A 72,089-nucleotide genomic window follows, 5' to 3' on the forward strand; every position below is an offset into this window, starting at 1 on the left:
GGGCCAAAATGAGCCGACAAGATTAAATATCATGTCACCCCCACGCCACCAATGGCTGACATGAACGCTTGACAAATTAAAATCCTATAGGATTTGGCAGGGGTGTCGGATATGACAAGAGAACTAAACCACAACGTGAGGATAGGACAACAGGGAAGTAGAAAGAGATGTCAAGCGGTTAACTCCTACGTATGTTCACAACGAGGCCGAATGGCTTAAGTTGGATTGTTTGTCACGATGAGTCATCTACCTTCATATTAAATAACCGCGGAAGTAGCTACAATCTTGGCTGCGGCAGACCAAAACCAAATCCTAAGTCAACAAAGCAAAGACAAATGGAGGTACACTCCCGAGCTTCAACCAGCGATCCCACAGACCACTCACGTCTTGATACATTCAGCTTGAATATTGACTTGTGCACAACATTGATAATACCATCTCGGCCGATAGGTCTAGCGACAAGGAGGTCATTGACGTTCAAAACTCTTGAAAGGGCAACATATAGTTGGCCATGGCCAAACACATCCGTTTGTAGGTACACACCAACACGACGTAAAGTTTGCCCTTGGCTTTTTTTGACCGACATAGCGAATGCAGGCCTGATGGGGAATTGGTAGCGGAAAAAGGATTGACCCAATCGAGGACTTCCCTTATTGTGCAACTTTATCCGCGGAAGCGTAACGCCATCACCCTGGTGTGAGCCAGACATGAGGATTCCTGCAATGAAGTTAGTGGATATTTCCGTGACGAGCACTCTTGAACCGTTACACAACCCACTGTTGATCCGGAGGTTTTGTGTAATAACAACTGGCATACCGACCTTGACTCGAATCTCATGTTCAGGCAGGCCGGGCGGGGACAGCTTGTTGAGAATCTCTTCCGGGAGACTGTTAAAGCCGTCAGGATCCGGGGAGTCTATGGACCAGAGAATTGATTCGTCTCCAGGCAAATCTTCCAATATTGTATTGTTCAGTTCCTTGATGTCGCGGTTGAGAGGGGCAATTATGCATCGTTTGTTGAAGTGTTCAAGTCGACATTCCAGGGGTGAGTCCGTAATGGTCGACAGTCCGCCATATACGAATTCAATGAGAGCTTTTGTTCCCAGTTGTCCTTTTTCACAAAATATGGTTGGAATATATTTTAGTTTGACAATTGCGAAGTTGTCTCTTTGATGTTTCCCTTCCCCCAAGGTGAGCAAAGCCTTGACAAACAGTTTATTCTGAGCTGCCGAGCTACCGCAGAGCGCGGTTGCTAGTCGCATATTCTCAGTAAGATGTAACTCTTCAACTTTCTTCCACACCTTTGAAGACTTGATCGTTGCTTTGTGAGATTTAGGGAATTCATCAAACTTCACCACCGGCAAAATTTGGCGAAAATCACCCGCAAACACGACAGTTTTTCCTCCAAACGGATGTGTGGACTTGCACAAACTCCGCAACGTTCTATTGACCGCTTCGATGCAATATTTGTGAATTGTAACGACTTCATCCCAAATGATGAACTTTGAGTTGATCAAAGCCCTCCCAAGGACTGTATCAGCTTGAAGATTGATTTCTGTGTCTTTTGTAACGTCAGTTGGTAATTTGAAGGCCGAATGTGCTGTTTGACCGCCTCTTAACAGGAGAGCTGCGACGCCTGACGACGCAACGATTGTTTTTTCAAACCCTTCACATTCGCAGTAATATATGAGTGTGTTGAGGAGATAAGTCTTTCCGGTTCCCCCAGGCCCGTCAAGATAAAAAAGTCTGCCCTTGTTCGTCCTGATAGACGATCTGATTTTGTGATAAATAGTCCGCTGCTCGGAGTTGAAGGCGTTCTTGTTATTGATTAATTTAGACCTGACATCGAATCCGTCTGGTCGTTGGAGTTGCTTGGCTTTCATTTCAGCTAATACCATTTCGTCTTCCTTTTCGACCTTGAGCCCGCATTGCGCGAGGTTACTGTTTATACTTTCCATGATCCCTTCCAAACAAAACAGGCTCAAAACGCGGCGTTCTTCAGGCCTGAGCTGTCAACTATCCCTTTTGGCCATATCCAGCCGAACCGCGTTGTCAGTGAACTCTTCGAAGTGATCCTCGAAAAGTTTTGCTGGATCCGAAGGCGGTGAATGCACACATATGATTGCAAACATCTGCGTCAATTGGTACCCAGAACGAACTCGTGCAGCTTCCGAGAGCGCACTGTTGTATAGTACATTGTCAACGAGTAAGCCGAGGTCATTGCAAGCTTGACGATATGTTTTCCGTTTTCAACCATTCACCGTCTTGAGATGTCTGAATGAGGTGGCACCCTTCACGTGGAGCAAAAAAACCCGCAGGTAAAACTTCTCTCCCGCCAGATATGATACAGCATGAATTTGCCCTACGGCGTCAGTTTTTGATTTCCGCGGAATCCATTCGCGTTTTGCCTTATCCCACCAGAAGTACGTTGGGATATCAGCGTAAAGAAGCGATCTTGCAGGCCGGTTGTCTGCACCCATGGCGTTTTCACGGTTCAATCTCATATAACCCGTCAGAGTTGTTTGGGTCGCTCTACCTGAGTTTACTTGACCTTCAGCGCCCCCACTTGACTTGAAATAGACTAACTGCTCATTCTTGTCGTGAATTCCGAGACGCGTTACTGCTGGTGAGCGGTCCGACAAAGAGAACTTAAACAAACGCCAACAGGCTAAAAGGAGCTCATCAGCGTCCCTTTGACTTAACGTTGACCAGATCAACTCACCTTCTGGAGGGCTGATATACCTTGCATCAATGAAAGCTTTAGTTTCGTCTTCTACTTCGACGGCCATGTACGCTCTGTCGTGACCTTTTGTTATGTACTTGTATAAGTACTTGATTGCAGTCGTGTTTACAGGTATCTCGACGTTGATATGACACTCAAACATCAACGTAAGAAATTTGTTGTACGGAACCACAGATCCACTGTCAAACGTGTTGGAGTATTTAGTTATCCTGTGACAGCTTTTGCTTCTCTTGTAAGCCGGGTATGCACCGTCTAAGGTCACTGTGCGAGGATTGAAAGGCTTTGGGAATCCCAGTTTGCATCCTTTGCCAGACCAGCATCCTCGTCCTTTGCACGGTCCATGTAGCATGAACTGGGAAACAAGTGCGTGCAGTGTTGGTTCCTCTTCAGGGTCTGGAACTTCGGCGGTTACAAGCAGATCAACATCCTCCGGCGTTATAGGACGATCTTTCTTGTCGAGCGTCAACATCAGGTGGAGGTGGGGCAAACCCCTCTTCTGGAATTCTATTGTGTAGATGAACGCCAGAACTTGGCCCAAGCGGCGGTTAGTGACAAGCTCCGTCATGAGTGCCTTGACTTTCAGGTTGAAAACTCGTGCGACGATCATTGGATGATCAAATGCCTTGTCGTCCTTCGGAATACAAGCCAGTATTTCTGGCCAAGCAGGATTGGCTGTCACAGTGATGAACAATGAAGGGGGTCCGAACTTGTTGCAAATCCCCATCGCGTCGTAATACAGCTCCGTCATGTTTTGTGGACCACCTATGAATGTTGATGGTAGAATGACCCTTCTCCCTGCAGGGAGCTGGTTATTCTCCAGCGACTCGACAAGCTTCTTATACTGGGTAGCTTTCATCTTTTCCTGGTTTGATGATATATACTGTAATCTTTGTCGCTCGACACATACGTACATATTGACGATGAGCTCTTGGAGCAGCGATTGACCGGCGAGAATAGGTGAGAATTGTCCGACGCGTTCAAACAAAAGGTAGGCGTACCACTCCAGAGATCCTACTTTCCTGCCTTTGACTGGAATAATAATAGTCAGTATTGGGAACGTGGTGGGAAGTGTTCGTACTAACCCCTGTTGGTCCACGCCTGGTAAAGGCAATCCCACTGCTGTTCACCTCGTGGAAAGAAGAGTGGATACCTGAGGGGAAAGTAAGACGAGTGCATGTCGGAAATTGTCTGGAGAATTCCGTTTTTCCTGTGCAGAAGAATCTGCCTTTCCTGGATTATGTCTCCTTCCCCTTTGACAACCACAGCAATTTCGTTGACAGTAGGTTTGTTGTATCTTTTCGGATCGCTTCCCGGTAGAGGGACACCTTGCAGTTTGAAGGTCCTTGCTGCGCTTTCAGAGAGTACTTGATGTGCGGTTTTGAAGAATTGTGCATACAGATTAATCTTGTAGAGTACCCGTAAGATGGTGGCGACAGTTTTAGGCATCATTTCGGCTCCCCTGCTGGTAGTCCCGGCTTTGCCCTGAGCTTTTGCAATCCGCAACTTGGATTTGTTTGTACCGCCGTCGCCCACAACGTAAATCTGAGCATATCCAGGGTTATTGATTTCAAGTGGTTTGATACTTGAAATCATGTGCGCCAGCCCACCGTGCATCCTAAATACAGTAACACCCTTTGGGCCTTGGACTGAATGATTGACTTTTGCTTGGAGAGAGGTGAATGAAACAGCGTTATTGTACATTCGGATCAAACGCTGGAAGTTAGTTGCAGCTATAATTAACTGTCAGTAAGGTGTATGAACAAAGTGGTAGATTTTCACCTACTTGGATGTGTCGCCTGAAACAGCTGTCGCAGTTCAGAAGGGTAATGTTTTGCAGTTTCGTCAAAAGCGGGAAGCGTGACCTTGTCCTTCTGGCAACACGTCAAAAAAGAGATGGCCAACTTTCCCCTATCAACTACAGTTGCTTCTTCATTCCAGTGTAGAGCTCCGCAAGAAACACAGGCGCGGTCGCATTTTCCAAGGCAATGAGGGAGTGTGAACTCAATCGCGGATTTCAGGGCTTTTTCAGAATTTTCAGCAACCAATCGGACTGCTTTCCGTGGTAATCCAATCATGGCCGCGTAAGGGTGCGGCTTGTCGGTAATAGTGCACGCGCCACTTGGTCGTGCTCTTCAGGTAGTCTTGATGGTTACTTGTGAAACTTCGCGTAAGCAGGTGTGGTCCTGTAGAGCTTCTGACAAATGGTTAGTCAATAGATGGAGCAACATATGAGTCAAAGCGGCCAACTGACGATAAAGTGAGACTGACCAGAATGCCACTTTCGACTAAGGGTGTTTTTGTAAAAACACCTGGGTCGATGGTAATACGTTGGGTAGAACTCAGACGACAAATAACGTGCTGATAAAGTTTGGGGTTGTATTTGCAGTTTAAGTTAATTTTTATGTTGATGATGACACATTGAGATTGATATGGCGAGCCGGACGCAAGCAGAAGGGCGATAGCAGATTAACTGGAACACTGATGTTAAAGTCGAACCCAATGAGATATGCAGAGGAGTAGGTGTTGGAGTCTTGGTAACCAGTGTGGTCCCAATGGAGGGGCCGTTTTTCATTCAATCCACCGGTCGATCCAGCACATAGACTTGTCAATGAGCATTGGCCACTCAACGGGTCTGTTATTTCGTCTATTGACTGTCCAACACTAAAATAACCATGCGCTGGTTAACTTTAGCTATGAATCAGGCCAAAGTTTGTCTATCAGTGAGTTACAACTTTAACATACATAAAGTATTGATCAAGTGGGTAAGTGGAAACTTATTCCACCATGCAACAGCATTATTTACGGCACAATTGTTGGCAGTTGATGGTCAAATTCAACGTGCCATTTGCCTTGTGATGGTCAGCGAGCCAAGATAGCTGGCGTAACAATCTCTTTAGTTGTGTGATCGTGCTCAGAAAAAGTGGGCGATTCAATTTGGACACGATTTGCAACAAAGCGCGGAAAGCAAACAGTAAAATAACATTTGCTGGGCTTGCTTACATGAGTGTTGATCACAAGCTTTTTACAAATATTTACAAATATAACACAAGGGAAACGGTTCCATATAAGCGAATGATCACACAATAAGTCTTGCGGCGCGGGGTGAAAAATGGAAATGGAGATGATCTTGTAAGAAGAACAGAAGAATAGGAGCTTGGGGGTGGAGGAGTTGTTAGCACCTCTTTAGGAAAGTAAGTCGACCCGCGCCTGGCGGATTGAGCATCTTCTGTAGGAACTTTCATCGTTGGTTGAAAATTTATTGACAGGCGGCGTGGGGTTAACAGCTCAGGATCACATGTCTTTGAGTCTGCGTGCAGCATCTTTGATGATCGCTTTCCTAGGGCGACCTCGGCCCTTCTTGGCGGGAGGGGGCGCTTCGTCAGGCGACTGGTCTGATTGACTTTGATTGCTTTCGGAGTCAGTCTCTTCATCTGTTTCTTGGAGCTTCGGCTCATTCGCCTTGCGCTTCCCATTGGCTTTGCTGGATGATGGGGAAGGCGAGGAGAAGTTTTCCTTGGCCTTCGGAATCTTGGGGTTGGCTGGGCTTCCTGAAGTTTTGTTTGGGGAAAATTTAACACTGAAAAGGAACGGTCAGTGTCGGGATTGGCGGGGTTAGGAGGAAGGCTTACATGGTACGCCCGTCTCCTGCCAATTTGGTAATGCTGGTGGAAGCAACGGGATTTTGTTTTCCGATGTGATGACCGCTTGTGACGCTGACATCAATGACCTGTGGGACATCTACTTTTAAAAAAAGTGGTGCAAGCTGGAATAGGGTAGGGTTATCATACCTGAACTACGGCCATATGCGTTTCCATTTCAAACCCAACCAAAGAGCCGCTGATCTCCACCTCCCGTCCGACAACATACAGCACATGCCTCTTGATATAGTTCTTAGAAGTTGGTATTATGTACTTGACCAAAAAGGATTTGTGACATCTCTCCTGCGGTAGTGCAAAGTCGAAGTTAGAATTGTGGGCGCAAAGATGTTGTAGGCTGCTTACCTTTGAAGACCAGTCGTGATGTAAGACGGTGACTTCAAGATGTGTTGGTTGGTCAGGGTTATTGGATGCCACTTCACCACGGTGTATGACCATACCAAGTCCAACAATGTTTGCTTTGTTTGTCATGTCAACGCTACAGTCCGAGGTGGAGCAAATCCGGGTTGTAGAAGCTTGGTTGTAAGTAACCGTGGGTGTGGTTCCATTATTTGAAGCAATCAGTTTACCAGCGAGCTGATAAATTGTAGCGGGCTCAAGGATGTTAGTGAGAGCGGTATTGGTCGTCAAATTTACCTCAAAGTCTTGAGGGTTCGAGTTGTCAACTCCAGAACATGAAAAAAAGCTTTTGGTATTAACGTTTCCGTACTGGTTGGCGCGTACGGCTTCAGGGACGGACTGAGTATTCGTGTCAGTGGTGTGTAAACAACAGTCCATGAAACATAGAGCTTACATGATTCAAAGGTTCGAACAAGCTGACCAAATGAACTGGGTGGTTTGGTGATCAAATGCCGGCAATAGTTTGAGTGGTCAGGAGGTGAAGTTGGGGAGCTGATCGTCAAGATCAAAGCGGTTGATGAAAGGGGGTTGTGATTGTGTGAGGTAAAGTGCAAGAAAAATTTTGCGATTGAGTGAATTTGAAGGGTGCTTGGTGATGAGTGAAATGGGATGGTGGGGATGGGATCCTCGGTGGGGAGAATCTTGAGGTATTTATATTAGTGATGGGAAGCTATTGTTAATGATTTCAGGCGTATCAAACACCTATGCGGTCAAGCTTGATTGGTTAACTGACGCTTAACAGCCCTGATCGGTTGAGTTTCGCCTGGGCTGGGTATTTGTTACTGTACAGACTGAGTACTGCAACATCTGAGGGTTGTTGTTGCTGCGGTCCAACCAGTAATCCTATTGTTGAGCCGCCAACTGGCCCGGTCGCTTGAGAGATGGCAGGGCAATGTGGTGGTTGGGGATATAGTTGGACGGAAACTGCTAATATTTTGGTCTGCAAGTCTGTTGGACAAAGCCGATGGTGTATGAAGATTCCAGGAGGGGGTGGTGGTACGTATTTTGTAGCTTTGCGGATTGAAGTGGGCAATGCAGAACATAGTTCTAAGCCAAATATTGGGTCGTTTTACATTACGCCTTGTTGTGAAGACCGCTATGAGTTTGAATTGATGGATGTGAATGTACAGGGTTTGGCGTGTTTGATGAATAAAAAGGCTGGGTCAGGGTTACTACATTAACGGAAGGGAGGGACAGGCCTGGTCGTGGGGGAACGGATTGCCTGTATTGTTGTGGTGTATGAGCGCGTCTGGCTTGGCAGAGTGATGGCTCTTCGTGTGTTGTCATGGAAAGGTCGCGCCACTTGCGGAGCGGATGAAACATTGGGAGGGGGTGTGATGGTGGGTAGGATGAGGCATTGGCCAAGGAGAATTACCTGAAGGGTTTATAAGAGTAGCTGATGTCTGGTTGGGTGTTTTCTCTGGGACTCCCCCCGTTGCACTTGCGCGGGTTGGAGTCCTCACAGACCCGACTTTTGCCCCACGCACTTGCGCCAGGCTGAGCGGGTTAACGCCGGTCTCTTTTCACCTGTGGCATGTCACAGGTTGGGAGTTTGTTAAACCTGCTGCTTATCTTTTACATTAGTATATATCTATTACTTTACTTGGGATCTATCTATTACATTATTGACCTGGCTGTGGAATTATTGTATTTTTGTTTATTTTGTTAATCTACAGGGGAAACCCTTGAATTTTTTTTTGGTGAATCTGTGGTTTTAATAAACTTAGATTGAATGGTGTATGTAGAAATTTATGAATGTTATCAGGCAAAAAAAAAGAAAAGATTCCTCTGGCTTGAAGCTAACAGAAGGGGAAGGAGAGAGATTATAGAATAGTATTAAGGAGACATGGAAAACAGACAAAGGTATCAAGAAGAATAAGAAAAAAAAATGATCAATATAAATTGATCAATATACGACATGGCAAATTCATCCATCTTGGTAGTGCATGGGTATGGAGACAAGAGATCTCTGAGACCCGGTGTGGTAAGCCAATCCTGAATATGGCACCAAAATCAAAGTCTTTTCACCTCAATATAAACCTCTCTGGAATACTCAAGCACCCACCTCCCTTAAGGAGCAAGGCCAGGACAACTCATACCCATCAACAGGCCGAGCTTGAGAGGGATTTGGTGCTTGAAGGGCTGCCTCTCAGGGGAACAAGAAAAAGAATATAAGAGTATGGACTCTTAAGGAAAGGTGTGGCTATGGAGATTCTTGAGGTATGTCTAAGGGTTTACTTTCTACTAATCTAATAGCAAGTTAAAGGTAATGTAAAGTCTGTCCAACCTGATATATTTGGCATAGACTTATCAAGCTTGTCCACTCTGATTTAATGGCATAAGCTAGGCTAGTGAATGGTGACCAGTGATCTGGATTGCTGGGACAGGATCTGATGTGGAACAAAAGGTAGGGCCAAAGAGGGCAGACTATATACAAAATATTATGGGGCTGAGTTGTGGTTGGAAGAAAAGATGAAACAGTGAAAATTCTCAACCAAGGGGCTGAGGCTGAAAATGCTATGGGGATGGGAAGTTCTGAGAAGAGGCTGAAATGTGGAGAGACAATGAAACATCAGAAGAAAGGGATTACATGTCATATGAGTGGCTGAAAAGGGAAGGGCTGAAACCAAAGGGGACAAGGGGTAACCAAGATGAAATCTCTATGGTTATTACATGTGTGGCTAATGCCAAGATGAGGTTGTTATGCTGGATTGGGAAGAGAGAAAAAGATGATGAATATCCAGGGTCTTTCCTAATAGTCTGGCTCTGTCTGATGGGTGACTTTCTCCCACTTGTGCCTAGCTGGGTGCTTGAGGATTATTGAGTTGGTGTAGGTGGGTATCCAGAAGGTGGGGAAAAAGGGTGAAGAGAGAATGGGGGGCCTGTTGATGGGTATGAGTTGTCCTGGCCTTGCTCCTTAAGGGAGGTGGGTGCTTGAGTATTCCAGAGAGGTTTATATTGAGGTGAAAAGACTTTGATTTTGGTGCCATATTCAGGATTGGCTTACCACACCGGAGTTTTCAAATAAATATATAAGATACTTATAAGCTCAAAATTGAAAATCTGAACAGACTAGAATGACGGAAAGATCAAGGCGAAAAAAATTAAGGTTTTTGGATTTTGCAGGGTGTAGTGCCAAAAGAGTGTGCTCTACACCAAACTGGATTTCTGCTGTCACACCACGAAACTGGGATTGCGCGCAAGTCCCTCTACCAATGTTAGTGGGTTTGCACGCGCCCCTCTGCCATACTGGGTACGAGGGACTTGTGTCAAGTTCACATCCTGGTATAAGGCGCTTCATTTGGGAGTATGCGGAGATGCTCAAGCGTATTTTGTTTTGCATTGAAGAATCCGGTCTCACGGTGTTGGCCTCCAAGCTGGCGGTGTGCGTACCCGCCTTGGAAATAGTGGGGCATGTTGTCTGCAAGGATGGTTGGCGCATGGCGAAGACTAAGATCAACAAGATCCTGTCGTGGCCAACTCCGGAGAATGCAACCGAGGTCCGAGGCTTCCTGGGCGTGGTAGTGTATGTCCAAATCTTTATTCCGTCCCTCTCCCAGATATGCCTGCCTCTCAGACGGCTGACGCGCAAGGATGCGGACTTCATCTGGACTGAGGATTGCGACGACGCGTTTGAGGAGCTTAAGTGCATCGTTGGCAGGGACATTGTCCTTGCTAAAATTGACTTTGGGCCCGAGGAAGGCCGGATCAAGTTGGCGGTTGATTCAAGTGTTCACGCGGCTGGCGCGGTGCTCTCTCAAACCGACCAGAATGGGCTAGACCGGCCGGCACTCTACAAATCACTGCTTTTCTCGGATGTGGAATTGAGGTACTCGCAATCCAAGCTTGAGTTGTGCGGTGTTGCTCGCATTCTCAAGAAGCTACAAAAGATTCTTTGGGGCCAGCATTTTGAATTAAAAGTTGATGCTCAGTCTTTAATCCAGATGATCAACGCGCCAAGTCTTCCCAATGACGCGTTAGGTTGCGTTTATCCAGCTCTTTTCGTTTGACATAGTCCATCGGCCTGGCAAGTCTTTCACCCTTCCAGACAAACTCTCTCGATCCCCGCTCTCCAATTTTGATGAGGAAGCGCCCTTGATAAGACCCCTTCATTCCTTCTCAGTGACCTCTGAATCCGGATATGCGGGTTATCAAGAAGGGTTCTGGCGGCGTATGGAGATTTTTCTAGCCACTCTGACTCGGCCTGAGGGTTCGGATCCACAGGAGTTTTGGGCCTTGAAGCGCAGATCGCCGGACTTCTTTTTACAAGCGGGGCGCCTTATGAAGCGGGGTAGCTCCTTGCCGCGGATTGTGGTGAATCTTCCGTCAAAACAAGACTTGATTCTGTAAATTTCCAATAGAATTCGCACTCAGGAAAATTGATATACCTGAATAGTATAAGAATTGATCCTAGAATAAGACAACAACTCTCAACAGCTACGACGACGACTCTGCACACACACACCTGCAATAATGCAGTGATTTTGTTTTTGAAAGATTGGGATGGATCGGTGAAGGACGCGCAAGAGGATTGAATTAATCTCTTCTTCACGGTGATGATGATATAAACGCGTGTATTGTTATTGATAGTGATGCAATGAAAAACATAGATTTTATGATAAAAAGAAATTTATAATTGAACCTGAATAGTATAAGATTTGATCCTAGAATAAGACAACGACTCTCAACAGCTACGACGACGAATCTGCACACACACACCTGAACATAGATGAAATGGATAAAGGAATAAGAACATTTGTTGAATGGGGAAGAGAAAATTGATAGGATAGGATATGAAATTGGGGGTTGGGAATACCGGCAATAATGCAGTGATTTTGTTTTTGAAAGATTTGGATGGATTGGTGAAGGACGCGCAAGAGGATTGAATCTAAGTATGTACAAAATATGAAATGAATAAAAGCACGGAAAGAGGTGATTGTTAGTTTTTGATTTAGCGGAGAATTTGTTGCGGGGGAAATTTTGATGGAGGTGTTTTCCACTTACTAGTCTCTTCTTCACGGTGATTATGATATAAACGTGTGAAGAAAAGACTAGCAAGCGCGTGGCGATCTGGGGTTGGGTTTTGTTGACGGGAAAGTATTGCTTAGGTTTGAGTTAGGTTTACTTTCATGATGATTAAGATGCAAGTGAAAATTGGACAACTGCTGCGTATTCATAATGCAATGTGGAGTGCGCGCGAGAACTTCATGTAAATTAACAGATTCTTCGGGATCTTCATGAGGGTTTAGGACATTGGGGTACAGCCAAAACCTACCGCCGAGTGTCTGAGAGGTTCTGGTGGCCTTCCATCGAGTAAACCGTGATGCGCTGGTGTTGTAGTTGTGAAGCTTGTCAAAAGAAGGATCTCAGGAGACCTCAGGAGTTGCGCTACCAACTGGCGAGTCTACCGTGTTCGGCCGTTGTGGAACTACTCAATGGGGAGAATAGAGCTTGGAAGGGAAATGTATAGCAACACTAGTACTAATGTAAGCTATGCAAGGGTGCTGATGAGGCTGCCTTCCTGACTAATGCTGAGGGGATGAGAGTAACACTAATAAAAAAGAAGAAAAGGTGTGGCTGATTTCTACTTGATCTTAGGAGCTAGTACTATGAGCTGACTACTGTCTACTGAGGGTGAGAGGGTTAAAGCAATGGTTGAAGGGGGAAAGCAATTGGAAATGATTCAATGGCAATGGGTTGATGAGAATGGGCACTATAATTTCTGTATCTAAAATTCTCTATAAATTCTGCATGAGGTACAAGTGTGGAGGGGAAGGACAGTTCTTATATGAAGGAAGGATGAGCACAGACAATGAGGGGTTCTGGCTATGGGAATGAAGGTTATACAAATGGGGAAAGGTTCTGGCTATGGGAATAAAAGCTTGTACAAATGGGGAAGGTGATGTGAACATAATAACAACTTGTAATGATGAGCACTACTGAAAGAGATAAGCACAGATCCAATGATGTAATGTGTACAATAGGCATAGTACATAATGAGCAATGTATGTAAAGGGTTTAGCATGTGAGAAAATAGCTGTGAAAAGAATGTGATGTAATGATTCAACTAAGTTACCAATGAAATGAGTATTGTAACTAATGAAGACTGTAAGGCTTCTGTAAGTCTTATATCGTTTATAACTATTGAACCATAGAAGATAAGGGGGTACTATGTATGAGTGACTATAGGTGAAATTTGGCGTAGAATCTGAATACTCAATAATAATGAGGTATTTGTGAAGGGTTATGGGGAAATGGGTAATGTAATGATGAATATATGTAAATGAAAGCAATAAAATACTACTTATAGCTTGGAATGGAGCACCACACTGTGTCTCAATGGATGTGGTTCATCTCAAGGCCGGTGGGGCCAGGTATTTGATTGTCGCAAGGGACGACTTTTTGGGTTGGGTCAAAGCCAAGATTCTCAACAACCTCACGTTGGAGGCGGTAGCTTCCTTTCTTCAGGAGAATTGGACCATGCGTTATGGGCTGGCGCATTCTTGTTCAAAGGACGGTGGCTCGGAATTTGGAGGTGCTTTGGTGGAGATGTTGCGCGCTCTACCAGGCCAGCATAGGGTTTCAACTCCCTACTACCCAGAGGGGCAGGGCATGGACCTCTCAAGGCTGCGCTGGCGAAGCTGGCAGGCGAAAGTGTTAAGAACTGCCGCAAATATTTGCCTTTGGTTCTTTTTTCCGACCGAATTTCCACTGAAAGGACGACTGGCTATTCCCCTTACAAGCTAATCTTCGGCCAGCTCGCGGTGTTACCGCTGGATCTCAAGATCAAATCCTACCTGGGCGTTGACTGGGACGCAGTCAAGGACACCTCGGATCTTCTTGTCGCGCGCTCTCGCCAGTTGGAACGCAGCGAAGAGACACCTTACAAGAAGCTGATGGATGCGCGGGGTGATTCCTTGCGCTATTGGGAAGAGAAACACTCGTCAAGAATTCGCGATCCCCTCAAGACTGGCAATCAAGTGCTTGCCTTTAATTGGTCTCTTGAGACGCAGTGGGGGCAGTTGTTTGCTCACCGGTGGAACGGCCCCTACCGCATCGTGAAGCAGGTCGGGGGGGGGGGGGGGGTTCTTACGTGCTGGCGGAGCTCGATGGCACTAAATTGAAGCGCCGGTTCGCCGCAGATCAGGTCAAACGCTTTCATTCCCAAGGAGGCAATTCTGACCAAAAGTAAGTCCTCCCATGTGTATGCACCTCATGGTATCTCCTACCGCCGTCGTCGTAAGCCCTACTTCAGCGACTCTGTGAGCAGCCCTTGGGTCCCCCTCCTTTCTCTCTTTGTTCTAGAATTCTCCCGCAACTTCACGTAAACTCCCCGAGGAGTCTAGGGACAGACTCCAAGTGGTGGTCTGATGTGGTGACCACACTCGTGGCGCCGCAGGCGCACAGGATATCCGGCGGAATTTCAAGCTCAGCAAGACTTCAATATTCCATGTGCAACATCAAGGTCAATTAGCGCGCTTTGCGCGGGGTGGAATTCTCAAGACGTATCAGGATCAAGAACCCCACGTGTCTTCCTTCTTGTTTTTTTGGCCATTTCTGTTCTTTTCCTTGTTTTCTTTTCCTTCTGTTTTCTTCTGACCCACTTTACTTTTTTTTGTTTTCCATGTGCGCCCGTTGGGAAGGCCTTGTTATGCGGAGGGTTGGTCTTGCTTTTGTTTTGTCTCAGGTTGTTTGTTTTGTTGGTTTTGTTTCCTTCTTTTCCTCTCTCCTCCTGTTGTTGTTGCGCGCGTGTGCGCGCAGGTGTATGATGACTTGTCTGCAGCATGTCACAGCCCCCGGAATCTGAGTTCAGTTTGTACTCAGATGATGGGGCGGCATGGACTTCGTCTGAACCATAAAGTCTTGTCTCAGATCATCCATCAACCAGAAGAATCCCAAATCTTAAGTTTATTGATCCTTGCATTTGCCGATATACTTGCGGAGCTTCTGAGTTCATTCTCTCAGCCCCGCGTCGATCATCTTCCAGATCACCTTTCTTTAGATCACTTCTCCCCAGCTTAGTTCGCCAGCTTTCTTTGTCCTCAGATCCTCAACATCAAAACCACCGCTGACGGAAATCTCCCTTCCGTTGTCTCTCATAAAATCCCCCCCCCCCCCAAAAAAAACGCTATCCCTTTGAATCCCAGAATCCTCAATCTCCAGACCACCGCAAAGGCAGCGCACAGCGCACTTTCCCTTCCAGTAACTGCCGATAGCCCAGCACCGGTCGGAGTTCCACAGCGGCAGAAAATCCCAAGTTCAAATCTGACCTCAAGAAATAAAAATAATATTATTCCTTCCCCCTTAGATGAAATAACAGTTTTTTTCCCCCTGCCCTTTGAAATGAATGTTATTTCCCCCTGCGCCCAATGCTATGATAGCAAAAAGCGAACTAGCGCTCTGAACTCGCTATTCAGCGGCACCAAGCCGCTAAAAAGCGGCTATCTAGCAGTTTTGCCGCTATTATAGTGGTTAGCGTAGCGGTGGCCCGCTCTTTGCCACTAAAAATAGTGCGCTATTATGATCTGGTTTCCCACCCCCTATTCCTGAACAAAAATGTGAAGCGGCATGGCCGCTTCCCTCAGCGTAGCAAAGCTGACCTGGAATTCGCTACGCTTCCGCTTTGCGTAGCGTAGCTGTTGCGGTGTTGTTGGCGCCAAGATGGTATTTGACGTCACCTGTGTTGTCTTCAGACGCATTCGTTGACCCGGCAAACTTGTTTCAGATGGTCTCTATGGGCTATCTCACCACGTTCAAAGAGACATTAAACCTGCCACAAGGAGTCATAAGATGGAGAAGTACCATGGCCTTGGGACCGCAGTGGTAGCTCACAGAAGGCCCGCCCAGTAATGCGCTTGAGCCAATCACCATGTCAGCACTCAGAATCTGCAAGGTGATTGTCATTGGCTTCATCAGGATGAGCATCAGATTTTTCAACAGGAAAAGTCAGGCAGGGAGGGGGAGGGGGGAGGAGGAATGGGGAGGCATGAATTATTGTCACTTGAACCTTGCAGAAGTGTTGAAATTTACTTTCCAAAAAAAAAAAAAAAAAAAAAAAAAAATCAGTCTCAATATATCATGCTACATCAATTTTGTTCAAATTTAATGGCTTGTATATATGACTCATCATATCCAATATGCTAAATTTCTACTAGGACTGAGATTGATTTAACGTTTGTACCAGATTTGAGTAAGGTGTCTTTTGCTTCTGTTGTTCAATCAAAGACTAATGGGAGGTGTTTCCCCAAAATATTCAATGGGTCAACTGATGTTATCTCAGAATCTGAGGTTCAACATTTTTTGAATCTAAAGAGATTGATTGAGTCTGGTTGGTTTGAAACTATCCCCTAAAATTATCAGGCAGTGTTTTTTGTGCTTCTGCCACTGTGTCTCAAGCAGGGCTAAGATTTATTTCATGACTAGAGGCCAAGGCCAAACGTATCTAAGCCCTTGTCCCCAAAGCGGCCAGAGGGCACCCATTTGGCCTGGGAGAGATGCATAGCATCGAGATCTCTCCCGCAGGGAGAGGACTTATGAATTATCAGGCATTTCGGCCTGAGAAAATCACCAAGCTTTGGTGGTAGACGATGTAATCACCACCTGGAGACCATGGTTTTTGCCAAGTTCATCTCTCGTCTTGACAAGTCAAAGCTTGTATTTTACACAATCAAACTGTGTATTCACAGTTTGGGAAATCCATCCCCCTCAAGCCCAAAAAACCTACAAAGTATGAGATCCTTTGCTGCTTACTGGCAAAGCCATGGCCTTTTCGGTGGCCTCTTTTTTGCAAAGTCACCTTCTTTCTTTTGACAATTCTGCCATTTCTGTCACCTGCTCCTCTTTTTTTTGACCTTCCTCTGCCTCTCTCAACTATTTGCATACATACAGCCAATCCCTCCCTCCAATCATCAAATTCAAAACACCTCCCTCCAATCATCAACTTCAAAACACCTCCAATCATCAACTTTGAAGCAAAACACCTCCGATCATCAAAACAACACCGCAATGGTATAACACAACATACAATTTAAACACAACAAGAACAGACAGTCAGAACTGACAAAACTCAAGGCAATATGTACTCTGATGGCCCAGATAAACCTCACTCCAAAGACATTCTTCACTGCCTTCCTGACCAACACCAACTATGCCATTGCTTTTCAACGTCAATACTGGAGGACTAAAAGAGGCTGAAATTCTACTCTGGAACTGTTCAAGACAATCCGTGGTTTTGTTTGTCAAAAAAAAAAATGGAAATGCTTGATGGGAGCAATTTATACTCAATGAGGTAATGTATTGCTTTGTGTACAGATTTTTTTCAATTTTTTACTAAATTTCTGGCTCCTGTTTGATACCTCAGGCCACCAATATTGTCCAATCACAAAAACCGCCGAGTGGAGCCTACCCGGAGGGCGCATACCACAATACAAAAAAGATTACCAAAGAAATCTTCACTCTGGAATCAAGAAAAAAATGAGACCACAAACTAGTAACACACCATATGCCTTTCCTTTTCCGATTAATCTATAGCAAGCTAGCAACGCAGCCAGGTGCCCCTGTGGATCCCAATCTTGAGGATGATGAAGAGGAGGCAATCAATGACAGCGATCCTATCCCTCCCACTGACTTGGATGGAGATGGACATGATCCGGTTGAGGAGTTTGATGTCAACTCATCCTTTGATCATAATATACGGGCAAATATCACTGCAAAAATAACTTGGTCAACTGCTTGAAGTTGACATGCAGGATACTCAAGCCAAGCTGCCATTGTAACTCCACATGAATGCAGAAGTGCCTTTGTTGGCACAGTCACTGTGCAAGGTGCACAGTGACTGTGCATTGCAGCTTGGGTTGAGTCAAACCTTGAGTAAGGCTGGTGTAACACCACAAGCTTCCTCAGAGTTGCCGCATGTCAACTGCTCACATTTGACACAGTTTTTTTTGCAGTGTATGGTATTCCTTCTCCTCTTTCATGTTTCTTGTTAGACTTTCCCACCCAAACCAACTGACTGATTCTCATTTAATCTGTTTTACTTCAAAAATAGGTTGCCAAGACTATCTGTTCAATGGTTGCATTTGTAAACAACCGCCGGAACAATGGCAATCAACTGAAGAACTCACTGACCTTCCTCGCATGTGGAGTCACCGATAGGGTAAATATATCTTTAAACTACATTGGGTTGTCCTCTTCTCGCAAAACTGCGCACCACGCACTCAACAACCTTAGCCGCCGGTCCAGCATTCATATCTCAAAGGCAATTGCCAAACCAATTGCGCCGTCCTTGGGACCATTTATCTGTTTCAACAATCTTGATTTCGAGCAAAGGATACACACTATGTCGGTCGGGAAATCTAGTCGCATGTTCCACGGCACATGGGGCTACATCCACATCCCTAGCCCCAATCTTGTCTCATCAGTCCCATCCACCAATCTCACACTCAACAGTTATCAACAAGCGATGTCAAACACCAGTCACTTCAATGTCCACTCTCAAATGTTGCTACTAACACCAAACAAAGAATCAAATTGGGAGCTAGTTATCAAAGCTCAACTCACATCAGCTCTCCTTGAGCATCTCGTCACCCCGTCCGATTCCTACGTAGCCATCAACAAAAGTCCTCCGGTCATCGAGCAGATATCAACTGATATTCCAGACATCACAATGTTAAAACTAATTATTGCGTCGGAAACTCGGCACAAGGAGCTGGCGAGGTTTTTCAAGCCATTGTTGATCAGTCATCTAAGACAACAATGTCCAATTTTTCCGCTTGGCTCCAAGTCATCAATGCCGACCTAGCAACCTGTCCAAATATCACCACCCTTCAACGACAGCGAATACCAAGCAGACACGACGAAGAGAGCATGATGAATGTGGTCACAATTCTGGGTGGCGCACATAATCTGTGGAATATCAGTCAGGCTATCTAATCTATGCATGCTGGGGATATCTCGGACAATCGCGACTCAGGTGCATGCCGCTTTCTTGACAGCTTAGGTATACCATCAAAGAAGATGTTAAGTAAAAAGGATTTCACAGCAATGATTAAAAACATAGAGAAGATTCATACAGCAACGTTGGTTCAATGTCTCATGTGAGGAATTGCGGGTTTTTCTTACCTTTTATTCCTTTTTGACCTTTTGATTCTTTTTACAGGGTTGTTATGGGAATTCAGGCGAATCATATCACCAAAGATCTCCTGAAAAAATTCTAGCGCAATGATCAAGGAAATTGTTGATCAAACTTACAAAAGGTTCTTCTCAATCGAGGCAAAACGTGATGCCAGACTTGAAACTTCGCCAAAGCTCTTGAATCTGATTTTAAGACTCTTGGACTTCGCCACCATTGTTGAAGGAAACTCAGCAATGAAAGCAGGAGATATTGGCCGCATTATGAACATTTGGAGGCAATGGGCTGTCATGGCCCAAGGAATCCCGAAATTGAAAAACTATTCGATCCAACTTCCCCGGATGATCATACTGTCAGCTGGCTACTATGGCAGAGCCACCGTGACATAAAAATATACAAATAAAATATAAAAAGTAGTTTTACATATGAAAGAGACATTATTACTCTTACATATGTAAAACTACGCAAAAAACATTAAAAACACTTATAAATAATTAATTACTTGGCTTTGTGTAATTAATAAGTAAAATATTATGAAAGATTCTGATTCTACGGGTAAAATAACCTAGGGTACCTCACTTACATGTACCCTTAATTATTATCCCTTCCTTGTGTAAACTAACTTCAAAGTTTACGCAAGTGCATCACGCCCCGCGTGGATGCACTTGTATGCACATATATATATAAGTACATATATTTACAACCATTTTCAGTGACGTAACTGAGGTGTTGTGTACAGTTCAAAAGATAGCTTTATTTGTTGCGTGGCGCACCCAAGCCCGCGTGCTTTGTTGCCTAGAGCTCAAGCCCGCGCTCCTAGTGTAAATATATGCATAATGCATAAACTAGCCCGCAACCAAAGCGCTCAGGTTACCAATAAGTAAGAATGGGCCAGAATACGCCCCAATAACAATATTACATGTGTTATAGGGCTTGTACACATGTAATTAATCACCAAACAAGATGTAATTACCACGTCATTCAATATAAAAACATTCTAGACTGAAAAGAGCTCTTGCAGCGTGCACAGGAGACACTAGAAAGCGCCCCAGCTTCTCCCAAGCCTCACTACACGTAAATTACAACTGTAGTAAATATGTAGAAGGGGTCAAATTAACTGGAGCAATCAATAAGCGCCTCCAGAACATGTATAAAGCACTGCTTACACGTGTACTAGTACACAGAAGCCAGTTCTAGTACCTTCTGTGGCACATTTTCACGGAAATGAGCGTCACAGAACCCCCAAACCAGCCCCCATGACGTGTAAGGCACGTGTAAAATCACGCAGAACCTCTGTAAAAGGTCCTTGGCAACCCTTGTATCCAAGCCCCAAGGTTCCACGACCCACAGCGCCTTCTAGCGCAACCAAATTGCCTCAGAATGCGCCCACAAGTGTCCCCATGTCCCCTGGGCGCCCCTGGAGGCCTGCCTAGGCTATATAAAGGGCCCTTTCTCCGCCCAAAAGGAGATTCCCCAGCTTTACATTACATACTAGAATTTTTACCCGCCTTCAAACAGCCTTCTTAGCCTGTGATTTGCCAGGTAAAATACCTACTTTCGTGATTTTTAGCCCCAATTTCCGCCCTGAAGCTGTCCAGTAACCACCCTGCCCTCAAGATTACCTCCCCTGAGCGCCTCCAACTGCCCAACTTCACGCCTGAAGAACCTCAAGTGCCCCTAGGGTCTTATACTAGTAAGTTTAAGCCCCTTCTCTTGAGATTCTCCGCTATTTCTTTCTGGGATTTGAAACACCCCTGTTTACAGGCCCCAGTTCTTCATTCTAGAGGGATTAAACACCCCTGATTTATCAGGCCCCTCTTAAAATTAATTATATTCATTTTATTACGTCAAATTGGCCCAAATTGGCCCAAATTGCCTTATTTCTACGCCTTAATTCCCAACATTTACGTTGGAATTAACCCTTATAACTTTGTCTTAGAGTTTTATAACTCTAATCTCTTGCCTTGCACCACGTGTAGCTAGAAGGATATTATCCTTGGCATCACGTAGGCTGACACATACTCCTCAACGAGATTTTACCCCCAGGACTTGGAAAGCTAATTAGACACTCCATGTTTGTAGCGCCAAGTGGTAAACAAAAGCATTTTGTTGCGAAGGACCAGTACCTTGAAAATCAAAATTATTGGTTGAAGCATTTTTTCAACAACACCGGTTGAGGCGCAAATATTGATTGACTCAAGGATGTCTATTCTCAAGTCCCTTTGGTAAGGAGTTTGTTTATTTCCAAAAATGGTCTGCAGCTATTAACAAGACAGCCATTTTCATTTGTAGCTTCAAGACTTAATTACTGCGTTGATAGCTGACTGCAACAAGGAAACTGTTGCACAATCACATCAAAATCACATCAACCTAGTCTCGCTCAATAATTGTATGTGTATGTGTCGGCAGAACGACGTCTGCTACATTTCCAGCCAGCTTGATGAACACATCCCAAAGGTAGTGGAGGACGTTTACGCTTTAGGGATCAAAAAAATGAAAACTTGCTTTATGCAGAAGGGAAAGCCCCTCAACAAACTACGACCACCACCAATAAAGAAATGGAATTGCGAAATTGAAAATCAACTAGAGCAAACAAGTCACGAATCAGATGTCAGTTCAGAAGGCAATGTGGAGCCAGAAGAAACAGAAAACTATCTTGAAAGCAGCGAGGACCAAGACAAAAGCAGAGGTGGAGATTAATTACCTAAGCTTTGGTCTCTTGTCAGCGTGAGTATTTTTAAACCCTTCTAGCACAATCTTGTCGGCATCCCACTTTTTCTTTTTCTCTAACTTCCTTTTGGCTTCCTCCTGCTCCTTTTTTAATTTATTTTCAGCTCAAACCCTTTTATTTTTGGCGACTTGTTGCGCACTTGCCCTTGGTTTTCTAGCTTGTACTGTGATGTGACGTCGAGACTCTTTGTTGTAAATCTTTGACTTTATTTTCAACCAGTAGTAATAGAAAACTAAACAAGTAAACATAATCAGAAATCAACAATGAGACATAAGACACAAACAACCAAGAGTGAAAAGATAAACACGACGAACTGAATAGAGATAATATCCTAGACAAGACAACTGAAAACAATGACGACGACAATGATAAGAACTCAAACTAAAGAACAATTAACTAGAAACAACATGGATTTAGTCAGAGAAACAAGATTATTAAACATTAGAGATAAAAGAAACCAACGCGTTTTACTCCTAATGTGTTTACTTGAAGTTACTCCTCCTAAACCGACTTGATGTTTCCTTGACTTGAGCGAGCTGAGTTTATTCAAAGGGTTTACGAGGTTAATTTTAAGTTGAATACTTGATGTGATAGTCACTCTGTACCTGTATCACTGATTCTCAAATCACTAGGGCTTTCGGAGTCTTGATCTTCTTGTACTTGATTCCGATCGACTCGAGTGGTTGTAAGCGAGAAAGCCGAGAGAAAAAGAAACTTCCGAGTTTGCGAGTTCAGGAACACCCAGCCTCCACGATTGCATTTACATAATGCATATCCAAAATGCATAAGTGCTCGAATTACCCTCAACATGTACCACTGCCGACATTCCCTCTCCGGCTCTCGGAATAAGTGTTTCTGATCTTGCAAGTGCCGTGCCTTCTTGGACAGATCTTGACTGCGCGGATGCGACTGAGTTTTTCGAAGCGGCCAAGTCTCTGGGTGGGATCTTTCTCTTCAAATTTTGTAGTCTCTCCATCTCATCATCAATGTGTTTTGAGTATTCTTCTAGATCTTTTAAGTACTCTTGATAGTCCGGCCCTGATTGGAAGTCGATGATTGTTTTTTGTAACATAACTAACTCGCCATCAAGCTGTTCTCCGCCAACAAGATTAGCAATGTCATGCACGGTTTTCACTTGATCCAAATGTCTTGCAAGCGCATCTGCGTCCGTGGGCCCAAAGATCTCTTCAGGGAAAAACAATTGCGGCCGCCCATAAGTCTCAACAATAAAATTTCCGAAACGTTCAAGCAGAGTGTTGTAAATCTTTAGCTCAATGAGTCTGAGTTTGCGTTCTTTTGGTTTGGTAGCGTGTGTGTGTTTCTCTTTGGGGTTCTTGACAGGAAGAGGACCTGGTACTTCCTTTGGATTCTCCAAGATTTTGTCAAAGTTACTGTTCTTAATTTGCTTCATTCAATCCTTCACAAATTGAGCCAAAACGGGATCGCAATTGGAACATTTACAAGAGGGAAAAAACTCATCGGCTTCACGGGATTCTTCATGGAGATAGTTCAAATCATCCCTGTCCATTGGAATATACCCATGTCTACAAACATTTCTCATAAGTAAGTGCATTGGACACATTCAATTTAAGCTAATAAAATCAACTGACAGGTTATCAATCAAAAGAGCTTTGCGGATGCAGACCGGCGTGATGGCAAGAGCGTCCATTCGAGTGTCATTTGCTTTTTTGTCGGCATTCTTGATAGCTTCGGGGGTATTCAGACCAAACTTTTGCTTTTTCTCAACAAAAATGATTGCTAATACCTGCTTTCCATCCCGCCCGCAACGTCCGATCATCTGGCTGATACAGGAGGGATCGCCACGGCCCATATGGATCACCCTTTGAACCCTTTTCCAGTTTTGGCCAAGCCCCAAGGCCATTGTACACGAGATGCATGAGAAATCCTCCCGCTCATGGCCGGAGATTGTATCTTCCTTGTCCATATCGCCGGTACTGGCGTGATACCTTTGAATCAAGGTGCTATCCGGATTGTATTCTTTGCCAGCGGTGTCATGAGCCTCATTCGCAATTTTCATAACTTGGAGTGTTGCGTTTCTTGTACCAGAGTAGATTAAAGTAGGTACCATATGTTTATTTTCAACCTCATCTTTTCCTGGGAACATCTCCAGGAGGTCTTTTGCTGACTTCAGCGAGTATTCCATTTGGAATTGAAGGATTCACAGCTCAGGACGGGTCAGTTCAGCTCGGGAGAACGCTATGTTGTCCGGCGGAATTTTGAGGCTCTTTAGGATCTTGGTGACTGCAATTGGGCAACATGTTGCTGAAAGGAAGAGAACCGGTGTGTTCTCAGTAGCCATTATCATATGGCCTAGCTCCCCATATGATGGGCGGAATCCCGCTTGGTCTTGATGACGCTTGTGTGCGGACAAGTGCTTAGCGTCCTTGTTGGCGACAAGGCCCCAGCTGTATATCATGTGCGCCTCGTCAATAACAACCAAGGCGAGGCAATCTTGGAAGGCGGAATCATGGTAAATCTCCGTAAACATGGGATTGTTCAAGAAGACCTCTGGACTCAGGTAAACAAAGTTATATTTCCCTTTCTGAATATCCACTGCAACTTCACGAGTAAAGTTTTGACTTTTCAGGTTAACGGTGGTGTACCCTGCGGCGGTTTTCTCTAGGACCTGATTGTCACCCAATGCATCGAGCGGATTTAATACAAGGATGACGGCTTTCCTCGATTTGGCGAAAAGATTATAGTACATCTCTGAGATACGAGATTTCCCGCAGCCTGTCCCGGCCATGACAAAGGTATGCCTTCCTCCGACTAGATTTGCCACTGCATTGACTTGGACTGGCTTTGGTGGCTCGTTCTCAGGGTAGCGGGGTAAGCAGTCCTTGATTATAGCTTCTGTTAGATCACTTTCATTCATGCGAGTCCATTGACTTGCTAACTGAGCCTTTGTTGACTTTCTTTTTGTCGGCGGCATTCCAAGGCGACTGACTGAGTGCTCTTAGAATTCTATGTACTGGTGAAGGATAGTGTGTCGGAGTTGTTGATCTGCACTTTCTACCTCCGGGGTTTTTTTTTCTTGTTGATCTCTTGTTTCTTTTGTTGTCAATCTCTTTTGCTCTTTTTGCTTGCCACCTCTCCCTCCGCCTTAGTCATGTAATGAAATCTTTCACGGGCATTCCTTTTAATTAGAGGGGTATGGCATTATGCTCCGATCACCAAATGCCAAATTGAAAATTAATTAAGCAATAGAGAAAATGGTCAAGGACCAACAACATTTTCAAAAGACACTGTTTTCAAAAAAATATATAAAATACACAAATGATGATGGTGAGGCGCTACATATGTAGGATTGGAGATACAATGCCAGCGCTCAGCTGGGATAGAATAAGGATGGGAGAAAATGGAAACCTGATTTTATAATCAAAAAGAAAGAATTCCTACGCTTCATTTTGATATTCTCTCATGCGAGGATCCTGTTGTTATTCATAAGCCCCGCTCGCACCTTCGGCTTGGCGGTGCCGCGGGCTTTGTTACACTTGGGCCAAGGCAGCTTCGCCGCTGCAGGGGAGCAGGTCATGCCCAATCTTCTCTCTCTCTCCCATGTTCAAAGTCAAGCTAGATTCACCAGCCAGCCCCTTCCCCCCCCCCCCCCCCCATTGAAGAAAAAGTGTGTGCCTGGGTGCAAGGGTGTAGGGTGGGAGCAACCATGGGCCACTGCACTACACTAACGCTGTTGGACAATAACTGTTAGCATATCCATTTTATTGACTCCCAAATTCATGTTGTTTGTTATATCTGGTACAAGTATCCATAATAGCAATAACAAGAAATAACAGCAATAACAACAATGACAGGCCTTTTATTGCTACTAACAGGATAAAATAACAGTTATTGCTGTTATCTATCACTATTTCCTGGGCAAGTTCCTGTATTTTTAGCAAAAAGATAAGATCACAGAAAACATTGAAATTGTCAGCTGGTTTTGGCTACACTACGCTACACTAACTAATAATGTTAGTGTATTGGCCCACTTTTGGTGGGAGGATTTAAGGTTATGACAAGAATATTCATTGGGGAACTTGGAATAAGATTGGAATTTCTAGGTTCAAGGAACAGACAGGGAAAAGATGTTATCCCAGCTTCCCAGCTCAACTGGTTTAATCTGTGACAGTATTTCATGATGTGTTCATCTTTTTGAATGATGAATTTATGATATTTATAACCCAGGTCAATTTGTATATGGTGCAAAAAATAACTTAACAATGGATGGAATTTAATTATCTAAAATTTCCAACCAAAACCTTTTTCAGTGGTGTTACACAAGCACACTGGGAGTGGGCTGGAGAGCCTAAGGAGCTTCCAGGACCAAACACAGTGGGTTTTGATTACAGGTTGAATGACTGGCTCAGAGGGAGGGAGCTGAGTTGTGCCCAGAGGAAGAGAGAGAGGGGAAGACAAGTGAAAGAATGAATGAAAAAAGAGAAGAGCTTCCCTGGCTCAGAGAAAAGGAGGCCATTTCTCCCATGAGCCAGGGATGCCAGCCACCCATCTAGCTACAAGCTTGTGACATGCTAGGGTACATGTGTGACTCCTTGTGAACCCCAAGGGAGGAGGGGTTCTACAGGAATGCAGTCAGATCTGGTGATTGTCAACTCTTGGGATAGGGGAGACTGATCTATGAATTGAAATGTGATCAACAGGTGCTCCATTTGAATCATGAAGCTACAAATGCAGATGTGTCATAGGGAGTGTGATTTCACAATTTGGTAACTGAAAGAATTATCAACAACAAAACAGGTGGCCTGGTCAGTTATTAAAAAAACAAACTCCTGAAATTTTATATCATCAGGTTAACAACAAAACATGATTGGATTTTTGCTATTTAGTGACTAAACAATTTTTATATATGCCTTGATTGGGTGATATTGATCAGAGATCACATTTTATTCCAGAAAATTCATGCATCATGCTTCTTTAGCAAGTGTAGGGTCCACCCTGACTCATGGCAGTTGGCCTGTTGGGCACACCAATCATGTGCCAATCTAGAAAAAAAGGGCTGTCCATATAATCTATTGATGGAAATTATATACACTGGATGACATGCTTGAGAAATGCTAAGTTGAAGGACAAAGACAATGAGGGGTAGAGAATACAGATGATGTTGAGGGAGGGTGGAGGAGGTTGAAGATGGAGTGGGTCAGAGAAGCTTGCTCTAGGCAAGGTTGGAGGTGATGCTACCCATGAGCTCAACGGATTCAGACTTAGCAGGTCTGGAGAGGGAGGGGAAGGCTCTTGCAAGAATTAAGGTGCCCAAGAATATGGTGAGCTTGCTGCCCGACTTGCGTGGGGCGGAGGGATCACCCCTGAGACATTGATTATCTCAGTGATCTTCTCTGAAGCGCTTGCAGTAACTCCGCCAATCTACTCTCCCTCCCCGTTGCCATCAATAATTACAAGCCCGCCACGACCGGCGACAAAAACTGTTCTTCATGCGCAACTTCAGGGTCTTGCCTGGAGATATCAGCGGCACCAAATCACCAAACCCCTTCCCTCAGGGCCTTGGTCTGGCGTCCCACAGAGCTGTTCCAAAAGCAAGTTCCCCACACGCGTTGGCCGCGCAGGATCCAGGCCGAGTACTTCATTTGGTAATACGGATCTGTGTGTGGGGCTAGTGTTGTTGAGAATGTGGCTGGGCGAGATGGGGCTAAGGCTACTGGCGGCGACAGGTGTCAGCAGTAAAAGAATTGTAACAACTGAAAGCTTTGTATTTCTAAATCAGAAACTATGTACAACTATTGTAAAATGAATAGTAGTAGTATAGTAAGACAAGGCACCTGAAAGCAGGGCAAGTGGTGCCTGCTATGTGTTTTGGCTATGAGAGGGAGGGGCCTGATTTTCTGCGTCTATTGTGGTCTATTGCCAATGCTAAGCACGCCTGTCTATAGATGTATTCCATAAGGTTAGCTTACGGCTTTCCTCTCTGTCTTGGTTCTATCTTGGACTCACGTGCATGAGCTGACTACTTAAGTAGCTTAGCTTTGTCTTGTTGGAATAGTTCCAAAGGGTCTTGGGCTGCTTGTCAAACAACGTTTGCTCAAGTCAGCTTGTTTCTGTCTTTGCTGTTCTGTCTGAATAAGATCAGGACTTACCGGTGTAGTCGTTATTCCTGTGTTTGTAGGAGAAAAATTAAAACTTTTATTTGTACTATCTAAACGCCTCAAGATAGCCACAAATGGACGGCAGAAATGGAATCTAAGGCCAAAATAATCCCTAGTCACCAACTGGAACCACTTTTATATCTCTACTGGATCAGAACATACACGGATCACACCTTTCACACGCTAGTCCGGGACAGTTTGCAGAGTATTTCACATATGATTTCACACACAACTCAGCTCTAGGATACTTTGCATAGGATATTGAATACCTCATATTGAATTCCTTTGTTTCTTTCATTTCCTTCCTTTTATTCCACTCAACCACAAGTTGGCCACTGTTTTGATATTGCATATAACATATGAAACTCATGTAACCCCCTAGAAGTTAGACCCCTTCTCAGTTTACTATATAAGGAGGCCTCTGCCTGCCAGTTGTTTCCTTCCTCATGCCATCTGGCTCCCATCATCCATCTACTCACCTGTCACAGTTATTTATTACACATACATATCACAGTTACTTGCAATTCACACTCATAGTTGGTTTCACAAACCTTTCACAAGCTTCTGAAGGTACTGGGTTCCAATCCCGGTGGAAACATAGCTTTCAAAATTTGACCTTCTCTTTCTCACTTTATATACCCTCTGCTCACGGATCTGGGTTCAAGCCCTGTCCAAGTCATCAGTCTTTTCTGCCCAGTTCAGACATCTCATCTGTTTCTTAGACACTTAGAACTTTCCACCATACAATCCAACTATACTCTTCATCTCCAAACATACCCTTATCACTGAATAAAACTGCCAAGCTTAGCTTGGTGGTCTTGTTTTTCTGATATCCAGAAAGGCAGAGTTTTGCACCTCATCCATACCTTTTGCCATTCAGCAAAAGGGTCTCACAACACCTTTTGAGTCTTACACCGGTATTTTTTGCTTCCGTAATTCTGGCGAGCAGGTCGTCTGGGCTCTTGGGCTTAATGCCTATGCGGTCCTTGAGCTTCCTGTATCGGAACGGGAGTCTGGTCAGTCTCTCAGTTGAGTCTTCCGTCATCTTTTCTCAAGGACTTACAAGGTTTTGAAGCTTGATGGTCTCTTTGGCTGGGCGTTGACCTGTAAGGTTCTTGCTGTATCTTTTGCTGCTGCAGTCGCCGAGGCGATACTAGTCAGCTTAGGGTTCTGGTATTTTTGACTGCGAGAGAGGCTTAATAGCTTACCTCTCTTTGCAGCTGGGTCTGGGTTTCTGCACCTCGCGAGCTTCCTCGCGGGTTGCTGCGGATGTGGTTTTGGGTCCATAATCCTACAAGCGGGTGGCAGAGGGTGCGGACGGCTGGGCTATGGGTGTACAAAACCAAGGAGCATGTTATGTAAAACATGCCTGTATCATGATTCATTAGATGTGATTGTGGGGAGCCATCCAATTCCCTAATACAGTTTGCTGTTGCTTTGATAGCTACGGGATTGGAGACATCACCTTGATACATCAGCAGACGAAGAGAGAAAAAATAAGCCAGAGAAAAATAGAGAAGCGGAGATTGAGTAGCTGAACAGTGGGGCAAACCAATATCAAGGACAACAACGGTCATGTATTTGACGGCAAGGTCTCCCCGAGTCCCTTGCCCCGACCATTGCTGCCGCCGGTGAGGATGAAAACCTGATCATTCCAGTCAATCTGGTCGCGCCACCGGCACTGGTTCCTCCAGGCTTGCAAGCTCCAACAGACGGTTGTGTGGAGGAGCACACAGGCCATGAAGCGGACCGACAAGTTGCAGAACATAGTGGCATTGATCTTCTGGTTGAAGCTGTGTGAAGTTGATTGCGGGCTGAGCTTGGTTGAACAAGGTGGGGGAAGGTGCGGGGGGCAGAGAAACAGGGGGGGATTGTGGAGCTCGTGGTTCTCCATGTAGGTGGACTTTGGGATCTCCTTCCGTTGGCGTAGCAGATTGGTTTTGGTGTGGGCCTTAGCCCCGCCCTTCTTGACGATCCGGTCCTTGAGCTCGGCGGCCAGGGTGAGTGGGAGAGGGTTGAATGGGCTTTGGTAATCACGGCTGAGGGGATGGAGCAGTTGGGGTTGAAGTCAGAGGGGCATGAGCGGCGAGGGCGGTATGAGGAGGAGCGGGTGGGGATGATGGCGGGCGGACAAAGCTGGGTGACCTGGGCCATACGCTGTAATGGTGGTGCGGCAGTTTGATCAGCCTTCAGCGTCATGTTTCCGTCCACGTCAGTGATGAGGCCCCAAGGGTACGGTGGGCATTGGTGTGACATTGACAAGGAGGTTGCGACACTGGATCCGGCTATGAAGAGTCTTGCAAGAAGGGTTTCTTGGCAGGGCTTGCTTCATCTTGCCTGGATGCTTTTTGACGGTTGAGAAGCCAACTGCTTGATTGAACAAGAATGGCCAAGGCACTGGAGACGGTCCGTGGGGGTTGGTTTTTTCTGTGGCGTTTATGTAGTTGAGCTGGCAACGAGTGCGGCTGGATAACTACCCAATGGAAAAAGGTTGAGCGGGTATATAAGGCGGCCACCATGTCCAGCAGAAATGTCCCCCAGGGGTTCCGGTTTTGTCCGCCCCCTTTCTGGAAGCCCCCTAGTTGCTTGATTAGGCCCCTCCTTGACAGCTCTTTCACAGAGTCTTTCACCACCGGCCCTTTTTTGCTTGTTGCTCCGGCACAGCTGGAGGTTCATCCATAGGGCCTTTGGGTCTTTGGGGATATTTTCAACTGCTCTCAAAATTGTGTGCTCTTCTGTTGTGTTATTTTTGAATTGGAAATACGCCAAAACTTAGATCTAGGTTTCCACATTTGTGTGGATTTAAGAAACTTGGATATTGGTACCATGAGGATCAGCAATATCTGAAGAATAATTTGAGAAATTTTTGGTCTATGAAAGTCCCAAAATGTTGCAGTTACAGTCTGATCAGTGTGAAATATTGCCTAATTGGTTGGTTTTGTTGTGCTTCTACAGCTATATCTCAACTAGCAATGGGGATGACTTCATGATATTGGTACCATAATGATGAGAAAATTTGAAAGATTAATTTAGGAAAGCTTTTTGCCAATGAAAATCCCCCAATATTTAATCAGTCACAAACTGTTGCCTCATTTTTTGTGTTTCTGCCATTATATCTCAACCAGGAATGCTGATTATTTCATGATATTGTTACCAGAATGTTCATCCATTTGCAAAGAGTATTTTGGTGTAGCTTTCATGTATTAAAATCCCAAAACCAAGCGGCTACAGTCTGATTAGTTTCAAAATATTGCCTAATTGGGTATTTTTTGGTGTTTCTGCCACTGTATCTGAACCAGGGCTAACATTTATTTCATGATATTGATAACACTAGAGTTCAAGGCGGCTTTGCAGCTGCAAACCCCATCACAGCAAGAGGCCACCAAGCTCAAATTTAAACTTGAAAATTTTTCCATAGTATTTCTCCCACTTTTCAGTGGAGGAAAACCTTTCAACGAAGCAATTTTACCAGGTATGTCCAGGTTCCTATTAATTTTTTATAGCCAGAGGTCTGGTGGAAAAGCTTTGGCACCACCCTAAACACTATATAGGGCATTGTAAAACCATTTCATGATTTTGCAGAACAGCCTGGGGGAACTTGACAAAGACCCATAAGTTTGAGAAAATCAAACTTTGCTTTCTTCTTATTTGAAGTATGGATCACAAGTCAGTTCAAAAGATTCAAGGGGACTCATTCAACATTCACCACAGTTTGACACATCTGAGAAAACTCAAAAAAAAAAAAAAAAAAACACCCAATCAGGACAGGCCTCATTTTGATTTTTCTTCTTCCCTCAGGATGCATGACATTGCAGCAAAAAAAAAAAAAAAAAAACTAATCTCCAGCATCAGAAAAATAAACTAAAATTGGCAGGTCAAAGGAGTCACAAATAACATAATGCGGGGGAAGTGGGGGGGGAGGGGGAAAAGAAAGGCAGAATTTACTAACCAGAGGATCAGTGCAGTTCAAAACATAGCTGAGCTGTAATCAAATATATAGGTTTGTTGGCTGAGACATAGTAGCCACTGAGTTTAGAGAAGAACACAATGTTGTGCCCTTTTGTCCAACCTGAGCCAGGTCAGTTGCCCAACCACACAAGAGCAATGGTTTGATTAAGTCATGCAACCCCTTTGAGCATCCCAAGTGTCTCAGAGGTGCAGCCAAATGAATTCAGTGAGGCTGAACTTGAAGGAATGTGAGCTGTAGGATGGGAACAACTTCAAGCTTTGGTGAAGGGGTGTTGATTTCAGTACACATGTGTGACTTTTTGTCCCAAAGAAAGTGCTGCGTCCAAAATCCTTGCTTCAATTTCTTGGATGCTGATGCCAAGCTGTTAGTCCAATCACTTCACGCGCCGGGGCTGGTCCCCAGCAAAGACAGTTTTGGGCTCAACAGGCTGGAGTTCCTGTGCTTTTGGCGGAGATGATGACCTTAATGGACAAGGTCACATGTGCGTAGTGCAGCTCATGAATGATGTGGCAGGCGTTGACAACCAGCATTGTCTTGGAATGGTTGATGAAGTACTCAACTGCTTTTGGCCTGAAGGATTTGGGGAGTGAGATGATGACAAGAAAAGGTTTCTCAAAAGCATCAAAAATCTAGCTTCTGGACAACGCAATGCATGAAGTTGGCCTTCTTGCCCATCTCCTAAGACATGTGTTGATTGCTGAGGTACCTTCATAGCTGGACTTATCCTGGTACATGGGCTTGTTGTCACCAGAAATGGAATTGTTAATAATAAACAAGTCTTGGAAAAAAGGAACGAACTCAAGCGTGAGAGTCTCTTCAGGCAAAAAGTGAAGGATCCTTTTTGAACAAAGGGGTGGGCTCAACATAGATCACAGATCTTCTTGACCTTGCTTCCGGTTATGCCCAAGCTCGAAAATTCTTCCAGAAGAGCCTTGCAGTTCTTGATCACCGCTTGCGCTTAATCTACAAAGCTTGGATTAGCCACCGCTATGGCCGCAATTTTGCGATTTTGTGGCCCGCCCTGGCAGCCTGCAAACACCGCCTTCTAGATTCAATCCTTGATTGTTTCATTTTTATCCTTTCAGAAACATATCATTCTTGACCGTGGTCATTGTGACATTTTGTGTTTGTATTTATCACCACATCATACTCCTTAACGGGGTTGGTTTCCACTGGTTTGCCTATCAGTCCTGAGATATGGGCCATCTAGATTGTCAAACATCAGAATTTAACAAAAAAAAAGCTGTCATATCAAGGGGTGGAACGTGCTAGACTGAAATCAATCATTAAGAAAACACTTTTGCGATCAGAAATATACTCCAAGCATTTGTAGTCCCAATTGCAAAGATAAGTGCTGGCACTGAGCTAAATATCAAAAAAAAAGTGTTGTCAATTTCAGTTGCACACAAATGAACTCATTACGTTGGGTATACCACATGAAGATGTCACTTGATACCCGGGTACCCGCCACAGGTGTGGGTACCTCCCCAAAAAAACCACCAATTCTCAGCACCTGCACCCGCACCGGCACCCCTCTGAGGAGCAGGAAGCAGGTACCCGGGTACCTGCGGGTGTGGAGATTTTTTGCGGCTAAGTAAGCAAGGAAGCCTTCTCGGCCAGTTAGTGTATGTATACCACCCCACCGAGAGGAAGCCCTCTTGGCGAGCTGGTGTACGTGTTCCAGCCGGCCGACAGAAAGCCCTCTTGGCGAGCTGGTGTACGTGTTCCAGCCCGCCGAGAGGAAGCCCTCTCGGCAAGCTGGTGTACGTGTTCCAGCCCGCCAAGAGGAAGCCCTCTCGGCGAGCTGGTATATGTATACCAGCCAGCCAAGAGAAAGACCTCTCGACGAGCTGGCGTGAAGCCCTCTCGGCGAGCTGGTGTATGTATACCAGCTAGCCGAGAGGAAGCCCTCTCGGCGAGCTGATGTATGTATACCAGCCAGCCAAGAGGAAGTCTTGGCAAGCTGGTGTCCGCATACCAGCCCGCCAGGAGGAAGTCATCTTGGCAAGCTGGTGTACATTATACATACCAGCCCGTCGAGAGGAATCTGACAAGCTGGTGTGTGTGTACCCACTTGCCAAGAGCAATCTATCTTGGCGAGTTGGTATATGTATACCAGCTCGCCGAGATGAAGCCCTCTTGGCGAGCTGGAGTATCATACCAGCCCGTCAAGAGGAATCCCTCTCGGCGACGAGCTGGTGTATGTGTAGTATACCCACTTGCCAAGAAGGATCCATCTTGGCGAGTTGGTATATGTATACCAGCTCACCGAGTGGAATCCCTCTTGGCAAGGGGTTGTTTGTATACCGCTTGCCATGAGGGATTCCACTTGGCGAGGTAGACGGGTATTGGGGTAGCAGCTCATCAGGCCAGACACCCGCACCCGCCGGCGGGTACCTGCTAGCCACCAACAGGAACCCGCCCACAGACACAAGGTACCCGCAAAGAGGTACCTGATGACATCTCTAATACTGCTTGGTGGTACTTTTGCCGTGGTGTTGGTTGTGAACCAACAAGGCAAGGGGAAGGATCCGAAGACGGACAAGTTTGATCCGGATAGGTCGCGTGGGAGCCCGTTGTTATCAACAGCGAGGCGTGGGCGGTACCAGCCCTTGATTTTTTTCCTCCTCGGTGGTGTTCGCAGTCTTTTTCTAGCATCCAAGAACCACTGCCACACCGTTGTCTCTGATTGCATGGAATTCACCCAGGTAATCTCAGTAATTAAACAACACTCAAGTTCAACTCACACGCCCAAAGAACCCATCTGGAAAAACCTCTCAGCATACATTGTTAAGATATTCTCCCCTGTCTTCCACCTGCCAAACAGAATCTCCCACATGGAAAAGACCCCAACCTGACATGAGATTGCTCAGGCCATTACTCTTGATTTTCTCAGTCATTGGGCAGAATGCTAGCCCACTTCACCTTTCCTTATTCCCCATGCTTCCTGTCATATAGAAGACAGTTGATTTTTTAAACTTGTACATATACATCAGTACATAAGCTGAAGTTTATTGCTGTCTGGCCTCCTCTCACTCAAACTTTTCTTCTTGTCTTTTATTCCTTTTGTGATTTGGTCTTTTATATCTCAAATTCAGCTTCCCAGATACCAAGCCTGCACTCAACTGTTGTTCCTAGCCACAAATGTTCATAAGTAATTGATCTTACCCTGATGCCCTTAAGATTAAAAATTGACATCTTTCTGTTGATTTCTGAAATGAAGTCTCTCCAATGCTCTCCCTTACATCTGTTTGTGCATTCTTCAAACCGTGGAATGTGTAACACATTCAAACACCAAGCATATTTTTGCCTCAGACAATGGGTATTCATTAAAAAAACCTCAGTGACCATAGTAGTCTTCCTTCTGTGCATCACTTGCGGGTTCTAGTCATTGGTGCATGGAATATCTTTTCATTTTATAACGGTTTTAATTCATTTCTCCTTTAGGACATAAGTTATATATATGTAGTAATCTTTGAGAAAAATCAAACTAAATGCCAATCGTCACGTTTGGCGGCGGTGAAATTTTCTGGTGGATTTTCTTCGTATAGTGCGGGGTGCCTTCCAATCCTTTGCTTCAAGTTTGTATCTATTTTTTGGATCACTCCTCAAGCCGTATCGAGTTACCTCTGATTGAGGAAGTTTCACTACACACTCAACCTAATATGATATACACTCAGACCACGAGTCAGTGCTTATTGTTAGAGTCAATCTTGATTATATGGAGTATCACATACACCAACAGAAACAAATCCCTAGCGGACACTGGGAACTTGGGCTGCGTTGCCACTAAATCTAATACAATCTCTGTGTTTGAGGTCTTGAAAGTTTTTGAGCGCCTCGGAATTGAGTGAACACAAATTGATTCGACCTGATTGGGACTGCGCAGGAGGAAGGTCAGCAATTTGATGGTGCACACTCAAGCAAACGCTCATGGGCATTTTAAAGAACTGCTATATTTAGTGTTGAGTCTAGAGGTAAATCCCATACCTGCTTGATGGTATTATCCACAATTTCAAGATGAGAGACCCTCTTGTGAATCAGGTGCCAGTGGACCTGCACAACTCAAGCCATACCTAAGACCTGGGCATTTTTGTATTGATATAGGTTGGGAAGTTCTCCATGGTGAATATACCAATTGAGGTTCTCTACAGTAATTGTTGGTTGGTTCAATACAGGAAACAATGATAATTTTCCACATAGGAAGATCTGGCTGAGAGTATTGTCAAAGATTGCAGGAATATCAGGATCATGAAATTTGAGCACAACATGATATTCTTGACATCTCAGGAATAACGGATTTTATGTATCAATTTTGAAATGTACAAGTCAATCTGCCTCTTTGTTCTACTGTGTTAATTGGTGCAATTTGAAAATTGCTACAAAGTGTGTTCTCCACGGCGGGCATCTTGGTTTGTATTTGTTTTTCTTTATGTGTAAGATATGCTTTGTTAGGCCTCCCCGTTAACCGTTTTATTTGGATAATAAATAACATATTTGTGTGATTAACCTTTGTGATAGTTTCATGCATACGTACAATGCAGTGTTGACTGCCATGTACGCGCGTACATGGTTGTGACCCATTGCACGAAATCCCTTCCACCACCAAAATATCCATGTGCATGACGGACTACAAAGTCTATTTCTACAATGTGTAATCCATAAAAACAACAATACCACCACCCATGCCCCCAAGGTTTCCTCCACCCAATTACCCAAAGGCTAACATAACAAGAAAAACTGTTTCTTGGGACCTCACAAGAGAATCCTCAATTTGGAAGTTGCATCATAGAAATCTGTCTCATTTTATGACGAGGACTTCATTCCTCTTGTATAAAGCATGTGTTTTGGCAAGGAAAACTAGCAAACATTGTATATGGTAACTTACTGCTTGTAATCCAATTGTCTTCAAACGAGAAAATGTTTTGCAGATAAAAAAAATCCCCAGCATACCAGGCAAGACAAGAAAACTTGTAATTGAGTAACATCTGCATAACAACCAATGGCAACCAGCACAAATTGAATCTTCTTAGTAGCGGTTGTGTGAGTCTAATCTAAAACGCCAATTTGGTCTCTCCCGGAGGTTGTGATTATGCCCTGTATTCCTGGGTAGTTCATTTATATCAAAGACCTGTTGAAAGATTACTGCAGTTAGTTTTGGGAGGGCTCAATCAAAATCTCTCATGATTCCAGCTCAGCTAGCCTTAAATTTCACACACACCAGGATAGTTAATAAGCTGGTACAATCCCCTGGAACAATTGATTCCTTCATCTTGATCTGATCTCCCACCGTGAACCTGGCCAGGTTTAGGTCATTCAGTTGTGGATCACCTACCAGACGCATTGGTGTGATCTGATTGGCCATGAAATATGCAAAAGGATCAACAGTTGGTTTCCCGCACACATAGCTTAGAGTAGTAGGGAAATGACAAACATTCAATTCGCTGGCATCTACAGCAATCAGAAATCCATGCTCTGATGCGTTTCCACCGGGCAAATATAAGTCACTTGTGATTGCCACTCTTCCCCCCACATGCATTCTCTCCGTTGCATCCGGTTCCCCCAGGTGGATACATAGCAATCCAGAATGCAGAATGCAATTGCTGTTCTTGGATATAATAGTTGGGAATGGTATATTTTGTGTAAGGATCAGAGTTCCTGAAAGGAGAATTTGTGTGGTGGATGGCAGAATAACTTCTGGTCTGGGTGTATTACAGAGATTTGTATCATAACATCACATTTGTTGTGGGTAAATTCTAGCTTTGGAATTACGCAAGAAGATGACACTATTAAAACTAATCATATCACCATGACTGCTTTGTGGAGTGTTTGTGTCTAAGAAGCAATTTGCAAAAATTTTCATCATTGTTTGTATAATTTGTTGTAGGTGAATATCAGGAAACAAAGGACTGGCGGGCAAGAAACTCCTTTTATGGTTGTGCTGGTATGGTGATATATACATCAGGGCCTTCCAGTTTTTGGGTAGTACATCAAATTTATTTTGGCAACAGCAATTGCTGATATTACGCCTGAGTCATCTTCGGAGTCATCATTCTGTTGTACCACTTGATGATATCCCACCGGTGGAGCTAAATCCTACCATTCTCCACCCCTACCATTACTGATCACCATTCAATAATCACAAGTAATTAGATCAGCAGATCATTCAGAGTTGCATCTTGTTTGAATCTCAATCTAAACTTGACTTCCCTGCCAGTGCATCTTTCGATGTCCACCATCATGTACGCACGTACATGATAGGGATGCTTCTTGTTTTTTCTATCTCCGGTTACGCAAAGAAGCACGCATGTGCAGAATGAATCATGGGAATATATATGCCCACATGATGCAACCACAGCTCCAGAGGGGAAATCTGAATTATGTATAACTAATTTGAACACATATTTGATTTCTCCCTTTGCTTGCCTGTACATGACAATGTACTGAGAAAATTTTTTCCTTGCATATGCCTCCCTCTCATTGAATCTGTTATATAAACCCCTCATTTCATAGATATGTATGTAGTCTATTCAAGTGAATTCTAACTTTGTGATTCTTTCAGCGCGATCTCATTGCCAGCAAACCCTGAATAATTGATACACTTTACTTTCCAAGATTTGTCACATCAGGCAAATTTTGTATTTGCATGTTCTTTGTGAGAGAGATGTTAAAAAATCATGTCACACGTTCAAGTTCTCCACATGATTTTGTCTCAGTCTGTTTGGGTCCAGATCGGACCGCACCATCATATGCCCTCCTCAAACTGATGTGTACCCAAATAGAAAAACACAGTTGATTACTCAACATGCTGCCTGATATTCACATCATCTTTCTGTTCCCACTTCACATTTTCACATTCGTTGATTTGAAGGCTGTTCATGTCATTTAGATGTACAAAGCCTCATATGTGGATCCTAACCATGTACATTCACCAATTTCTACTCAACCGGACGAGGTCTCTCTGATCTTCCAATTGTATCTTTCTAATGAACTGTTTCAAAATATTCATGAGTCAAGAGCTTGTTTTGTCATTTCTATCATTGAGGACCGTGTGTATTACATATCTCTATTTGCAATCTGAAGTGCTGTTTTAATTTCTCATGATTGAGTTTTTTGATGTTCTTGTTTGCTCGCTTGCCCTTCCAATTCATTGCTTAAAACATCACTCTCCCATCGCGCGCGCCTCATTTCAAATCCTTCATGTAGACCTGCTGCTCCTTCCGGCGAGGGCCTCGCACACGTTTCTGCCCTGGCTAACAAACAACCCGAACCAGCTATTCAAACGTTTTGATCCTCTCTAGAGCCAAACCTGCTGATTCTATAATCCATCCTTTGAATTGCTTTGCTAAAAAACCAGTGCCTCCAGTTTATAGAACCTCTACAACTCGGCTGTCAACTGTACCCCTCATTTTACTTCACCTTCAATCGAGTCATTACGCCAGCGCTCATCCAACCATCAAATCAGGAGTTCCATTGATGGAGCAAATTGATGTTGGTTTCATCAATGATCACACGGGAGCGACCGTAAGAACATATTTTCTATGTATCATCTATCCTTCAGTTATCAAACAATCCCACAGCGCTGACATCCTCACAACCCCAATCTGATTGTTTGCTCCAGGAGAACGATCCCACTGTTGAACAGGACAGCGTGCCTGAAAGCCAACCTCGGCTTCCTGGAGCGCTTGTACTTTGCGATCACCCCAATCGCCCTAATCTCCTGACTTCAGCCTGCCCAACTAGACCCGCTGCTCCACCTCCTCTCTTAGTCCGCTTTACGGACCGCTGGTTGCATCACCCACTTGTCTACCTGTATCCCACGCGCCAAAAGATATCCTCAAGTTCCTTTCCTCTACAGCCGCCATTTCCTCGGACCCGAAGCGGCTCAACAATCTACTTCCCGCTGATTGATCCCCCAACCATCTTTTCTTTTGGTGGATGGTTTGATGGGGTCCTACAAAGCAATCTTTACTGTTTTAGCTTTGATCCAGCTGCCTCAAAGCCAAACTTAACGGCCAAAGTCGTCGCAACGCAAGGTCCAGCCCCAACTCCTCGATCCAACCCCCTGTTAGCTGCAGCAGATGGTCATCTGTTTCTCTGGGCCGGAATCACGGAAACGCTAGATGGTGCCGAGCAAGACACACGCCTCTATTCTCTTTTGCTATCAACAAGTTCCTGGAGTTGCTACACAGTCTCAGGACCCTGTCCAGATGCAATGTTTGGATCAACTACAACAATCTTTGAAGGCTTTTTTTACGTCTACATGGCACTGACATCAATGGAATGATTCACGATAGCCTGTGGCAAATTGACCTAGATCATTGTAAGATTTTTGCTCTTTGGGCTTACACATGATCTCAAAGCTGATCAATACACTACAAAAATTTATTATTTTGCCCAAAAAAGAAATAAAAGTCAACATGAAAAAAAATGAAACCAGAATTTCACTCAGGGGAACAAACTGAGCATGCTGAGCCAAAAAAATAAAATGTCCCAAACTGAGCAAAAATCATTGGACAATGTTTTGGGATGGTTTTTTTTCACGGGCCTGGCGGGCCTGGAGCGGGCTTGAGCGGGCCTTGAGCGGGCCTGAGATGGGCCTGCCCCAAAAGCACATTGGGTCAGTATTAAAGGAGTTTTGCCTTGCCCTGGGAGCTTCTGGGGCTTTTGATGGGCCCAAAATCTCAACATGGGCTTTTGGTGGTCTAGAAGTATCAACTTGGGCCACTGAATAGCCCATGGGCCTTTGAATTCCCAGAAAGACCACCATGAGCCCCCACATAGCTAATGGGCTCTTGGTAGCCCATGAAGATCTCCATAGGCCAACAGATACCCTCATGGGCTTTTGGTGGCCCATGAAGATCTCCATGGGCCAACAGATATCCTCATGGGCTTTTGGTGGTCCAAAACGCTCCCCATGAGCTTTTTGTGGCCCAGAAAGGAGGCAAAAAGACCATGGGATCCCATGATGGAAGTATCTGTTGGCCCATAGGGATCTTCATGGGCAACCAAGAGCCCAATAGCTATGTGGGGGATCATGGTGGGCTTTTTGGGAATTCAAAGGCCCATGGGCTATTCAGTGGCCTGGGTTGATACTTCTAGACCACCAAAAGCCCATGTTGAGATTTTGGGCCCATCAAAAGACCCAGCAGCTCCCAGGGCAAGGCAAAACACCTTTAATACTGACCCAATGTGATTTTGGGGCAGGCCCATCTCAGGCCCGCTCAAGGCCCGCTCAAGCCCGCTCCAGGCCCGCCAGGCCCGTGAAAAAAAACCATCCAAAAACATTTTCCAATGATTTTTGCTCAGTTTGTGACATTTTATTTTTTTGGCTCAGCATGCTCAGTTTGTTCCCCTGAGTGAAATTTTGGTTTTTATTTTTTGGATGTACTTCGCGCACTGCAAAAAACTCGTTGCGCACTGCAGGGGGCGTCCACTCAACGTCCCGGCCACAGTGTGCGGAAGCTCAAAACGCTTTGCGCACTGCAGAAAATAAACCATGAAATTCTCATTTTTTTTTCTGCCAGCCGGCAGAGGGGATCTTTCTTGCCCCTCCTCCATTTTCTTGGGGTATTTGGACCCCCCAGCATGACATAAAAAAATACAAAAAATAAGCGGAGCGCCTCCCCGGGTCGCACCCCCCGGGGATTTTTAACCTGCTAAAAAGCCATGGATCGGGTACCCAGCCCCTTGAAAACAGAGTTCGAGGGGCAGAAGTACATACCCCATGACTTCGCCATGCGGATGGCCGGCACAGGCTGGTCCCGGAGCGGAGTACATGCACACTCCCCCAATGACCGGCCAGCACGCACGTGGAGTGCAAATCACTGGTCATCGAGGGGATTACGTGTCAGCCTTAGAGTCAACACAGCTGACCTAAAGTCTGCCTTTTCTACTCATTACATATGAAATTACTTCATATCTTTTTCATCTTAAGAGACATCACTGTTTTGACTTCATTTTCTGATTCCTCATGCAATTTTAACCCTAGTTACAACTTATCAATTCTTTGTAACTATACTCCTTCCCTGAGTTCTTGAGTTGTGGCGCGCATGCGCAGTTGTGACGTGTCAGCGCTACCAGGCGCGCCAAACCACATGTACATATGTAAATTACATAAGCAAACTGTGAAAATTTTCGTAGTCTGGATCCCCCTTGCCTGAGGCGGATACACAGACTCCAGCACACCAGAACCACACCCCAGATAACCCAGGATCACCACCAAAGAGATTACCACACTCCCAGTATACCTACCGTCACAGGCGCCTAGGATATTGACAGTAAGTAAACTCTTTCTCTGAACCTTGCTTATCCAGAGTGAAACTCTGTTGCTCTTGATTGTTTCTTCTTTTCTTCAACTCTTTCAATCTTAAAAGATCAAAAGGTTATCTCTGGTTAAGACCTACAAAACCAGAGCAGAGTAGTAACCCTACTTCTGAATCCCACCAACGTTTCCTTGTTGTGAGTGGAGGCTGTTGCACTCTTTCTTGGCCTTGCACAGCTGGCTTCCAACTTTTCCAGGTTGAGAATAGCCCAGATCAATTAATTAAGACTTAAAGTCTAGGCCTGATCTTCTCTTACTCTCTTTCTTTCTTCTCTCTCTGTTTGTATTTCTTTATCCCAAGAAATCCAACCAGAATCCCCCCATTTTCCTTGTGTCCTGTTGTCACACAAGAGACACAGGCTCACAATTGGGGGCCTCATCGGGAAATATCCTCCCTTTTTCATACTTCTAGACTGCTTAAAAGCCAAGGACTGATCATCCTGTTTAAATCAAAAAAAAAAAATCTTTTTACATATACTACTAACGCTAAAATTCTCTCAAAACTTTCCCAAATTGGTTCTATATTGGTTAAATCCCTAACTGAACCCTTGAAAAAAATTTTTACGTCCCCTCTAACCGTGAAAGTGCAGAATTGCGACTCTTCCGCGGACCTATTTATTCCTTCGTCGGATTTATCCTCCCTTGACTCCTCTATACCTTCGGATCAAGAGGAGATATCAAAAATCGGAGTACGCTCAAAAGATTCCTTGCCTTCTGAACTATAATTGCCGCAATTGACCGTAAAAAAATTCGCAACGGCGTAGGACAGCGAAGAAGAAGAAGATTACGAAAATAGGATAATTGCTACTCCGCAAAAGGGAAATCTAATTAGTAGTACATCTTGGACACCCATTGCTACAACTACTTTTCCGAAAGTCCGTCGCAAAAAAGTCACAGCCGCTGTTAATATAGACGACTGGACGACTGAACCTACCGCAAAAACCAAAGCCAAACAAAAAAAGAAGAAAGTCTCTTCTACTACGCGTAAAAGCCGCAGACTTTCCGCCAAAGCTAAGGTTTCAGGTACTTTTCTTTTCTTTATTTCTTTATTTCCACATATTAAAACATAAAAACACAAAAAAAAAAAACAAAAGAAAAAAAAAAACTAATAACTAATCGTACAAAATGCCCCCCCATCTTAGAAATGGAAGGGACCTCTCAGCAGAGCAACGACTCCGCTACCAGCTCAGCCCAGCCGCAGAGGAACGGCTTCAACAAGCTAGAGTCGGCATTACCGCAGTTGGACGAGGACTTTCTCGCGCTCCCTCGAGAGGAACCTTTGCCGCCGGACACGGGCATTCCCCCAGCTCTGTACAATCCAAGGGAGACGTCCCTGGCCCTAGCTTCGAACAGGTCGACGCCGGTACCGCGACCAATAGAGAGGGAGCAGATGAGACTTCATCCCTCCCCCCAGCCTACCAACCCAGAGGGTTTGCGACCGGGAGCGCCGCCAGATCTATCCCTGGTTCACCCAGCTCAGAACCAGGCTCCTCAAGATTCCTCCGGACCAATGGAGCTCACGCCGGAGGATCAGGAGATCCTAGATTTAGTCAACCTTCTCAACGAGCAATACAAACTGCACGTCCGCGCTCGGGAGACGCAGAATACACGAGCTCTGAGGCGCCTCCTCTCTCAAGCCGCTACGACGCAAGAGATGATAGAAGAGATGGTTGGGAGAGACGAAGCTATCCGTCTCAGCCAGGACTGGATCCCCAGAGAGGACCTCAACGCTCTGGAGAGGACGTTATACCAGCAGACCTTAGAAGCCGAGCGCAGAGCACCGCCGATAATAACCGCGCAGACCAACACCGGCCTAGCCATAGCCCCACACCCAGGCCACCAACCTATGGTAGCTACGCCGACACCAGAGCCTCCAACTTCGCGACACCAAGCGCAAGAGACCGGTTGCCAGGGTCCTACCCCCCCTTACGTGCCCCAAGCGCCAATGCCGCCCCCCTACGACCATCAGGCTCTTCAAATGCCGCCGCCGCCCCCTCCGCAACAACAGCAAATGGCGAGACTCCCACCAGCTTCCACACAGCTAGATGGGACCCAAGCGCCGCGCCATCATCCCTACCAGCGCCCCAACGCGCATTACCATCAACCTCAACCCCATTACCAACAGTGGGGAGGTCAGCGCGGGAATTACCACCATCAGTCCCATTTCCACGGCTCGAGAGGATCCGGGAGGAACTGGAACCCGCCCTTGGGGAATACCCACAGGATCATCAACGTCGGGGAGTTTTTGATGAGGTTGACCAGGTCCAACGGGAGAGGCCGCGGCAGAGGGAGAGGGAGAGGCAGAGGTTTTCACCAATAAGTTCAGCCTCTCCCCTAGGTTTAAGTTTAGATCTTGATAATCTTTCTAGCCAATCCAGCAGAGAAATTTTCCTTAGTCATCTTAACAATGATTTGTCTAACAATGGTCCCATTTTGTTAGAAGAAAAATTACATTCATTGTTCTCTAAATTTCTTTCTGAACTGTCTGGAACTGTGGAAACAATCCCTGGTACTCTTTTAGAATCTTGTGTCCAAAATTTCAGAGAAGTCCTCAATGTTTCCATCATTGATATCTTTAGAGAGGAATTTATGCCCCATTTGCTTGACCAATTCCTGAATCAAATGAGAGACTGCGCCAAAGAGAGACCTGCTGTGAATTCCAATGAGTTTGAACAATTGAGAAAACTCCTTGAAGAAAAGCTAGGAGGTGTTCAAGAGAAATTAGAAGGAGTACAAGACCTCATTCTAGTCAATGAATCCCAATGCCATTCCAATATGGACTTACTTGGTAAGAATTTGGATGAAATGGAAGTTAAAATGTATCACAAACTTTCCTCTTTAGAAAATCAAATGAGTGACCTCCAATCTAATGGCCACAATAGATTTGAGCAGACCAAAAGGAGACTCTGTGATATTTCTTCTGTAGTGAATAGTACCAATACCAAGTTAGAGCAATTGATTGGACCTACTGATAGAGATTGTCCTCCTCATCTCAACTATAATAATCCAGTGCTTAATGCTCAGAGTGAGGGCCAACACCACCAAGATAATCTGAGAAATCCTGCTCATTTTACTTCCCACAGACCACCTCCTACCATGGACAATACTCCTCTACCTGACTCTCACCAATCAGATAAACCCAACTTCTCCAAACCAGCTAACAATCATAACAGTCCATTCTCCAATGATGAATTCCCTTACATTGATCATGGACCAATTGACTTTGATATGAGGAAAGAGCTGTGGAAAGGCATACCAAAAAACAGTGATTGGGAGAAGTTCTCAGGAGAATTACCTTACAACCATGAGCTATGGATCAAGAACACTGATATCCTTGTCAGGGACTATTTAATGTTGGACCATATGATAATTAGTAGACTGACAATTATCTTGACTGACACTGCTAGAAACTGGTACCTTGGAATCAGAGATAAGTATGGGAACAAATCTTGGGCTTGGTGGAAGAATGCCATCAGAAACAAATTTGGTACTGAGAATTGGAAATGGAAAATGCAACAGGGGTTTGAAAGTGATCACTTTACTTATGATGGAAGGAGAATCCATAAATGGTTTGGTACTCAAAGAGAAAGACTGAAAGCCTATCAACCTGAGCTCAGTGAGTATCTCATTTGTGAGAAGATCTTAAAGCAATGCCCCCCAAATCTTGAGCATGCTGTTAAAAGCAGGTACAAGAGAGATGCTACTGAAATGAGTTTTGAGGACATGGTTATAATTGCTGAAGAAGTCATAGACAGAGTAATGAAAAGAAACAAGCCTGTGACAAACAGTTATAATGCTCCAAACAGATCCCAATGGAGAAATAATCCCACTCCTGAAAAAGCTGATAAGCCAACTGAGTCCTCCTCAAAAAGGAATCCTGTCCCTGCCACTGATAAGGACAAACTTATATGTCATTTCTGCAAACAAACTGGCCACTTCTCCAGGGAATGCCCTAAGAAAAAGAACAGGATAAACAATGTGGGAATGGATGATGATGATGATGCCAAGAGTGACAATGGAGAAGATCAAGGTGAGCAACCAAATTCTGAATCTGAGCTAGATGAAGAAGAAGAAAATCATAGAACCAACCATATGATACTTGCCATGGATAATGGAAATGGTAGCAACTATGATCCCTTGGTTGACTTTGATTTTGGAGCTCATGCTGTAGAATGTGAGATAAATCAAGAATTCTCCATTGCTGAAATCCAAGCTGAGACTCATCAACCCCAGACTTGGGACAAAGCCTGTCAATCTTCCCACATAGAAGATGCCAGACTCATGAAATGTAAGCCTGATAGAGGAAAAGCTCATCTCACTGGAAAAGCTAATCTCACTACTGTCCTCATTGAATCTAGAGAACACTCATGCCTTCTTGATAGTGGAGCTTCTTGTTCAATCATCAGCAACAAACTGCTAGATTCTATAATACCAGAATGGGAAAACAAACTCATGCCAATCAATCATGCTAAATTCCACAGCTGTAGTGATCAATTACAACCAATGGGCATAATAGAAATGGCTTTAATTTTTCCTCACACTAAAGGTTCCATCAGAATTCTAGCAGAATTTGTAGTTATGAAAAACGCAAGAATAAACTACCTTATCCTTGGAAATGATTACATGTCTCTTTATGGTTTTGATATCACAAACAGCAAAGAGAGATTCTTTACCATTGGAAATGAGAACAAGAGGAAGAAATTCAGTTTTAAGTCTCATCATCTAGAGAAAATGAGTCCTTCCAATGAAATTTCTGCTGTAAAGAAGTCCCATCCTCAACTCCAGCAATTTATTGCAGAGGAACTCTGTGAAGCCAAGTTCAGTGATAAGCTAACCATTGAGCAGAAAGAGAAACTGTTTGAAGTCCTCTATAATAACAAACTTGCTTTCTCTAACACCAACCAGCCCCTTGGTGCCATTAAAGGTCATGAAGTTCATCTCAAACTGACAACTGAAAGGCCTTATCCCCCTCTCCTCAGAAGACCTCCTTATCCTGCCAGCCCCAAAAGCAGAGAAGCTCTTGAGCAACATATTGAAGAGCTAGTAAAGCTGAATGTTCTAAGGAAAGTTGGCCATAATGAAGTAGTTGAGATTACCACTCCTGTTATCATTGCCTGGCACAATGGGAAGTCCAGAATGGTAGGAGATTTCAGAGCCCTAAACTCCTACACTGCTTCAGACAGATATCCCATTCCAAAAATCAGTGAAACTCTGAACAACCTGGCCAAAGCTAAATTCCTGACCAGCATGGATGTGCTCAAAGGTTTTCATCAGAATGTCATTGCAGAAGATTCCAGACACCTGCTCAGGATTATTATGCACAAAGGAATCTATGAATACCTGAGGATGCCTTTTGGGATCAAGAATGCCCCATCTCATTTCCAGAGGATGATGGACATTGAATTCAGAAAGGAAATTGATGAGAAATGGGTCATTATCTACATTGATGATATTATTATTATGTCCAATACTTGGGAAGAACACCTTACTAGGATAGACAGGATACTTAAAGTTGTCATCAACATGAACATGAAAATCTCCTTGAAGAAGTGTAACTTTGGATTTGACCAAATCAAAGCTCTAGGTCATCTTGTTTCTGGAATTGCTATAGGAATAGATCAGAATAAAGTAGCTGCTGTCCTCCAGAAGCCTGTGCCTAGTAGCAGGAAGGAAATGCAATCTTTTCTTGGTTTTGCTGGTTACTACAGACAACACATTGAGAAGTTTGCTGAGATAGCAAAACCTCTTACTGAGCTCACAAGAATAGATGTCATATATGAGATGACTCATCATAGGATAGTGGCATACAACTTGTTGAAAGAGAAACTGACCACAGCACCCTTGCTACTGTTCCCAGACTGGGCCCATCCCTTCACACTATATGTAGATGCTAGCATGACTGGTCTAGGTGCTGCTTTACATCAAGTCCAAGTCATTGATGGAGTGAGAAAAGAAGGGCCCATTGTTTTCATATCCAGACGACTGAAGGACAGTGAAACAAGATATGGTGCTAGTCAACTTGAATGCTTATGTCTGGTTTGGGCCTTGGAAAAACTCCATTACTACTTGGATGGTAGTGTATTTCATGTTGTAACAGATTGCACAGCTTTGAGATCTCTGCTGAACATGAAGACTCCCAACAGACATATGCTCAGGTGGCAGATTGCCATTCAGGAATACAGAGGCAATATGACCATCATCCACAGAGATGGGAATATTCACAAGAATGCTGATGGACTTAGCAGATGGGCTTTACCAAATGATCCAAGTAACCCTGCTTATGACCCTGAGGACAAGGATGATGATAGATTCCCCATCATGGGCATACATGTCTCTACCTTCAAGAATGAATTCTTTGACTCAGTAAGAGAAGGTTACCAACAAGATAAGAACACTACTATCTTGTCTGAACTTTTGCTGAAGGATGCCAAGGATTCCCAGCTGAAAAACTCTCTACAGGAACCTTGGAGAAAGTTATATGATGAAGGAAGATTCTCACTATTTGATGGCCTCATCTACTTCAGAGAAAAACACAATTCTGTGCTGGTTCTAGCTGACAAAAACAGCATTAACACCATCTTGCATGAATGCCATGACAGTGTCTACTCTGGTCACCTTTCTGAAGACAGGACTTTGGAGAAAGTAGCAGACACTGCCTGGTGGGCTACTTGGAGACAAGACACTGGTGAATACTGCTCTTCCTGTGATAGATGCCAGAAAGCAAATAAAGCCACAGGCAAGAGATTTGGGCTGCTCATGAAAATTGAAGAGCCTTCTAAGCCATGGGATGTGATCAATATGGATTGGGTAACTTCCTTATCTCCTGGAGGAGCTGCTAGTTTCAATGCTTGTCTGGTAATAGTAGACAGATACTCCAAGACTCCAATATTTGTGCCCTGCTTCAAGGATGACTCTGCAATGGATACTGCCATACTGTTTTGGAACAGAGTGATGCCTAGAACTGGTATCCCAAGAATTATCATCTCTGACAGAGATCCAAAATTCACATCTGAATTCTGGACTGGCTTGCATAGTATGCTAGGAACAAAACTCTCCTTCTCTACTGCTTACCACCCCCAGACTGATGGTCTGGCTGAAAGGATGATACAAACACTTGAAGATATGATCAGGAGATTTTGTGCCTATGGACTGGAATTCAAAGACAATGATGGGTACACTCATGACTGGGTCTCACTTTTACCAATTCTTGAGCTAGCCTACTGCACCAGTATACACTCAACCACTGGAAAACCTCCTGCCATCCTGGAGAAAGGTTGGATCCCAAACCTTCCCAGGAATTTCTTGAAACAAGACTCTGTAGACATTCATCCTACTGCTCTTGCCTATGGAAAAATCTTTGAGAAAGCTAGAAAACATGCTGAGCAATGTATAACAGAAGCTACATCTTATAACAAAGAAAGATGGGACAAGACTCACAAAGAACCATCATTTAAGGTTGGTGATAAAGTCCTGATATCCACAGCAAACTTCAACAACTTATCTGGCCCCAAGAAGATGAGAGACTCCTTTGCTGGACCATTCCTAGTGAAAGCTTTGCATGGAAAGAATGCTGTAGAGGTAATACTGACTGAAGAATTCAGCAGAAAACATCCTACATTCCCTGTCAGCTTAGTGAAACCTTACAGAGACCCTAACCCAGATAAGTTCCCCTTGAGACAGAAGGTTAAAGTTGTCATTCCCCCCATGGATAAGAACCCTCAAAATAAAGTGATACAGAAGATTCTCAGAGACAAAAGATTGAGAGTGGAGAACAGAGATGTGATGATGTACTTAGCCAGATACAAAGGTTTGAGTGCTGATCATGATGAATGGCTCCTTGAGAAGGACATCCCAGACTCTGCTATCCTTCTAAGGAAGTTCAGAAGTGAGAAGAGGTCTGCCCCTATGGTTTAATTTCCTACAGAAATCCAACCTTTTTGGTGGTAGGGAATGTCAGCCTTAGAGTCAACACAGCTGACCTAAAGTCTGCCTTTTCTACTCATCACATATGAAATTACTTCATATCTTTTTCATCTTAAGAGACATCACTGTTTTGACTTCATTTTCTGATTCCTCATGCAATTTTAACCCTAGTTACAACTTATCAATTCTTTGTAACTATACTCCTTCCCTGAGTTCTTGAGTTGTGGCGCGCATGGGCAGTTGTGACGTGTCAGCGCTACCAGGCGCGCCAAACCACATGTACATATGTAAATTACATAAGCAAACTGTGAAAATTTTCGTAGTCTGGATCCCCCTTGCCTGAGGCGGATACACAGACTCCAGCACACCAGAACCACACCCCAGATAACCCAAAATCACCACCAAAGAGATTACCACACTCCCAGTATACCTACCGTCACAGGCGCCTAGGATATTGACAGTAAGTAAACTCTTTCTCTGAACCTTGCTTATCCAGAGTGAAACTCTGTTGCTCTTGATTGTTTCTTCTTTTCTTCAACTCTTTCAATCTTAAAAGATCAAAAGGTTATCTCTGGTTAAGACCTACAAAACCAGAGCAGAGTAGTAACCCTACTTCTGAATCCCACCAACGTTTCCTTGTTGTGAGTGGAGGCTGTTGCACTCTTTCTTGGCCTTGCACAGCTGGCTTCCAACTTTTCCAGGTTGAGAATAGCCCAGATCAATTAATTAAGACTTAAAGTCTAGGCCTGATCTTCTCTTACTCTCTTTCTTTCTTCTCTCTCTGTTTGTATTTCTTTATCCCAAGAAATCCAACCAGAATCCCCCCATTTTCCTTGTGTCCTGTTGTCACACAAGAGACACAGGCTCACATTACGTACTCCTCTCGATGACCAGAACGGTCCCGCTTATTGAGAGGAGTAAACACATCTCTTGATGACTGGAACAGTCCCGGTCATCAAGAGATTAAGCATTCCTCTCGATGCCCGGAACAGTCCCAGTCATTGAGAGCAAACAACCCCCTTGATGAACAAAACAGACCTGGCCATTGAGAGGAGGAACACTCTTGATGACCGGGTCTGTTCCAGTTGTTGAGAGGAGCAGTGTTTACTCCTCTTGATGACCGGAACAGTCCCGGTAATTGAGAAGTTAAGCATCTTGATGACCGGAATAGTCCCGGTTATTGAGAGGAGTAAGCATGCCACGGCTAATTCTACAAGGCACTGATTCTTGGGGAAGCCGTTGGACCAGGGAGGTGCTGGTGTTATGTACAAGTAGTGCGGTCGGCGTGCACATCAACCGTGCCAAGGCTACTCCTATGTAAACCACACCTCTTCTGCATTGCCACCAAGCAGTGCTCAAGATTATTTGGACCGGCTATTCCTTTTGTATCCCTTCTTGTAGTGAATTGTGAAATGTGTTTTTTGGCTGATATCAAGTCTTACTTTGTTTATTCAGCCCAGGCATACACTCACGAATGGGCAAGGACACTAAGCAATTTGCGCGAGAAAAGGCAAAAAGAGAAGCACCTCTTTGTATCCCCGGCCAGCAGAACAACATACACCACCGTACCGTGCCACCTTCTCGTCAACACGATCCGTGCCCCGATGTAGTCATTACAGCTGACCAAAAAATCAGAGAACATTACTTATTCCTGACGCATGGCGTTTGCATCGTTGCGCCAAACAACCTTCCTCCGTTCTGCATGGCAGCTTGGTATCCGTTCAAAACAATGGCGGCCAGCAAGAAAAAAGGTTGGGAAAAATTTGTCCTTCACCTCCTTAGCCGAATCGACTATGTTTCCAAAATCAACACCAATGGGCCCCGAATTCGTGGATCTTTATGGGGCAATGGCTGGCGGAAATGTTCAAAGAACACTGAACACTTTGGACGGTTTTGCTCCGTAGAGTTTTTGCGGAAACAGATGAAGCTCCTGAAATTTGACCCAGAGGACCAGAAAGCCCGACTCCTTGAAGCTGGACAGTGGATCTCTGACAAATTGAGAAACTTTGCGCCTGGCGTCCACAACTCAAATCAAAAGCTGCTCATCACTAATCAGTATCCTTCAATGAATCACACGGAGTATGGCGAACCCTATACATCGGCCAACTTCTCCTCTTTCCTGACCTTTACCATGTACGGCTTTTACAATCATCTGCACACCAATAACGATTTGAACGACTGGACGCTTGTTGGTTGGATTCCGATCTTCAACCCAAAAAACTCGGATAATCCTCAGATCTTGGCGGATGAAATGTTTGACATGGAGGTGGGTCGATTCTCCTTTCATGATTTTCAAGTCTGTCTAGACTTGAACAAAACCCTTGGTGTTACCCTGTGCGTATTCAGATCTCAAGACTACCGCCATCAAACTCTGCCTGGCTGTTCCCCTTCTGGAATATATACCAGAATTGGATTTTCTTGTCAGATAAACAGGAGAATGGCTAATGCTATTACTGCTTATATCAATGGCTTATATAAAAAAGATTTAGACATTGCTGGCTTGCAGAATCAAATTGACAATGCAAACGCTCCTCCAAAGAAAAGAAATAAATAGTTGTTTTCCAAATCTTTTTACAATTGCTTTTAAATGAAATGTCATGATTTCCTCTTTTTTTTATGTTCCTTAATTTCCAAACTCTTCATCCAACACATGTCTTGAAGTGATCTGTCTTCAATCCAATTCAAGTTTCCTTCTCAAATGTCCCAAACAGTGCTTTAATCCACATCAATTTGTGACAATGTATCTCATCAATTTTGAAAGTCAATTTCCGACAAATGAATGGTTTGGATGAATGTGGAATATTAAGTTTTTGATGAAGAACCGGTCAAGTTTCTTTCTCAGCAGAATCAATATACCACACTGAAAATAGTCAAAGTGCTCATGTGGTGTGCTTAAACGTTTGTGAAAGTGACTGAGATTCAGATTTCTGGTTCAAATTGACCAAAAATATGCGCATTTATGTATGAGTTTTGTCACTTTCTTCCCTTTGCACAATTTGAAACATCACAAGCATTTCTCACTGCATTTTGCATTTGAGGATGAAATCATATTTCACAAACCATTCCAACAACTCCCTCAATCCCTTGGCTGGTTTTATACTGCAATTATAAGCTGATAAACAATGATTCTTTGTGGAGATTAATTGGGCTTTATTTAAGCCATTCAGAGCTGTAATCAATTTAGACAAGGTGTTTTTAGCACTTGTTTCACTGTAGTTAATCCATGGATAATTCTATGCAGGAATGACTGTGTGACAACGTGAAAATGGAATTATCAAAAATTGGATCAATTCAACATGCCATGAACAACAGCTGGCATCATTGAAACTTAGTACTTCAGCAAGATAAGGTTATTTAGTTGTACATTGAAGCCACTAAGCATTAGCATTAACCATTATTTTTAGGTGCAAGTTGAATGGTTTGTTTGTGCTCAACTGCAAGAAACAACACATCCTTTTCAGAAACATTTGTCACTCCCCGCTGTTGCAATAAACAAATGGCCACAAATAATTCAATTATACTTACAGGAAACTGCTTTGATATGTTCCAGTTCAGTTAAAACTGATTTGAATTTGAGTTCTGGGTTATATTTCAAGATGAGTTATGGATGATTCCCAAATTAGTTGGAATTCAGTTATGAACTAGAGGTCAAGGCGGCTACGCCGCTGCAGATTTCAGGGAAACGTTTCCAGCTCACCACCTTCTAGGCTCTAGCTAATATCACCCACAATCACCCCCCCCTTCAAGGGACATCCTGAAAATAAATTTCTCTTCGTGCTACTGATTTGTGATTGGTAACCAAGGTGCTACCCCAGTGACAGATTGGCCATTAGTTAAAATTCTTGGGAAGAATGTGTTGGGATTGGACCCAAACACCATGATTTTTCCCCAGATCAAATCTTCACAGAATCTGTTTTTGGGTTTCAATGTGGTCAACCCTGCAAGACTATCATATAAGGCAATCTGCAACAAATCTGGAAACTGTTTGTTTGGGGAAGATCATGCTTTTGCTAAGCCCCTCCCTGACCATCAGTTCTTGAAATTTGAGCAATCTGGAGACTTTCAATACATTCAACATTCAATTACACATCACTCCATCAATGTAAAACAAAAGACAAAAATCAAGTAGAAATAGAAGTGCCTACCAAGAAATGTGGGTGACTAAAAATGAGTATAGAGAAGACCAGATGAGGGAAGGCACAGGAGAATTGGAAACAGTTTGAGTTGTACACAAAGCAGTTCTCCTTCCAGAAAGCCAAGACATATTTTTATCAACTAAAATTTATGAAAAGAGCAAAGGAATAGACCAATGAAAAAGATTGAACTTGTAGTGAAGGATTCATCCCAATGGAGAAAAAAGGATGAGATAATAGGAATCAAGCTCTTGATGCTTTGAAATTGATTTTATAGTTTGTGGCAACAGTGGAGATGGTTTGTTGGGAGCAATTGATAGAGGCAGGCTTGGGGCCTTTGATGACCTATTTTATTTAATTCTCTTGGACAGACAACAAGGATAGGGTGTACTTCTGGGTGTGGCGCAGATTGAAGAAGAATGCTCAATAATAATTTCTATTATCAGGAAATCCATGGAATACAAGTGACTTACTTTCCATTGATTCTCCAGTTTGGATCAATCTGAGACAACCCTGCCTGTTTGACAGAAGTCAATCCAGTATAAACATCTGCTTTACATTTTCTAAAAGAATAGAATGGAAATAGGAAGCATGAGATGTGGGTGATTAGGAGAAGAAGAAGAGAGTTGGAGAAAGAAATCAAGCAAACCCAAGCAACAGAAGTTTCAACAATGCTGTTAAGGGTCTGACAATTTCTTTGATCCTTGTCTCTATCTTGTACAGAGCATCACCTGTCAACTCTTTGTAATTTAAGTCACCCTAGTGAGAAAGTATAAGTTTATGCTTATTTCTTAGTGAGGTTGACCAGAGTGTAGGCTAGTTTGCAAAGCATGAATGACAAATTGAGCTGTTATTTACAATTGATCAGGGGAGATTAGTGGGGCAAGGTTGATCCGTAACTCTAGTACATCTCTGACTATGCTGAAGGAGGGGAGGGTCTGCCCCCAAATGACCGTAGAAATTAAAAGTGGAGAGGAAGATTGCAGGACAAAGAAAGTGGGTGGTTGGCGACCTTGAGAAAGTGGGTGAGCACGTTGAGGAGGGTGTGTAAAATAGTCAAAGAGGGAGGCCAAGAAGGTTGCAGGAGAGGGTGGGTGAGATGATTGAAGAGGAGGGGGCAAGAAAATCAAAGAGGGTGGCAAGAAGGACCTGTTGCATTGCATGACCAGGATCATCTTGATCCTGCAGAATGCCCCGGTGTGCTCACCAGCCTGTCTGCGCAAGAGCTAGGAGGGGGTGTGCGGTGTCTGGAGGAGTATGCCCATGGTCACCAGCAGCACTCAACGGGCTGGGGAGCTGGTTGATGACAAAAATTATACAAGACCGTGTATTACAAAGGCACAAGCAAAGCAATAATTGGTGAGCTTCAGATTGCCTCACTTATCTACATTACCTGTCAGTAATTGATCAAGTGGACAGCGGAAGCCAGTTGTGGCGAACAAGACATAGTATTTTAACAAGACAGGAATATACCTGATACATGAAAATTCATGCAGACGGGGCCTCCAGAGGGCCATGTTCACCAAGAGTATCTATGTTTTTTGATCAAGATCCATGATCTCAAAGATGAGTATCAGTATTAGTCTTGTTTTAGATGACAATCTGAAAATATAGGATGCTTGAGTTCCTTAATCTGCTATGTACATAGTTTGCAGAGTACCTTCCTCAGTATTGTGGCAAGTTTCTTTGAGTGTGATGATCTTGTTGGTGATCCTAGAGCAACACTGCATTACAAATCAATAACCAAGCAATTATTCCTGAGCTGGGCCTGGCTGTTGAGCTGGGCGACGCGGAGGAGGAGCTGGCGGACGCAGGTGTGGGTGAGCCCGGAAGCCAGAAAGTCAACGATGTATCGCCGCATCCGTAGTACAGCAGCTCTGTCAGCTCCGCGTCCGCCGTCGCCGACGCCGGTACCAGCTGCCGGGGCTTATGCTGCGACGCTTTGATTGGCACCCGTCAGCTCACCGTTTGCAGCTTCACCTGTTGCGCCAGCGGTGCCAGAGTTTAGGGATGCAGCACCAGCTCCATGAATCACACTCGGGTCAGTTTCCTTCACTTCAAGTGGGGGGTGCTGAGTCATCCCTTCGCAGATTGTGCCTTACATTCAAATCCTTGCGTATCCAATCCTCGATGAACATGTTGACCTTTTTTCCTGGATTTTGGTTTTTCTGGCTGGAAAAGGCCTGTGAGGAGGAGATAGGTGAGCAGTTGTTTGGAAGAGGGTGTGGCACAGCAAGAGAGAGAGAGAGAGACGGAGAGGTTTTTGGCGTACCAGCTAGTAAGTCCTGGGGCTCAGGCAAGTCTTTCTGTCAAATTTTGCTGGTGAGGAAGGCGCGGGTCGCTCTGGGGACAAGGATGGAGGAGGCGACGGCCTGTTCGAGTCTCATTGTGTGCCAAATATGGCAGTGCTGGGCAGGAACGGGCTGCTTGGCGGACCATTCCTTCGGGCACTGACAATTTTATCCTGCATTCAATTGCTCGCACTGCACTGTCCACGAAACTGAATGTCAAGTTGGCCAACAAGTTATCTGCTGATGTAGTCGACGCCGTTTTGGCGATTCGTCAAGAATCAGAACCGATCGATCTGCACATGATCGAGATTATGAAAATGCAACATCGTACCAAGAATGACAGTCAATTGGTTCGCGGAATCGTTCTAGATCACGGAGCTCGGCACCCAGATATGCCTAGACGAGTGGAAAACGCATTGATCCTGACACTCAATGTCAGCCTGGAGTACAAAAAAACGTAAATATCCCCCTTGTCTTGACTCATTTGTGCCAGAATCAAGATAATCCTCACTAACCCTTTTCTTTTACAGGGAAGTCAACTCTGGGTTTTTCTATTCTTCCGCCAAACAACGGGAAAAACTGGTAGAGTCTGAGCAAAAGCTTATTGGCAATCGGGTCAAGAAGATCATCAAACTGAAGCGAAGAGTATGCGACTCGGAAATCAACCTTGAGGCCTTAGCAAACGGTGAGAAGTCAAAGGAAAACCCAAAAGGCTTTGTTGTTCTGAACCAAAAAGGAATTGATGGTGGCGCTGTTAGTTGTGAGGATAATGATGAATGTGACCTTGATTCAATGGTGAGGCTGGGATATGTACATACTGCTTCTGACGCGTGTTGCATATGTGAGGTTGGGTAGGCGTTGAAAATGCCAAGTTGGCATGCAGGTTGGACCAACAGAAAGAGTGTTGTGGCGGTGGCCGTGGTTCCCAAGGCATGGCAGTGTCAACGCTAACAATTGAGGCTGCTGTCGGATGTTGGACCCTGTGATACCACATATTTATAAAAGACGGGTGTCTTGGGTTCGATGAATCCCCAGGGCGTCCTCTGCCGCTGTAATTCCAGCGTGCGGTTTGTCCTCACCCCCTCCGCTGTTGCACTTGCACAGTTTGAGGGGCTCTACTCGGTGGCCCCCCTTTGCATAATGCCTTCAATGCGGCGCGCTGGGGGCCATCCACCCACTATTTTAAACCCTGCTAGACAGGGATGGATAGTGGGTCCAGTTTTTGGTGTTTGAATTTTGTTTTGAGAAGGCTTTTTTTTGTGATTTGTTTTTTTGAAAGGGGGGACCCTTGCTTTTTTTGTAATTTGGTTAATTTGTAGGGGGAACCCTTGATCTTTGTTTCTGTGTTTCTCTGTCTTTAATAAACTTGGATTACTTATTGATACTTTCTGGAAAAGTTCAAGGTGAGCTGTGCATCAGTTCTGAACAATTTTCCCCTGTGACAAGAAGACTTTTGGGATGAGTTCCAGGCCACTTATGGATGATCTTCCTCACTATGTACAATACTGCTTAAGCTATATTTACTAAAGGCCTCCAGCACAGTTAAGGAAAAAAATTCACATAGGGCACTCCCTGGAGAGTGGGAACATATCTCCCCTGGTGTTGTATCCTCTTTATCCAAATAAATCCAAATATTGCCCCCCATTTCCTTGTGTTGTGCTTTCACTATAGAGACTCAGGCTCACACCCACAGAGGCGCAGAAGACCCAAGGTCGACCAAACGAAGCTCTAAATAAACCAAAGACAACACAACACAGACCTTTTACCTTTGAGCAAAGAATAAAAGGAAGCTTGACAACAAAAAATTGGAGAAGGTTAAGAAACAGAAGATGGAAACAACCACAAAAGCACAGCCGCCAAATAAGAGGGGTTTTCCAGTCAGAAGGACGCCAGTGAGATTGGTAGCTTAAAAGAAGAAAGAAGATTTTCCGTCTGATCAAGACTGCAACACTGCCTCCTCCCCCTCTTCTCCAAGAAGTTACACCAGACCAAGCCAAATTCAGTCAGGGATCCAGAAGAGTGACCTGAATGAATCAATGTTTTACCAGAAATCATCCAACCTTATGTTGGCTGGGTCCTGGACATTGAGGCCAACTGTCACTGCGTATTTAGAGCCGTATCTTGGTGTTCAGGACAAGGTCAGGGAGATTACATACAGATTCAAGCAGAAATTGGTCAAGAATTCAGCAGCTGGCGCAATTGGTATGAAGATCAGCAGTTATTCCATTGTATACTATAGACAAGATCTTTGAGCGGTTCAAGGCCAATGCTCCAGAACCCTGTGGGTGAGGGCAATTGGATGTCCATGCCATTGATGGGTGAAGCAATAGCCAACATGTTTTCAACTCCCGTATTCTTTTTTTCTCAATCCTGGTCTCCAACATTTTTTCCCTATTTCTGCCACCCAAACAACAACCCACCAATATTCCTTGCTTTTATTTCTTTGGTTTTCCATTGTGTGTCCCTTGAACTCACATCTCCGTCTTGTTTTCCAGCTCCTCAAATACTGAAGGATTGGGAAAAACATGCCTTGCCTGAGGCTTTGGGATGGCAAGCACATTGTACCAGTTGTTTTGAACTGACCAAAGAGAAAAAAGCTGTTTTTCCTACTAATATATATTAGTTTCTATGGAGTATCTATGTCTTCTTCACTTCGTCTAATTTTCACAATTAGTTTATCTTGATCCAGGTTTATCATTTTGAGTTCTATACATTTCTTGTAATGAACATGTAATGAAAGGGTGTGACAAATCCCAAAAGTTTGTTCTCAGATCTTTTCTGTCAGCTGAATCCCAAACAGAAAAAGGAAAAAAAAAACAATTGGGGCAATCAGGGAATTCTCTCAAAAACTCCCAATTGCGGGTGTGCAGTTGGGAAACCAACTCCCAAAAAAGCTGTGACCCAACGGCTGGTCTGGGGGACAATTGCTGGATGTCCTTCATCAGTCTCAAGGACCTCCACCAATTTTGGGAGTCGTTTTCCTAGGGCTTGGGAGTTATTTTCCTAGGGTTTGGGAGTTGTTTTCCTAGGGCTTGGGAGTTGTTTTCCTAGGGCTTGGGAGTTGTTTTCCTAGGGCTTCGGAGTCGTCTTTCCAAGCCCCAAATTATATTGTCCCAGGCCACAGAGCATCTAACGCTTGTCTGCAGAGACTGTGAATTCAAGAGGCTTGGACTGAGATTCAAACACACAACCTACATTTACTTAGAGCATCTCAAGCCCCCGCTCTCCCAACTCTGCCTGGCCATCTACACAACACCTGTACATGGGACACCTTTGTCACTCAAGGATCGCCACAGACAGCAACCCTCTGCCCTGAGTGTCCAAAAGTGTGTACATTGGACACTCTTGATGAAGGGTGAACAAGGGGGCACTTTTTGGTATCCATTGGACACCCTCATATTCAAAAGTGTCCAATTGACACCAAAGAAACAATGTACATCAAAAAGAGTGTCTAATGGACAGCTTTTCTCGTGTCTATTGGAAACTCTTGTTTGAGAGTATCCTGTTGGTGCGCATATTTGCATGAAAAGTATCCATTGGACACTCCTGAAGGAGAGAGTCCAATGGATGCTATTTTTGTGAGAATAGCAAGACTTAAGGTTTTATTTCATCTTTTGTCAGCTCATGGTGATCTTCATGAGAGAAAATAATAGAGAAATAAACAAGTTACAATTTTGTACCTTAAGGGCAGTGGTAGGCAACTGAGATAGCGTTCTGAACGATGCGGCTAAGTATGAGAACAAGAAGATGACAAGAGATGAAAAGGAAACAGGTCTGAGAATAACGCAAGTGCGGTACAATGTTGTCGCAAACTGTCGATGATAAAAGTGAAAAGTGAGCTAAAGTCGATGAGAGGTGGATGAGCGGTGTTGAGGGTGTGTAAAGCTGATGTGAGCTGAGATGGAGGAGGATGCGGGCTGGTTTGAGCTGATGTGTGGTCGAAGAGAAGAACAAGAGCTAGGGAAAGGAAGATGAGAGAGAGAGAGGTTTAGGTTTTATACCCAAAGTTTTACTGATGTGGCTTTGAGGAGTACGCACGAGTTGTTGCTGGCCTGGTTGAGTCACAGGGTCCAGTCTTTGCCCTACAAGACGGTTGAAGCGCTCGGTTGTTGGCTGGTTTGGTCTAAGTCGAAGGGCAGGGTTGTATCATCCTGGCGATTCTGATTGGTTTCTTGTTCCATGTTTTCGTCGCCTGAATAAGGCGGTATGACAAGGGACTGGTTAGTTTTTAACGTTTCAACTGATTTGGTTGCTTCAGTTGCGATGATACAAGGCTTATTGTACTTACGGTCGAGTGGGTGGATGTGTGATGCAGGGGCGCAAGGGTTCGAGTTGTCAGCCTCCAAGTTGAGGAGTTCAGGGGCTGCGACTGGGCCAGTCGGGCCAGGGCCCGAATCCTGACAGGCTGCCGTGCTTCGTGCGTTGGAGCAGGAAGCAGAGATCCTGGAAGCGTCCCCAGTCAGATTTCGAACAGCGTGAGCAATCTTGCTGCGTCCGACTGGTTTGGTGAGGAAGTCGGAAATGTTGCTGGCCGAAGGGACATACTGGAGTTGAATGGTTTTGGACTGAATCAGTTCCCGCACAAAGTGGAGGCGTAAGTCCATGTGCTTGGTCCAAAAGTTGTTTTGACTGGTTTCACTGTGAGCAAGATCGATTGCGCCTTGGTTGTTGATGCAAACAACAGACGTTGGTCGCGGCATGTCACAGAAGACCTCTTTCATGAGGTTGGTCATCCATGCCAGCTCCTTGCTAGCGTTGGTGAGCGCTTTTTATTCAGCCTCCGAGGATGAGAGCAAAACGGTGCATTGTTTGGTGGACTTCCACAAAATTAGGTGACCGCTCCATAGAACAACATACCCAGTGTGAGACCGTCGTGAGTCCGGGCAGTTGCCCCAGTCAGCATCTACCGAGCAAGAGAGGGGTGAAAGGTTAAACCACGGTTAATGGTGCCTTTGAGGTACCTGAACACCTGTATCGCCGCTGTGTAGTGAGAGAGACCGGGGTTTTCAAGAAACTGAGAGAGTTTGCTGACAGCAAACGAGATGTCGGGGCGTGTGAGGATGCTGAGGTAGTTGAGCGACCCAATGAGGGCCCTGTAGTTGACGTTGAGAGGAGCGAGGCGACCGATGTCAGCTTGGGTTGCCTTAGCGAGGTGGGTGCGCGGGTCAAGGGGGCACGAGGCGTTAGGGAGAGAGGCAACATCAAACTCAACCAGCTTGCGTTTGATGTACTGCGACTGGTGGAGGACGAAGCCACTTGAAGCACAATCAAGCTTCATGCCAAGGAGGAAAGAGGCATCCCCCATGTACTTGATGGAGAACTTGGCTGCCATTTGAACTCAAAAGGACTCGGGGTCTGAGCCAACGATGATGAGATCATCAACGTGAGCAAAGATTCAGAGGGGACTGGGGTGCACGCGCCAGAAGACGCAAGGGTCGGCGAGAGAGAGCGAGAATCCGATGGAGACGAGGAACCGGCTCAACCTCTTGTACCATGCAAGAGAGGCCTGCCTAAGACCGTAGATGGCCTTCCTGAGATGAAGGACGATGTTTTCCTCGGTTTTGTAACCGGGGGGCAGAAGCATGTAGACCGTCTCCTCAAGCCGGCAGGTAAGGAAGGCGCTCTTGACGTCAAGCTGGTGAATCAGAAGGGAGTTGGAGACCGCGTGAGAGAGAAGAAGACGGAGGGAAGATGGTTTCCCCGTGGGAGCGTACTTCGTGTCGAAGTTCAGTCCGTAGGTTTGGCGAAATCCCTGAGCACAGATAAGAGCTTTGTACTCAGTGACTTGATTGTCAGCCCCGAGCTTTTTCTTGTAAGCCCAGGTGGAGGGTATGGTCGAGTGGGAAGGGAGGCAAGGGATCTCGGTCCAGACGTTGTGGTCTTGCATGTTCTGGATCTCTTTGAGTTCGGCATTCTTCCAATGCTCGCGCTCGTCGCATCTCATGTCCTGAAAGTGGTTGCTAGGTTCGACTGTGAGCGTGTTGTAGCTCACTGCGGGTCGCCGCGGGTGGTTCAGGATGTTTGAGGAGTCGACGTCGCTGGTGATATGAGTGGAATGAGGGCCTAGTGGCAGGATGAGATGTTGTTTAGGTGGTGTTGGCACTGGGTCTGCATTGACGTCCATTCAATCCTCTTCTTCGGAATCTTCCAGAGTGATTGGGTTGTCAGAGGGGGGGGCAGACGCTGAGGCATCTTCTTCATCAAAGTCATCCGTCATGAGAGGGAGAGGGTCGACGCCGGAGAAGTCTGGAAGGCGTTCCTTGGGGTGCATGTCAACACTGGGGTTGAGCGCCGAAAGAGAGGGGTAGATTGACTCGTCAAAGTAGGCGTTTCTGGTCTCAATGATCTTCTTGTCTTCCTACCAAACCACCCTGTATGCCGAGTAGTCGTTGGCGTAGCCAAGAAGGATCCCCTCCCACGCGATGGGGTCGAATTTTGCCGTCCTGAGTTGGTTGGGTTTGATGACCCAGGTCTTGCAGCCGAATGGTTGAAAGAACAACATGTTGGGGGGTTTGCCAAAGAGATTCTCGAGGGGGCAGATTTTGCTTTTTCCCAGCGAGGGGAGGCAGTTGGTGGTCGCCATCGCAGTGAGGACAGCTTCTCCCCACCACTCCTTGGCAAGACCTGATTGGACCATCATACAGCGCGACATGTTGATGATCGTTTTGTTCGCACGCTCCGCGATCCCATTGTGTTGAGGTGTGTACGGCGGTGATACGTTGTGCTGAATACCGTCCTGGCAAAGGATGTCAGAGAGTTCACAATTACAGAACTCACCTCCACCATTGGTGACGAACTTTTTGATGGAGTGACCGGTTTGGCGTTTGAAAAAACATTTGAAGTTGGTGATTGCCAATGTCGCTTCTGACTTGCATTTGAGGAGAGTGACGCTGATGTATCCTGTGTGTTGATCGACAAGGGTGAGAAAGTACCTGGAACCGGCGTTGGTGGTAGGTGTGATGGGGCCGACGAGATCTCCATGCACTACTTCCAGGGGATGAGACGTCTTGTCGAAGTGGCTTTTGAATGGGGAACAACAAGATTTGCCTTTCATGCAGGTGTTGCATGCTGAATCGTTGGTGATGCTTTTATTGGAGATGGCCTCCCGGATCCTGGCTATCCCTGCGTGTCCAAGTCTGGCGTGCCAGGTTTTGAAGGTGGTGGTTCCTCCGGTGTGTGTTCTGGTGAGTAGCGCGAATGTTGCGGGAGGTACCGGGCCTATGCTGTTTTTTAGTTCAAGGATGTCGTTGCGAAGGACGCAGTTGAAAGTAGCCGTGCCATTGATTGCGACCGTGCAGAGGTCTTTGTCCCTGGAAATGTTGACGGAGCTGCGCAAAAATCGTCCCATTGAGAGAAGGTTACGAGTCAGGCCGGGCACGTAGAGACTTTCTTTGAGGGCTATAATTCGTCCCCTAGAATCAATGACGCTGGCAGTGCCGATTTTGGTGGCTGTTAAGTCAATCAAATTCTTCCCAGTGCTGATGGGGATGTTGCAATTGGAGACTTCAGAGAAGAAAGCCGCGTTGTTGAACATGTGATGGGATGCCCCCGAGTCCAAGACGGCAGGGAGCACAAGTGATGTGACTGAAAACATGTTGATGGTGGTGACGTTGGCAAACGGGGGTCTCTCAAACTGAGACAGAGAAGCGGCTGGTGGCTGTTTTGTGGTCACGGCAGAGTGTTGAGTAGGCGCCACGCAAGGTTTTCGAACGGGTCGCTTCTCAGGGTGTAGTGCCCAGCATTGGTCTTCAGTGTGGGCCGCTTCCGGGTTGTGTCGACCATTTTGGCATCCGGAAGGGGGCCTGGTTCTGGTGCTGAGAGCAGTGGCGGTTTTTTTGGAAGGCGACTTGTGCTTGGAGGGTTATTCCTCTTCCGCGATGTCCCTTAGTTTGCATATGAGGAGCTCGTGGTTGCCCATGAGGTCGGGCTGCATGAGGAATGAGTTGGTGAGAGCACAACGAGAGGGTCCAAGCTTGGCAACGATGTAACCGCAAATATCTTGGCTGTTGCGTGGTTCGCCTATGGCCGCGAAGTTGGTGAGACATCAGTCGAGACCATCTAAAAAGTCAAGCATGTGTCCGTTGAATCAGAGGTTATCCCATGCCGTAGTGCATCTGCTGAATCGATGCGCTGTGTACCTTGAGTACTGAGCGGTGATTTTTCGCCATAGAAAAAAGCCTTTGTCTTCGATCTCTTTGGTGACAAGTCTGGGATAAAGTCAATCACAGATCTTCATGCTAATGACTCCTGCAGCGTCGTTGAGTTGCTTTTTCAAGGCACGAGTGGGGTTTGCTCCGGGTTTGGTGTTGATGGCTCCCCAAAGGTCCTTGTTCTTCATGAAGGTGCGCATGCGGAGGAACCAGAGGGCGTAGTTGGTGTCTCCCTGTAGAGTGAGGGGACAGGCCAGTTCTTCCTTGGTTGCAATGCTTGATGCCATTTCTTCGCTGCCTTTTTAAGTCGTTTGATTTGAGGGGTTTGTTCGTTCAAAAAGCCTCAAGACTGTAAATCTGTGAGAATAGCAAGACTTAAGGTTTTATTTCATCTTTTGTCAGCTCATGGTGATCTTCATGAGAGAAAATAATAGAGAAATAAACAAGTAACAATTTTGTACCTTAAGGGCAGTGGTAGGCAACTGAGATAGCGTTCTGAACGATGCGGCTAAGTATGAGAACAAGAAGATGACAAGAGATGAAAAGGAAACAGGTCTGAGAATAACGCAAGTGCGGTACAATGTTGTCGCAAACTGTCGATGATAAAAGTGAAAAGTGAGCTAAAGTCGATGAGAGGTGGATGAGCGGTGTTGAGGGTGTGTAAAGCTGATGTGAGCTGAGATGGAGGAGGATGCGGGCTGGTTTGAGCTGATGTGTGGTCGAAGAGAAGAACAAGAGCTAGGGAAAGGAAGATGAGAGAGAGAGAGGTTTAGGTTTTATACCCAAAGTTTTACTGATGTGGCTTTGAGGAGTACGCACAAGTTGTTGCTGGCCTGGTTGAGTCACAGGGTCCAGTCTTTGCCCTACAAGACGGTTGAAGCGCTCGGTTGTTGGCTGGTTTGGTCTAAGTCGAAGGGCAGGGTTGTATCATCCTGGCGATTCTGATTGGTTTCTTGTTCCATGTTTTCGTCGCCTGAATAAGGCGGTATGACAAGGGACTGGTTAGTTTTTAACGTTTCAACTGATTTGGTTGCTTCAGTTGCGATGATACAAGGCTTATTGTACTTACGGTCAAGTGGGTGGATGTGTGATGCAGGGGCGCAAGGGTTTGAGTTGTCAGCCTCCAAGTTGAGGAGTTCAGGGGCTGCGACCGGGCCAGTCGGGCCAGGGCCCAAATCCTGACAATTTTTTGGGTGACCAAATTTTTCTTCAGCCAGCAAAGCGGCACTTGGACGCTTTTTGAAAGCGTCCAAGTGATTCTTTTGCCCCGCAGCGTCCTTTGGATGCTCGAGTTTTGTCCCTTTTTTTCTTTGGCTATTAGCCAAAGAAAATAATGCATTTTTCTTTGGCTAAAAGCCAAAGGACAGCAGAGCTGGCCGGGCCAGCTCCACTGGAGCTGGCGCACTGGCTGGCGCTGGCTAGCGCTGGAGCTGGCGCGCTGGATGAGCTGGTATTGGTATGTATTGGATACATTGCTGTATCCAATACAAATACATAGAGATACATGTCTGATACATAGCGATATGTATCCAATACATACCAATACATATCCAATACATACCTGTACAGTGTACTAAAAATACATACTGATACGTATCTGATACATACCGATACGTATCCGGTATGTACCGATATGTATCCGATACATACCAATACAATGTACTATACCCCTTGCCATGTTTTTTTTAAAAAAAACTGCCCTAGCCCCTAACCCCTAAAACCCGACCCCCAAAAACCCGCCCCCTAACCCCCAAATCGGGGGTGGGGGCAGTGGGAATTGAACCAGCAACCTTGCTGTGAGGAGGTTTGCAGCTGCGCTGCAAACCACTAGGCTAACAACCATTGGTTGCGCTGCCCAGGTTTTGTGGCTAGGTTCCTATGAACTCAGCTCCGCCAGCCCAACCAGCTCCAGCGCTCCTTCGGCTTTTAGCCAAAGGAAAATGCACATCTTTCTTTGGCTAAAAGCCAAAGAATTATAGTGCCACAGGTGGGATGCTCTGGGAGCATCCTCTGGACGCTCCCAGGGCAAAAGTGTCCATTGGATGGGGCAGTTTCCCAGAAACTAAGGCTGTGGTGTAGGTTTGAAGATAAGGACATGATTAATGCTAATGTAGTTTATTTCATATTGAATCTTCTTGCATCCTCCAGAACTACTCTAACACCATTGAGATGACTTCTTACCATTCATCTCAAAGCTCAAGACAATTTGGACATACTGTTGAAATGATGACTCATGTGAAGTTTCAAGCTCCAGACCCGTGCCAACAAGGCAAAAGGTTTTTTTGTTTAAACCTAACCCAAAATTGAGAAAGGTCAGTGATCTCTCCTCACTAAAATGCATATAAATTTGTTCTAGGCAGATGAAGAAGCTTTAAGCTGAATTTACCTCTCCAAACAGCCACTTCAGCAATCAGCAGAGAGCTTCCAACTCCAACCAAGCACAACAAACAACCTTCAAGGTTAGCTTTTGGCTGGTTCCCTTGTAGCTACAAACATTTGGCTGATAGGTTGGTTCTCAACTGCAGCACAAACGGACCCAAAGCAATCCCAGGCTGACCTGGCTCCAGCCTCAGAGGACGCATTGCCCCAGAATTTACTGAAGGTAAGATCATCATCCGCAGAGTCCCACTAGATAGGAATAACTGACAACTAGCACATTTGAATACAGGACATAGCACAAGCAGTTCACTATTCCAGAGCATCGGCAAACCATAAGGCTAAACCCAGGATATAGTCAAATGTGAGACAAATAGCGTCCAAGCCGCTAATTCAAAAGCAGAAAATGATGCTAACTCATATATGTCTGTGATTCAATAGCATTCTTGGACCCCCCTTTCCATTCGCTCAAAAGATATAGCTGTGCAACAGCTATCACCTTAAATTTAATTTATACTCTATCATACCAGGAGACAGACTTTGAATAGCTCCTAGGTACTTTGCTGTTATTGTCTATTTCATTTTACCTGGGAACAACTCATAGCTAACTAGAAATACATATCCTGGTTGCCTCATTTCTCTTAACTCCAAGTTGGTCTGGAGGGAGGAGAGAAAATCACACTTGAGTAAAAAGCTCAAGGGCGGGAACAAAACAAAGAAGCCCACAAAGTGCGCTAAGCTGCTAAATTGTGAGGAGGAAAAATGCTCCTCACTACAAGAGACTCACTGGGTCTCAGCAAAAAGGCGCAGAGTGATTTTACATTCCTATTCTGTTGGGATCCTTAAGCTATTACAAATGGGGGACAAGATGTGGGCAATCCCGCAACAGCTGGGCTGAGCACAGCGGGAAGCGTAGAGAAAGCGCAGCCCTTCTTGGCGCGCTGCACTTTTTGCTGATTCATCTTCAAGGAAAAATGTGAAGATTTCAGCGAGCTTTTTTGAACGGCACGCAGCAGTATTTTGCTGAGCTGGCCGCTGAAATAGCGGAGAGCCGCTGCCCTGGGTGCTAAAAAGAGGGAAAAACTCTGAAATAGCAATAATTGGTTGCTGTGCGCGCTGAACGCTGAAACAATGGAAAAATGCTGCGCTGAGCACTGAAAATTGGCAATTTCTGCTGATCCCTGCTCTTCAGCGCTGTGCTAGAAGGAGAGTGAAAAATCAAAAAAAAATGTATACCACATATTTACTCACAATACGCCTCAAGATACCATCAAATGAACCCCAGAAATGGATTCTGCGGCCAATTTTACCCCTAGTCGCCATTGGAAGCGTCACTGGAGCTCCTCTGGATTAGAACCTACACTTCTTTGGACACTGGACACCCATCACACTTTCTGCAAGCCTGAGTCTCTATAGTGACAGCAGCACACAAGAAAAAAGGGGGAGAATATTTGGATTTCTTTGGATAAAGAAAATACAAATATAAAAGAGAGAGAGAGAGAAAGAGAGAGAAACTGAGCAGGATCAAGATAAGCAGATGTTCAAGGTTATTCTGGTGGGAATGCACGTCCACTGGCAATGCTAACTCTTCAGAAGAGTGCTGCCAAGCTGTGCTAGAGAGTGCTAGAGCCTCCTCTCACCAAATAAACGTGGAGGGATCCTGGATTAGATAAGTTTAATCCAGCCACAATTTTTTAGCTTCCTTCTGGATAGTCAAGGTTCTTTAAAGGGAAACATATGTGGTTTGTTTCTTGCAAAAACCACAGAAAAAGAATGCAGATATGAAGGGACAGCCCTGTGATCAAGAAGAGGCAAAGGCCAGCAGAAAAGAGCAGATCAAGCAAGACACAGAGTTGTACCTCTGATATAGACAAGGTTCAGTGAAAGAGGTTACTTACTGTCAATATCCCAGGCGCCTGTGACGGTAGGTATACTGGGAGTGTGGTAATCTCTTTGGTGGTGATCCTGGGGTTATCTGGGGTGTGGTTCTGGTGTGCTGAAGTCTGTGTAACCGCCTCAGGCAAGGGGGATCCAGACTTCGAAAATTTTCATAGTTTGCTTATGTAATTACATATGTACATGTGGTTTGGTGCGCCTGGTAGTGCTGACACGTCACAACTGCACATGCGCGCCACAACTCAATAACTCAGGGAAGGAATGTAGTTAAAAAGAATTGGTAAGTTGTAACTAGGGTTAAAATTGCATGAGGAAACAGAATATGAAGTCAAAACAAGTTTATCTCATAAGATGAAAAAGATATGAAGTAATTCATATGTAGAAAGTAGAAAAAGGCAGACTTTAGGTCAGCTGAGTTGACTCTAAGGCTGACACGTTCAACATACCCAGTCACCAGCCTGTCACAAGCCTCAAGTCAAGGATTACAGCATTATGCTTATACACATCACAGGATACAAACATACATCTCTCCATCAGACTACAGTCATTACATATTATCAAGTACTCTTCTATTTCCATATTATGATGTCATCACACACTGACTCTGCAGCCTCATACCTCATTTATGCACCCCCTGCATCCATCTGTCAACTCACGCAGTCTACTTTCACTCTACGCAGCCTTCATACGGCCCTAATGCATTCTTATGACATCATTTATGTACCCTTGACACATTATGACATCATTTGTATCTACTCCCACCAGCTAAAATTCCTCACACTGTTGTCTAGATTAGTTTAAACCCTAACCCACAAGCCCTCTGGGGCTCCACTTTTGTCTATATAAGGAGCTCTCTCCTCCCCAGTTGTCAGCTCCTCAGCTCAGTACTCCCCAGTTATTTACATGCCACCTCCACACCTACCATCACATCCATACATCACCACAACCCTCATATATTTGCAAATAACCACTGAACTCACTCTCAACTCTCTCATACCTGTCGTCAAACAACTTCATCTGGAACTAGACCAGACCTATCACTTGATTAAAACTTGCCAAGCTTAGCTTGGTGGGTCTTGTTATCTGATAGCAGAAGGGCAGAGTTTTACACCTCCATCATCCCCTTCACCATTCAGCAAAAGGGTTTCACAACCGCTTTTGAGTCTTACAGGGCACAAAAGCGCAGGTTTTTCTGCGCTCTGGACTTCATTCTTGGCAAAAAAGTGACTCACCTGCTAATAAGGCTGCGGCACACTGCACTGGTAGCGCTATTCTTAGTTTAATTTTGCTTAAAATGTAGCAAAAATCAACTTTTGCAGCCAAAAGCGCAGCGGCGCAGTGCGCTATCCACGATATTTCAGCAAAAATCCGCTAAAAGCGGTCAAAAGCGGGTCCAGTCGCTGTCCCGCTTTTGCTGCGCTATTTTGTAGCAAAAGCTAGAAAAAATTGCTGTGCTTTGCGTAGGCAAATTTACACTCAGCGGAAAGTTTGCTGCGCTGGCGCTGAAAACAGCGCTCAGCCGCTGACGCTATCGCTGTTTGACTCCAGGAACAACTGATGGCCGCTGCGCTGCGCTATTTTGGCGCTTTTCTCAGCAAAGCGCAGCTGTTGCGGTGTTGATGTGGGACAGACGGTGTGGTGACTTTTTTCGTGGCGCCCATGGCGCAGTGGATCCCTCAACTTTTCAGCCATCAAGACATCAGCTCATGGGCGTCAAGGTCAATTAGCGCGCGTCGCGCGCGGTGGAATCCGCAAGACGTTTCAGGATTAGGCCTTGGTTTTCTTTTGTGTTTGCTTGGTTGCTTTTCATTTTCTTTTCCTGTCTTATGTTCTTCCATTTCTAAAAAGCGCGCGTTGGAAAGGTTTTTGTTATGCGGAGGGTTGGTTTTTCTCCTGTTGCTGTTGTTTCTTGCTTCTTACTCTTCCGTGGTTGTTGCTGTTGTTGCGCGCTTGTGCGCGCGGGTGTATGATGACTTGTCCGCAGCATGTCACAGTTCCCGGAGTCTGAGTTCAGCTCGAACTCAGAAGATGGGGCGGCATGGGAATTCGTCTGAACCAAAATTTTCCTTGTCAGATCATCTCATCAACTCGAATCTAAAGTTTATTGATCCTTTGGTCACCAATATACTCGCGGAGCTTCTGAGTTTCCCCTCTCAGCCCCGCGCCGATCCTCTTCGAGATTCTTTTCCTCTAAGATCACGGTTCCCGGTCCAGTTCGCCGGCTCTTTTCCCAGATTCCCAACAAATAAACTACCGCCAACGGGAATCTACCTCCCGTTGTCTCAAAACAAAATCCCCTTCCATTTCCGCTATCGTCGATTCCCCAGACTCACACATCACCCGGATCACCGTGAAGGCAGCGCACCAGCGCAACATTCCCTTCTAGTAACTGCCGACGGCCCAGCACCGGTCGGAGTTCCACATTTGGTCCCCTGAGCCGGGATCGAACCAGCGACCTCAAGATTTACAGTCTCGTCTCTACGGGATTTCGAGACGCTTGGCGGTCAACATTTCTGCTCTTCCACTGAGCAACTATTCTTATCTTTTTTTTTTTGCTCTGGTTTTCTTTTCTGTTTCTTTTTTTTTAGTGTTCAGCGGCGGAGGCGCAAGGGAGCAAAAGTAAGTCCTCCCAATTGTGCACCTCCAGGGTTCTACTACGCATTGTCGAAGCATTACATTTGCCACGTGCTGTGAGCCACTTCGGACCCGATCGTCTTTTCTTTCAGATTCTCCTTCTCTTTCCCGCTGCGCAGCGAGATGGCCGACCCAATAGCCGGACAGCCTGTTAACCAAAGAGTGAAGATTAAGCCTCAAGATCGATCGCTGAAGTTTACCGGCACGAGGATTGAGGCTTTCCTTCGTGAATATGAATTAGCCGCCGACTTGGATGGCGCCTCTCAGGAGGACATGGTTCTCCAAGTGACCTCGTTTCTTGGCAGCGAAGATCTCAAGGACGCCGTGTGGGATATGGGCGGGTACACAAGCAAGTCGTGGCCTGCGCTGAAAGAGCAGATGATCAAACGTTGGGGACAGGTTGATGTAGTCCGATACACAGTCGCTGATTTGCAAGCCCTCAAGGATTCGTGGATCGCTAAGGGCGGGATCTCAACGCTGGAAGGCTATCGGCTCTTCAAGTCGACATTCGATGTCATTTTATCGTATCTGATCCGCTACAAGCACCTTTCATCTGAAGATCTGTCAGTGGACTATTTCTTTTTTGCGTTCTCACTC

At 45.0% G+C, this 72,089-nt stretch overlaps 2 protein-coding genes across 2 annotated transcripts; both read right to left on the reverse strand.

The window, feature by feature from the left end:
- Positions 1–6,033: 6,033 nt before the first annotated feature.
- PtA15_8A304 (uncharacterized protein) lies at positions 6,034–6,462 on the reverse strand (the record flags this gene model as incomplete). The annotated part of the gene is made up of 2 exons (XM_053171720.1): positions 6,034–6,286; positions 6,419–6,462. The coding sequence occupies 2 exons, from the start codon at positions 6,460–6,462 to the stop codon at positions 6,034–6,036; spliced, it is 297 nt and encodes a 98-aa protein (XP_053022955.1).
- A 22,906-nt stretch (positions 6,463–29,368) lies between these two features.
- On the reverse strand, positions 29,369–33,203 carry PtA15_8A305 (uncharacterized protein; the record flags this gene model as incomplete). The annotated part of the gene is made up of 4 exons (XM_053171721.1): positions 29,369–29,834; positions 30,032–30,080; positions 31,166–31,182; positions 33,199–33,203. 4 exons carry the CDS (start codon positions 33,201–33,203, stop codon positions 29,369–29,371), a joined length of 537 nt encoding a protein of 178 aa, XP_053022956.1.
- Between the last annotated feature and the right edge of the window lie 38,886 nt (positions 33,204–72,089).

The sequence above is a fragment of the Puccinia triticina genome, chromosome 8A (assembly GCF_026914185.1).
Source record: "Puccinia triticina chromosome 8A, complete sequence".
In the NCBI taxonomy this organism is placed as follows: domain Eukaryota; kingdom Fungi; phylum Basidiomycota; class Pucciniomycetes; order Pucciniales; family Pucciniaceae; genus Puccinia; species Puccinia triticina.